The sequence below is a fragment of the Hyperolius riggenbachi genome, chromosome 1 (genome assembly GCF_040937935.1).
Source record: "Hyperolius riggenbachi isolate aHypRig1 chromosome 1, aHypRig1.pri, whole genome shotgun sequence".
Lineage (NCBI taxonomy): Eukaryota > Metazoa > Chordata > Amphibia > Anura > Hyperoliidae > Hyperolius > Hyperolius riggenbachi.
This window is the reverse complement of record NC_090646.1, coordinates 595068907-595138634: the sequence shown is the minus strand read 5'-3', so window position 1 is coordinate 595138634 and position 69728 is coordinate 595068907. Positions and strand designations below refer to the sequence as shown.

The following is a 69728-nucleotide window of genomic DNA, read 5'->3' as shown; positions in this document are numbered from 1 at the left end:
ATTTCTACAGGATGGGTAGACTACACAGAAGAACAGTATGACCTGTGTATGTTTATTTAATTTTCAGTTCAGGTTTACTTCAAAGCCGAATACTTTCTACTGCGAATCGCAGTCTCCTGGTTACATGACCGATGCAAGGCACGTGTATAATTTTATATTTTATATTTGTTTGGGAAATCATGAAGAAGGGAATTACTCCCAGACAACATGGTCACTTGTATAATCTCCCCATCAAAGAGGGGTTTACCATACCTCCCAACTTTTTGAGATGAGAACGAAGGACACTTAAACCAGGCCCCTGCCACACCCCTGAACACGTCCCAGTCACACCCCTAGTCACCCATACCATAAGGATTTTGATAAGAAAAATATGTTTTATAATTCAAACCACACTGGTCCTTTCTATCCTGGTTCATTTTCCTTCATATTAACATTTTAAAATTAGTAATATAAAAATTTAAAGTATGGGAATAAAGTTTAGAGTCAATCAAACACATTTTTTTAGTAGAGAAATATATATATTTACAAAGAAAGAGGGACAAAGTCCTGAAAGAGGGATAAATGAGGTGGAAAGAGGGACAGAGGGACAGGGCTCCCAAAGATGGACACTCCCTCCAAAAGAGGGACAGGTAAGAGCTATGGCCATGCTCTGCTGCACAGTAAAATTGGAAAACTGTCAGATGATTTGTTTTAGAAAGATAGTTGCAAAAACTAAGATACTGGGAATGACATTTCCTCAATTGTTCTTAGAAAGCTCTTTTCTTTCAGCTGCGCTGTGTTTGGCAACAGTTTTGTGGTTGGTGTAGACACACAACACATTCATTATACAGAAAACATCATGCTTTCTTATTGAATTAAATCATTCTGAATGACTCTGACCAGGCTTCTTGGAATGTTCTTTCTTCCATTATCGCTTCTTGCGGTTTTTCTGTACGCTTTTGGAGTTTACAAAAACACAAAAAGTAAAAAAAAAAAAAAAAATTAAGCACCCAGTACAAATCTATACCTATCCAACCAGATTGATTTTCTTGGTTATGTAATTTCTGATACTGGTTTGACCATGGATGATAAAAAGGTAACGGCTGTCCTGGAGTGGCCTCATCTTAATAGTATGAAGGAACTGCAGCGTTTCCTAGGTTTTGCCAATTTCTACAGGAAATTCATTAAAATCTTTTCTTGCAAGGTTGCACCCCTTACTGACCTTACCAAAAAAGGAGCAGATCCTGCCCATTGGGACTCATTTGCTGTTTCAGCCTTTCAGGAGTTGAAAGAAGCTTTCTGTTCAGCTCCTGTATTGGTTCATCCTGATGTCAGGAAAGCCTTCTTTGTGGAGGTTGATGCATCTGAGACTGGGGTAGGGGCGGTATTATCACAAAATGCTGGGGATCCAGAAAAATTACATCCCTGTGCCTGCTTCTCTAAAATGTTTTCTCAAGCCGAGAGAAATTATGATATCGGGAATAGAGAACTGCTAGGGGTTAAACTCGCTCTAGAGGAATGGAGACACTGGTTAGAAGGAGCTGAAAATCCATTAACGGTATATACTAATCGCAAAAATCTTATATATATATAATGCTAAACGGTTGAATTCGAGACAAGCTCGATGGGCTTTATTTTTTTCCAGCTTCAATTTTGTTATCACATATAAACCTGGTTCTAAAAATATTAAAGCAGATGGGGGGGGGGGGATTATGGGGAGATCAGGGGGTGGAGACCACTCTAACTCACATACTTATTGATGGCCACATTATCCAGTTCGGCCTATCTGGTCGAACTTACTCGTCCAGATAGGCCCGGGCTGAGTCAGCCACTTCCGGGTCTCGGCACTTGTTCCCCGCTGATGACCCTGTCGGTGGCGCACTTCCTGATAAGCATGAAAAACAAATTGTACACAAGCACTCACAGGATTAAAAATACACTTTTAAGAGCACCAAACAGTCTTAAGAGCCTTGAAAAACATCAGTTCAAAGGAAACGGTGGCGTGCTGCCTAACTATTTGTGAGATAGCTTTTTTTTAAATACAGATAACTTGGATAAGCGCTCAGAAGAAAGGTCTCTGCTGTAGTCTGTATATGTGTTCAATAAACACTGGCAACAGTGTAACATCAATAGGACATATCCCCCCGCCCAGCGTGAAGAGACTCACCAGACTTTATGGCCTAACTGGGCCCGATATCGCCTTAGGGGTATAGGCCACCCCTCAGCCTCTCTGGCAACCACCGGATTTCAGCAATCTCCGCTTCCACCTCGCTTGGCTGGTTGTGTTGTTTTTCTCCTCCATACAAAAAAGAGAAGCCTCACAAAGCGTAAAAGTGCTAAAGGTAATCGTCCCGCTTTTATTAATAAAAAGTTAAAAAACAGGCACAGCCTGTACAGAGTTAAGCCAGCGGAGTGGGGGACAGCAACAGCTGATAGTGCTAACTCCTCGGCCATCCCGGCGTCTCCCCACCTCGTAAACCTGCGGTCCCCGCTCCCCACTTCCTGATAGGTGGAGGGTGCATTCTCAGTACGCCCTCCACAAAGGTAAACAGTGATTAGCTGACAGAGCAGTCAGCTAAAAGGGCGGTGTCAACTGATTATTCATCTGACACCTAGGCAGGGCCTTTGCAGTGTGATTGGTTGTATGGAGTGTGGCCGGCCACTGATTGGATGTTGGTTGGTATTTAAACCTGCAGAGTGCTCCCAGTCATTGCCCATGATAAGCATAGCTTTGGCTAGTTGCTGGGTGCTCACTCTGATCATTATTGATATTCTGGACTTTGACCTCGGCTTGTATTTAACAACTTTGTTGTGTTTAACCTCTGCTTGATTCCTGGATAACCCTTTCCTTGCCGCCTGGACCGACCCCTGCTAATTACTGGACATCCCTTGCTTGCTGCCTGGACCGACCTCTGCGCTACGTTAATAGACATCCCTTGCTTGCCGCCTGGACCGACCTTGGACTCTTACCAGATATTCCTTGTATGTCACTTGAACTGGAGGATAAGTATAAAGTCTACTTTCCTTATCAGTCAGCCAACAGTGTGCATATACTCTCATATATCTTGTCATATATCACCTGGGACTTCTGCTACCTTTTGCATAACTTTGCACGTGGACTTAAAGTTACTGAGTTATACTTGCATCAATTACCACCTGTTGCTATACTGCATGCAAGTCTGATGGAACTGTTTCATAACTCTGATCAAATTACTTTGCTGTTAAATAGTTTTGCAAGAAAATTATCATACCTGGATTACTTCACCTGAACTGTGTATGTCATACTGCTGAACTGTGTTACTAGCCTCAGTAGTGGTGGCTCCTGGTGGTATATATGCCTTCTACATCAGCTTGTATGCCTTGCTTGCCTAAGTACTAGGTCCAGCTAGTGGTGTGCCAGGTAGGGAAAGTGTAGGTGTCAGTTAGTGGTGTGCCAGGCAGGGATAGCTAGGTGAAGAGCGAGACCCATAGACTGGGACATACACGCTGACTCCTAGCATTATACCACCAAGCCTTACAATAGGTAGGTGTCCCCCAGGATAGGATAGATAGGTGTCCCCCAGGATAGGCTAGTTAGGTGTCCCCCAGGATAGGCTAGTTAGGTGTCCCCCAGGATAGGCTAGGTAGGTGTCCCCCAGGATAGGCTAGTTAGGTGTGCCCCAGGATAGGCTAGGTAGGTGTCCCCAGGATAGGATAGTTAGGTGTCCCCCAGGATAGGCTAGTTAGGTGTCCCCCAGGATAGGCTAGGTAGGTGTCCCCCAGGATAGGCTAGTTAGGTGTGCCCCAGGATAGGCTAGGTAGGTGTCCCCCAGGATAGGATAGTTAGGTGTCCCCCAGGATAGGCTGGTAGGTACAGGTGATGCTCAGTATAGGCTAGCTAGATACAGGAGCCCACAGTATACGTTATCTAGGTGCAGGGGCTCCTGTACAATGTGGCCATCAATAAGTATGTGAGTTAGAGTGGTCCCCACCCCCCAATCCCCCCTAATCCCCCCAATGCAGCCACTTTATACACACCCAGCCTTGCTCCAGCAATGGCTGCAGACTCCCTGCACAGATGCGGTAATCTCCGGGATGGGGAGGATTGGGACCGACATCATGACGTCAACCTCATGACGACGTCGACGTCATGACTCAGTCGCGATCCTCCCTGTCGCGGAGAATACTGCGGCTGTGCAGGGAGTCATCAGCCATCGCTGGAGCAAGGCTGGGTATGTATATAGTGGCTGCATTGGGGGGATTAGGTGGGGATGGGGGGTGGCGACCACTCTAACTCACATACTTATTGATGGCCACATTATCCAGTTCGGCCAATCTGGATGAACTTTCTCGTCCAGGTTGGCTCTGCTGCTGCCGCCGTGTGGTGCACGCTATCGGGCGCGCACACGCGCGCGCTCCCGCTGCACGCCGCTAGCCTCCCGATCAGTGAATTTGGAATATAATTCCCATTCACCGATCTAAGTCCCCCGGAGAAATACCAGCGCCTTCTATTCAGAGAGCGGGGTATTTCTGCCCCCAGGAAACTTCACCTTCTTCTTTTTAGTTCCTGGATGCGAGATCGTTCGCATCCAGGATTTTTTTGACTGTGGCCATCTTGTGGCCAAATAGTAAACTGCACCCACATACATTTTTTATTAAACAATTATATTATTTAACATGTAAAATTAGCGGTTTCCCTCCCACACCAAAAATTACCCAAATACATTTTTAATTAAAAAAAAAAAACTACGATATAAAAAAAACAACAACATAAATAGTTACCCAAGGGTCTAAACTTTTTAAATATGCACGTCAAGAGAATATGTTATTATATTATTTTAAATTATAAGCTTATAAATAGTGATGGGACGCAAATTGAAAAATGCACCTTTATTTCTAAATAAAATATCGGCGCCATAAATTGTGATAGGGACATCATTTAAACGGTGTAATAACCGGGACAGATGGGCAAATAAAATACATGAGTTTTATTTACGGTAGCATATATTAATTTCAAACTATAATGGTCAAAAACTAAAGAAAATAATGCATTTTTTTCATTTCTTTCTTAATCTTCCTGTTAGAATGAATTTAGAAAAAAATAATTCTTAGCAAAATGTACTACCCAAAGAAAGCCTAATTAGTGGCGGAAAAAACAAGATACAGATCAATTAATTGTGATAAGTAGCAATAAAGTTATTGGCGAAAATGGGAGGTGAACGTTGCTCGGATGCATGAGGTTTTCGACACTGTGGTGCTGAACCGGTTATACAGGAGCCCCTGCGCCTATATAACTTATACTGTGGGGCTCCTGTACCTAGGGAAACCACCTTAGCAGCATGCCCGACACTGTGTCAGGCATACCTCTTTCAGCAAAAATTTTTTGCCCGAAACAGTGTGGGGCATACCGCTCAGGAGGATAAATCTAAAGGTACACTTAAAGTTTAGTGTTGACCCGATAAAGATAAATAACACTAAAATTCTTCTTGCCTCTCTGTTTACAGCAGCCTTGTGCTCATTTTCATAATTTATAAAGATTTTTATAGCTACATATTCTGATTGAATAATCCAGTAACCCTTACAAGTTTACAGTTTCACTGCCTTAATCACTGACTGTGTCCAGCTCTTGCTGGGAATACAAGATGAGACCTACAAGAGTTTAGACCTGCACTAAATTGTAATTTTCTGTATATGGCAGCTGTATACAGAGATGGGAAAATAAGTAAACATGTGTACAAGAAATGTAGTAATTATTTTTTTTTTCTAAATTTAGATTACACATTGAACATAGTCATTGGTTTGGTGTTCAACATTTACTGGTAAGTGTTTTGCCATTCATTGGGTTTAAAAAACATGAAACAAGAGCAAATAGTAAGTATAGTTTTAAGTAAGTATAAAGGAACAGATGGGTAGTGTTGTGTATGGGCAGCATGAAAGACCCCATCTGCACAAATTTGGATGCAGACCTACTATCCATCTCCTCTTGCTCTTCCTCAGTGATGCCAGGTAAGTTCTTCTCCTCCCCCCAGCCACGAACAATACCACGGGAAAGGTGAGCAGCACAAGCCCCCTGTGACGGCTGCTGCGGTTGTTCTTCCGCCTCCACCTCAAAGCCACCTTCTTCCTCTGACTCCTCTTCCCCAGATGACTCCTCCTTCCCCGCCCTCTGTGTTGTCAACAAATCTGGTTCTGCTGATTTCCATTCTTCCTCCATTTGCTGTTCACACTCCTCTACAGCTTGATCCACCACTCTACGCACGGCACGCTCCAGTAAGAAAGTGTATGGGATCAGGTCACTGCTGGCGCCTTCGCTGCGACTCACCAGGTTTTTCACCTCCTTAAACGGACACATGAGCCTGCAGGCATTACACATGAGTGTCCAGTACCTCATCAAGAAAATCCCCAGCTCACCAGAGCCTGCCCTAGCACCATAGCTGTACAGATACTTGTTGACGGCTTCCTCCTTTTGAAGTAGGCAGTCAAACATGAGGAGCGTTGAATTCCAGCGAGTCGGGCTATTGCAAATCAAGCACCTCAGTGGCAAGTTCTTTTTCTGCTGAATATCGGACAAGCGTGCCATGGCCGTGTAGGAATGCCAACACAACTTCCTGGACTGCTCCAGGACCTCCTGTAAGCCTGGGAACTTACACACAAATCTTTTGATTATAAGATTCAGCACTTGTACCATGCAGGGCACGTGTCAACCTGCCCAAACTCAAAGCCGAAATGAGATTGCTGCTGTTGTCGCACACCATATTGCCAATCTCCAGTTGGTGCGGGGTCAGCCACTGATCCACTTGTTTGTTCACAGCCGCCTGGAGTGCTGCTCCAGTGTGACTCTCAACTTTGAGGCAAGACATGTCCAAGATGGCATTGTACTTGGCATGCACAATAGGCCCTAGGGAGCTGGGGGAGAGCGCAGCAGTAGAGTAGCACTCAGCCGAGGAGGAAGAGGATGACCGCGAAGAGGATGTAGCAGGTGGAGTAGGAGAAGAAGGAGAGAAGGTGGCAGCAGGCCTGCCTGTAAGCCGTGGATGTGACACCACCAGGTCTGCTGCACAGCCACGTACTCCATGCTTGCCAGCGGTCACCAGGTTTATTTTTCCAAAAGGCGATACGATACGCAAACTGTATGTTGAAAGGCAAGTGGTGGCACAAAGCATTGGGTCAAGGGTCCATCTGACCATGGATGCCTGGTCTGCAAAGCGCAGTCAGAATAGGTATATTACTTATATACCTACCGGGCGGAACAGATGGCAGATGGGAGAGTGGCACCCTGCTGATATTTTATACACGCTGTGTCTACTGAGGGTCCCTGTAACAAGGGCCCTTATGTGAGTATTTGTCATAGTTTTTATATGAATAAAGTGCTTGCTTTTAAACGAAAACAGAGAGCACTTAGATTTTGTTTTTGTGATATTATATCTTCATATGCTGAGAATACCATCTGAGGAGTGATATCTGGAATTTTAAAACGAGGAAGCTCATGATCGTTGGGGATATTGAATATACGCTCAGACCTTATAACTTGGGTCTTTTAAGAAGCTGGTAAGCCTGCACTTTGAGGGGTGTTGGTGATGGATTCATAACATAAGAGACTATGCAGCGCTGAAGTTTGGGAATGTTTGGTATTGTGAAGTCTTTCTGAGGACTTTTACTTCTGGGCAGCTCATGCAACTTTTATAACTCTTTGCGCGGAGATTGTTGTTTTATTGCATATGTTGAATCAACGTCCAGCAGGTGGTGCTACCGTTCTGACTGGACGTTGATTCAACGTTCCACGCTAATGAACCGCCCCGTTGCGATCGTGCACACCGGAGAGGGAGATTAAGCTGTCATATGACGGCTGGCATCTCCCCTCAGTGATCAGCAGCCATTGCGTATGGCTGCTGATCACGTGATCACGTGATTGTTGGATTGTAGTGATCAATTTGACAGCTGCGGCAGTAGGGGGGAAAGAAGAGGATCCACTCACCTCCCTGTGGTTCCCGCGATGATCGGCACCCCCCACCGTTCTTGCCGGCATTTCTGCTCCTTCTGACGTCAGCACCGGGTCTCGGCTTGATGACGTCATCAAGCCGCGACTCGGAACTGAGAGGCAGTAGGAGCTGAGATGCCAGCCGGAGTGGAGGGATCCGCTGCGGCTCGTCGCTGGAGCCTGAATGGTGATTGCTGCTGACAAGGGGGGGGGGCACCTGGCCACACAGGGGGGAGACAGCCCAGCCAGACCCTGCAGGGATCCGGCTGCCTGACCCCCCAAACGTGCCCCCACTTCTGCAAAAATGCCTGGTCCTGAAGGGCGGTTAGGCGGCCGGTCCCGAAAGGGTTAAGCAAAAAGAACAGCCTAGCTAACTGTCCTTGTCTCACTATGGGCTGTATCTATGCAGTGTCACCCACAAAAAGAGCTATGGTATAGTAATTTATATCACACAAACACAGTGAAAAGATATGCACTGGTATAAATAATACAGTGTACTGGGCCTAACACAGTACAGGAAGGGCCAGATGTGACAGGGCTGTATTAATGTAGTATCAGTGACACACACACACACACACACACACACACACACACACACACACACACACACACACACACACACACACACACACCACATCAGAAGAATATTAGCCCTTAAAAAGAGCTTTTTTGGGGTGCTTTCAGCAACAAATTTCAATGAGAAGCAAGCTAACAAGGGCCTAACTAACACTTTCCCTATCTCTCTAGCGATGTCTCTTCCTCCCTCTCACTACAGCAGCAGACAGAGACTGAGAAAATGGTTGACACTGCTGCGTTTTTATAAGGGTGGGGCCCAGGAGGGAGTGCAGCCTTATTGGCTGCCATGTGTCTGCTGACTGGGATGTAGAGGGGTAAAGTTTAGCCCAATGACGAGGTATAGGGGGCGGGTTGAACGTGCTATGTGTGCGCTACCCACCGCAGATGCGGACAGCTGAAATCCGCACGAACTACCTGCCGGTCAAACCGTTTGGGCCATCTCTATTTATTACTCTGTACAGCCCCATGAAAGATGTTGTCACTTTATAAATAAACAATAATAAATAGTAAGTTGTCTTCCAGCATTCTGTCACTGTGGACGTCATTTCATGACCAGTTACTGGGAAAACCATGAAGGTGTTACACAAGAGGATGATTAAGAAGCGTGTGATGGAAGTTAGGGGGCAGAGCTCAGGGTGTTCCTATTACAGTGACCAGGCCAACCCTGCATCATTCAGACGTCTACAGCTTTCAGCTATGGCTCCGCTTCAACAATATAAAAGCTCTAACTTCTCACTGTATTCTGCATTAACCACACAAGTGACAACACTCTTCAGTCACCATGAGGGTTTTCTTGCCACTATTTGCTGCAACATTCACCTTACTCATCCATCCATGTAAGTATACATGCCTGCATTTTATATAAGGCTAAGATAAGGTTTACTTTGAAAGTGAGTTATAAACTGAAGGACAAAATGCAGATAACCTGATTTATACACTGTATGTTAAAAGGTAGGTTGTGTCCATGGATTGTCCCTTATGCTGTATTCTAAAAAAAAGTTGAAGCCATATTCTGACCATACAATGGGCTTGATTCACAAAGCGGTGCAAAGTGTTTGCACGCCTGTGAAAAGCCCTTTAGCATGCCTAAACTCAGTTTAGGCGTGATAAGAAGAAACTCGCGCGAATTTTCCGCGCGCAAAGTTTTCCGCGCGCAAGCGCGCAGGGGCGCGCGCAGCACCCGGCGCTTCGCGCGAAGCTCCCATTAAGCCCTATGGGACTTTACGCGCGTACGCGTAAGTCTTTTAGGCGTGATAACTGAGTTATCACCGCTTTGTGAATCAAGCCCAATCTGTGTTCCTCAGCAGACATTAAGATTCATCAGATAACTTATGGCCCTTATTCAATTCACTTTTTCCCCTAAAGTTTTTTTTTCCCAAGAGATAATTTTGACCTTCCATTTAAAATAACTTTTCAGCACTCTGCATCTGAAAATGTAGATGAAAAAGCACTGTCAAAATCATTCCAAGTATTTTCTGACTTGCTGCTGCTGGTGGCTTAAAGAGACACTGAAGTGTCTAAAAAAACATCTTTTTATTTAATAAATGTGTTTAACCTAATAGCCCTAACTAAACTGCCGCATCCCCGCGGCTGTAAGCTATCTAAATCCCCCCTAACTCCCCCCTCCCTCTCCCCTGCAAAATCCACGACTTTCTTGGTCGTGGATTTTGCTGCCCTAAGCGCTTCCGTGTGAGGCAGAGCTATGAGCTGCAGCCCTGCCTCACACGCATCTGTCAGCGGTGGACCTCCGCCTCTCCCCCGCCCCTCTCAGTGAAGGAAGACTGAGAGGGGCGGGGGAGAGGCGGCAATCCGCCGCTGACAGACGCGTGTGAGGCAGGGCTGCAGCTCATAGCCCTGCCTCTCACAGAAGCGCTGCCCGGATTGCCCCCATGGGAGTTTGGGGGGATTTAGTTAGATTAGAGCAGCGGGGATGTGGTGGTTTAGTTAGGGCTATTAGGTTAAACACTTTTATTAAATAAAAAGAAGCTTTTTTGAGACTTCAGAGTCTCTTTAAAGTGTACCTGAGATGGGGCAGGAGAGAAAATGAATACATACATACAGACCGCTTCCTCAGAGGCATACAGTATACACACACATCAACTGTCAACCCTCAAAAGGTATATGACCGCAATCTGATAGAGATCAAAGACTGGAATTAACCAATGATATCCTGGATGCTAGCTCACATCCATGAATCTTGCTATTCATTGATGCGTGCTAGTGTCCAGGATATCGTCGGTGAATACCTGGCTTGAAGAAACTTTAAAAGGAAGAATAAAAGACGAGTTGTTAATTTAAAGGCCCGTATTTATCTGTGTGGAATGTGTATAGGACTGTAATTAGGGGTGGAACAACATTATTCTGTTTTAATTTTTATTGTATTGCTCTGATCATTTCCTCGCCATCTTCCACTGCCTCCTCTATCTTCCGCAATTCGCCCCGCTAGGTCATTCAGTCGGGGCCAGTTGGCACAGGCACAGTCTGGCCTCACATGCGCTCTCCCATTGTGCTCCCGTGGCCGGGAGTGCCCTGTGTCTGTGCAGTAGTATTCCGCAGTTGCAGAACACTCTCAGTGATGGGAGCGCGATGGGGGCACTCACGGCCAAGCTGCACATGCGCAGTTGGCCCCAGACTGGTGGACTTACTAGAGCCGATTGCAGAAGATACAGGAGGCGGCGGAGGATGGAGAGGGAGTGATCAGCTTGGAGGGGACTGGTGGAAACACCAGGTATGTATAAATATCCTCTCCCTTGCCATCTCAGGTTTCCTTTAAAAGGCATTTTATTGATAAAATGGGAAATATCACCTAGGAGAAAACATGAAGAAAAACTGAATTGGATTTGGCCCACTGTGTCTATTTATCAGTAGGGCAGTGCTCTCTCTTTGCCCTTACAGGGCTCAGCTGTGTAGTGTGTAGGCTTGCAGCAAATGGTCCTGAGCAGCTGGGTTAAAGCTCATCAGAACTACTCATGTCCCTTAGTAGCTACTGGACATTCTTGGACCAGACTTGCACATGCCCTGTAGGGATGTGTGAGTCTTCAGAACTACTCTGGGACTAGGGATGGATGGAAATGCCGATTTCCGATTCCACAGAAATTCAATTTCTGCTAATGCCGATTTCCAGTTTCTGAGGTGTCTTTTTAGTCATTTTGGAATTCTCTGATTGGCCAAATACTTCCGAGTTGATTTGGAATTATAGGACGAATCAGAGAATACAGAATTGTTCGGAATCAGAATCAGAATACTACAGAAATTTTAGGCCAATCACAAGACTCAGGAATACTCGGTAGTTTCCGAGTCTTGTCTATGGTCTAAAATTACCAAGATAATCCGATTTTTACCCGGAAAAATTCTGCATTCTTTGATTGGTCCAATACTTCTGAGTTTTCTGCAAGCACATTTATGGACTTCACAAATAGATGTGCAATCAGGGGGTGCGTGCAGCCCGGTACTGTGCATGCGCAGTAGTCCATTACTGAGCTGAGTTGAAGACTTTACAGGCCTGACAGCAGCATAGTGGATGGGACCAGGAGAACATCGAGGGAGTTGATGGACTACATGGGGCTGGAAAAAGCCCCAGGTAAGTAAAAATCCTTTTCTCCCAATCATCTCAGCTATACTATAACGTTACATATTTCTTTCCATTGTTCCACAATACAGGCTTTTTATATTTCCTTCCAGGTAAATTTGTTTCAGATGTGTGCTTGGAAATCATCGGAGGAAGTGAGGCCATACCTCATTCGTGGCCATTCATAGCTTATATATCTACTCCAGGAAATCATGGAGCAGAACTGTGTGGCGGTACCTTGATTAATCGGAGCTGGGTGCTGACTGCCGCTCATTGTCCTATGTGAGTATTTGGATCACTGAGGTTTTTACTACATTTTGAGGGCTGATTTATAAAAGTGCACAGTGTTATTTAAGTTGCAACTGCCCCTTTCTGCTGAGTCCATGCCGGTCACAGGTTTTCTGTAAGAAGGAATAAGGTTGGTTAATAATTAGTATGGGCAGTGTAACTCTCACTAGTGGGAAGGAGTCACCAAGGAACAGTGGAGTAGCACTGCCAAAAACAGGCCTTTGGAGATTACCGCTATAGTACGTGGTAATCCCCATCTGGCATCCATCCAAGCAGGAAGTGATGCTCTCTTCGTGTTGGGAAAACAATTACATGCACAGAAGCGTATTGCTAAAATAAGTTTCTGCACATGTGCAACGCTGAAAACTGTGGCGGGGTTTCTAAATAGACACACGTTACCATAAACTTACATGACTTACATGAGCGATATGCGAATGCTGCTCCTGTTTGGCATCCCAGAGTGGCAAATCTCCAGCCACCACTACTTTGCAAGAACCGCCATTCCAGCACTGCACGAGTTTGTGGTAGCAAACGTGGCCCGTTCGCTTGACTATGCTGTGGGCGAGCGGGTCCATATCACCATGGACTCGTGGAGCAACCGATTTGGGACAGGCCGCTACCTGCCCTTTACCGAGCACTGGGTGACAATGGTGGAAGGGGGGATGAGAAGAACGCAGCAGCAGCACTTGTTGGTGCCATCCTGCAGGATCAGGGGGATGCAGCAGGCTCCTCTGATCCCATTCCCTCCACAACCCGCAAGCAAGCCCACCTCAGCTGCGCAAGCCACGCCACTATCAAGCACTGCTGAAATTGGTCAGCCTGGGGAAGGATAAGCTTACGGCCGCCGACATCCTGGCCACCCTCAGGATGCAGGAGCAGACTAGCAGAGGTGGCTGACCCCCAGAAGCCTGAAAGGGGCTTCTGTGGTGTTTGATAATGGGGCCAACCTGGTGGCCACACTGCAGCAGGGACACCTCCAGCAAATCCCCGGCTTGGCGCATGTTCTTAATTTAGTGGTGAGGTGCTTCCTGCTCACCTACTGGGGGATGAACAACCTGCTGGAAGATGCCCGGAAGGTGGTGCGCCATTTCCACCGCTCCGCCACTGCCTCTGTAACCCTGGCCCACCTGCAGCAGACCAAGGTCCTGCCATCACACCGCCTGATAATTGATGTCCCAGCTCGCTGGAACTCAACTCTGGCTATGTTGGAGCGTGGACTGTGGCAGTACAGGATGTCTCTTAAGAGGTACATGTGTGATCAAGACAACCTGAAAGTCATCATCACAGCATCTCAGTGGGCACAGGTGCAGCAATTGTGTCTGGTGTTGACTGCAGGGAACCAAGATGGTGAGCCGGGAGCAGGCATCAGTTTGTGAGTGGGTGCTCCTGGTTTGCCTGCTGTACAGGGCAATGTGTGATCTGATGGAAGAGGGTAGGCAGCCCTGAGCCAGCTGGATCAGGAGCAGGCAGCACAATTCACCTCACAGGAGGAGGACTTACAGATAGTGGAGGAGGAGGAGTTGGAGTTCCCTAACCTGAATGCTGAGGGGGAGCAACAGAGCGCTGCTGCCGTTGTATGGGGGTGGCGGTTTGAGGAGCAGGAGGACACGGCGAAGGAAGAGGACAGGCATGTCCTATCAGACATCGACAAAGAGGTGCCTGCCAATGCCAGCCTCTTCCCCATGGCTGTGCACATGTTGCGCTGCCTTCACAAGGACCCCCGGGTGATCCAGAAGCATGAAATGGAGGACATCTGGATCACCTTGATGTTGGACCCACGTCTGAAGGGGAAGCTGGGAGAGTTCATGTCGCCATCCACCAACGAGCAATGCACAAGGGAGTTGCAGGAGGCCCTTGTGCGCAGACTGCAGGATGGATTCCCCCAGCCTTCCACCCCCACTGTTGCTGTTCTGCAGCAGCAACAGCAGCATCCAGTGCCCCTTAGACCTGCTGAGCCTAACCAAGAGCCTGCGTGCAGTGCAGCTGCCCAGAGCAGAGGTGCCAGCCACAGCATCCTCCTCCAACCAGCACCAGGGACTGATCAGCATGATGTCTTACTATATGGGGTCATTTAGCGGGCTTGACACTGACAGCTCCATGGACCCCTTGGAGTACTGGGTCAAGAGACTAGACATCTGGAGAGAGCTTGCCTAGTACGCCCTGGAAGTCCTGTCCTGCCCCCCTTTCAGTGTCCTATCCGAGAGATGCTTCAGTGCGGCTGGTGGCATGGTCACCAAGAAGCGTTCTCGGCTGTCCCACGCCCCTATCATGCTGTGGTACCACTAGTGAGGTGCCATAGCTTTTTGGGCTGCTTAGTCCTCCTACTGCTGCTGCTAATGTTCTATTTCACTACCGGGGTCCACGGACAACTCTGCTGCCATGTCATTACTATGGATGCAAGTAAAAAAAAAAAATGTACAAAAACCTCTCTGGGTGTTTTTGTGGCATCGGCCACTCATCCTCCTCCTGGTACCACCACCGCCAGGTGCCCTTGGGACTCATCATGACCTGCCTGCATGGTTGTAGTTTGCTAGGGACTCTGTGATTGCTTAAAGTGTATTTCCCTGTTTAAAATCAATTATTACCAAATAATACCCGCATTTAAAGTGTTAATTTAACTTTAAAATCCATTTTCTCAAAAACGAAAAGTTCTTTTTTGTTTTTTTTTAAGTTTTAGACCCTTATCACCTTTATAATCCATGCAATTTTGGGGATTGTAGCATATGGGGGCTTTGCTGTTAACTTTAAAGGAAAATCCGGAGCACGGCAAGTGATTCTGCATTTTAGAGGCAATCACGGCTAAAATCTGAGTTGAATCCGGAATTCCATTTAAAATCCGGATCAAAATCACTACGATTTTGATTCAGCCATGGTCGAATCCATAATCGGGGGTATCCGAGCATCACTACAACTCATTCAGAGTGTACACAGTGCTGTGATCGCTTGCCGGGAGGTAATTAGCAGTGCAGAAAAGTGCTTGAATAATGGCTTAGGTCTGTTAACCCTCCTGGAGGTCTATTAAAATCTGCCAGGGGGCAGCGCAGCAGTCTTTTTTTTTAAATCATGTAGCGAGCCCAGGGCTCGCTACATGATAGCCGCTATGCAGCGGCATCCCCCCGCCCGCTTCGATCGCCTCCGGCGATCTCCGATCAGGAAATCCCGTTCAAAGAACGGGATTTCCTGGAGGGCTTCCCGCCATGGCGACGGGGCGGGATGACGTCACCGACGCCATGACGTCATTGGGAGTCCCAATCCACCCCTCAGCGCTGCCTGGCACTGATTGGCCAGGCAGCGCACGGGGTCTGTGGGGGGCGGCGCGGCGCAGCGGATAGCGGCAATCGAGCGCGGGGCGGCGGGGTTACCGCCAGGAAGGTTAAAGATGAGGCCAGGCAGACGAGCTCTCTTCGACATGTTTTGTTATGGCACCATTTTGGTCATGCCCCCAATGTTTTTCCTTTTTAGTATAATAGCAGTTTTATACCAGTATTGTTGTTTGTTGATTTTTTTATAAGATGTTTAAATAAAATAAAAAAAATAATTAAGGTTTCAGTCATGAATGACTTATGATTTGGTGGTATTAATACCCTAAGAATAACTAGTCCGCAGTAAACTCCCATTGACTGACCTATTTGCCTATAACTATTGAACGGGAGGAGCAGAAATTTATGTTAAAATGTATACACATTAAAATGTAGGTGTGAGTGTGACCCTATTAGGTCTAACAAATGAAACACCAACATTGTCAGAAATCTTAATGGGGAAAAACACAGGAATGCAAAGTGGTTAAACTGAATCCTTCTTGAACTTTAAGGTTATAAGGATATTTGAACGTTTGATAGGTAGTGATGATCGTAATTACAATTACATAACATTTTGCATTACATTTCTCAATTGCAGCCACATGTAATAACGATTTAAACATTTAATTGATGTCACATAATCTATTTGTAATTTTGTGTAGTTTCATGTAGGTAGAAAAAACAAAGATTTGTAAAAGTAATACCTTTTAATTGCTAACTGATAGAGTTAAATTATGCAAACTTTCTGGGATCTAGTCCCCTTTTTCAGGAATATTTCCAGATTTTTTTGTGCAATTTCATGTAATCTTGCATAGTTACATGTTGAATTTAGTTAATATCCGTAATGCATGCCATTGTCACTAAAACTGCTACATATGGTAAGGGGAATAGTGGGAACAAGTCAAAAAACAAAAACAAAAAAAAAACGGAAAAATTGATTTTAAAAATGCAAAGGAAAAACGTTTTTTAAACTTTTTTTTTTTAGCAAAAAAACAAAACAAAAAAACAAAGCAAAAAAAAATGTCCTTTTAATTTTTAAAATTTATTTTCTAAAAAACGACAGGGTCTTTTGTCCAAGACAGGCTTAGATGGTGCAGGAAATTTGTTGGCACCAGGCACCATAATGTAAATTATGGCTATAGCAGTGCTCAGTCAGTAATTTGGGCACCGTCAAAAGGCGCGCGTGCTGAAATGAAGTCTCAATGAACGTAGATATAATGTCGCTGCTCCGACAACTGGTTCAAGACATCAATTTACATTACTTTTCTTTTTTTAGTAATTCTGCCACGACAATCAAATTGGGGCTCCACTCCCGGAGTAAAGAAGATCAATATGTACAGACGTTCCAGGTGTCAAAGTGGCGTCCTCATCCTCACTATAATAAAGTACCATTTGATAATGATGTCCAGCTTGTACAGGTACGTACACTAGTCTCAAACAGGGCCAGACACTTACCGCACAAGTACTCTGCTTCAACACTTCTCCTGAAATTGCCACTGCCCTGGGATTTCTGTGTTTGGAGTGAGCGGAGGTATCCTTATCTGATTAGAAATCGTAAAGTGTGCCTTAAAGTAACACATATTTTATGGGAAAAACTTTCCCAGGGCTGGTGGCCTCATTGGATGCTTCAGCAGAAGGAGAACAACAACATCAGAAATTCCATCATGCTTTGCACAGCATCAGGGGAAAAATGCCCAGGCAGTTTTCTTCTGTGCATCTAAAAATGAGACTTGGGTTAGAAAAACAAAGTTCTGATGCTGTGAAACTGTTAAAGAAACACCGAGCCTTTTCAGTGCTGCTGAGTAGATTTTTAGTCTGGAGGTTAACTTTAATTAAGGATATTAAAGGACTTACACGTTGTTCTGTTTTTATGTCACTTAACCTTTTGTGGAAATGGGTAAGGTGTACTATGTACCCCTATACCTATTTCTCCTAGGAGGAGGGCTGACATCTGGGGATCCTCTTCTTAAAGTGGACTCCCAGATGCCACCATAAACCCCCATGGTGTTGTCGGCCCTCACCTCCTCTTGGGGAACCGGAGGTGGAGAAGAGCCCCTTGTCCATGGATTGGACAAACGCCTTTGGGGAGGGGGGGGGGGGGAAGGCTTGCCGTCCCTCTCCCCTGGACCCCCCCCCATACCATGAATCATGCAGGCGGGTCTAGCTTAGGGTGCGAAGCCTCACACGTCCGGGGCTCCGCATTCTGGCTATCCCAGCCTGCAAGGGGTGAAAGTGGCTCAGGAGGTGGGACCCCACATAATTTTTTTACATTTCCCACACACTGAACATATAAAAAAAATTATATACATGTTAATACATCATCTGTCATTTAAGCGCAGTGACTTTGCTACCTTTTCCATCTAACTTTAACATAATTAAAAAAAAACAACTATTAAGTCTTTTTGAAAACATTTTTCCCTCTTGCTCCCACTGCCCCCTTAACATACCATGCACATTTGGTGTTTCTAGCACTTATGGGGGCTTTGCTATTGACTGCTAAAGTCGGCGGATACTAAAATATTTCACACACTCAGAACGAGAACTTTAAAATAGATTTTCTCAAAAACTATAAGGTTGTTTTTAATTTTTTTCCCTCTTGTTTCCACTGTTCTTCTTAACATGCCCTGCAAATTTGGTGTTTCTGTTTCTGGCACATACTGGGGCTTTGCTATTAACCACTAAATGAATTATGGACTCCGACTCGTTATTATGGATGTAATTCGTAACCACATTCGAATTGGAACTCCTATTCTATTCGTAATTATGATTATGATCAAATTGAAAGTAGGTGAAGCCGTATTCAAAACCACTCAAATCTATAATTGAGTTCTTTCTGAGCACCACTGTCTGCTACACTGTACACCCCCTGTACCTCAAGAGCCTCAGCATTTTTTCCCAAGAATCTAAATTACCACACTTCCAATGGACCACATCACACTCCCCTTACCCCTATCATTCACTATACTGGTAAGAAATCTTTAGTTGCAACCATGTCACACACACACACACACACACACACACACACACGCACGCACACACACGCCTTTCAAATCAAAGGGGAGTTGTAAGGATAAGCTTTGAGTTTGTTTGAGGGTCGGATGCAAAACTTGCTCAAACCTAGAGATGGGCTTTAGCGCACTAATACATTACATTGCATTGACCTCCTCCAAAATAACAGCAATGTTTGAATATGACTAACATATTTTCATTAAAAATCGTTCCAGGCTAGTGCAGCACAGGCACTACTATAATTCCAAAATAGAATGTATACTTTGGGACCTGAGCAAGTTATCAGATGTTTCTATAACTGTGATGTTTAAATGGATAAATGAATGAGAGTTATTAGAGTGATTTGACTTGTTGTCTGAGCCAAGTCTTTACAAAACTTATTCTTTCAGCTCTCTGGCAAAGCAAAGTTAACCCCTGGTGTGAAGCCTCTGAAATTGCCAACAACATTCAGTGATGTGGAACCTGGGACCATTTGTGAATCAGCAGGATGGGGCATAACCAGTAATGACCCAAACAGGAGGTCAGACAAGCTATTGGAAGTCAACCTGCCTGTTATAAGTAGAGAGGCATGTGCTGACATGTGGGGATCTCATGAAATCACCAAAAATATGATGTGCACTCTGGATGCCATAGGAGGAAAAACTACCTGCAATGTGAGTATATAATACTTCTGTTTATGTGAGAAGATTCCTATAACTAGATTTGTATTATAATAACCATCAGGAATGCTCATTACAACCTCGTAATTACAGCTCGTAATTAAAATTCACTTTCAACCACTACTGATTACCAATACCACTTCCGCTTTCCTCTACTAATTTCCGCATTCGGGTGCAGATTTTTGCTTAAAATTTCTACAGAAACTTTGACATCAATTTTCTCTAAAACTGCAAGCTCTTTTTGAAAGTGTTTTCTAGCATCTAGGAGGGCTTTGCTATTAACTGCTTAATTCGGTGACCATTGACTATAACGTAAAATGCTAACCCTCAACAAATTTTGCCAACGAAGCTAGGTTGCCATGAAGTGTGGGCCCAAAGTTGTTGCTTGCCTAGGGCACCATTTCACTTTAATCCATCTCTGGATGTACAGGGGAGCAAAGGTGGCACAAGGGGATTAAAGGTGGCACAAGGTGACAGAAGGAGACTCAAAGAGACGGAAGGAGGTACAAACACCTCCTTATGGAGCGTGGCTTCATTTGGGGGTGGGGCTAAGTTCAGGGGATGGGGCTGAATCTAATGATTGTGGTGCTTTTCTTTTGTAGTTAGTAATTTCATGTAGGGATTTCCATATTGTGGAGGAGTCCATATTGTCACATTATTCCTCAAAGTATTTTAGAATAATTGTTTTTGTGTCAGTACAGATGACCTTCTGTAGTTTGTATTTATAAGCTTTGTAGAGAACTTTATCCCCTGTACGATACGCCCTTTCTTTATCGAGGTGCAGCTAAGGTACATCACATCGAGGTACATCACATCTTACACCACTAAGATGTGGTGTAAACCAGGCTTTATCATTGTTGTACCTGTTTGTACCTGAATTTTTGCAAAAGGTAATATATGATGTCACAGCGTCAGTGTATTCATTTAGGTCACTGGTGGATTCTTTGAATATATTCCAGGCAGTTGAGTCAAAGCAGCTTTGTAGTTTTTCCACTGCTTCACTAGTCCAATTCTTAACTGTGGTCACTGTAGGTTTGGCAGTTTTTTAGTCTTGGGGCTTGATTCACAAAAGGGTGCTAAGTGTTAGCAGGCCAGTGAAAAGCCCCTTAGCAGGTGCAAAGTGTCTTTGCACGCGCTAATATGCGTGCAAAGTTTAAATGTTGCACCGGGGCACCTGAAAAGTCGCACCCTCCGAGTGCAAAATAGCCTGATAAGCTTACTTTGCACACGGACGTGCGACATTTCGCATGCCCCACTGCGACGTTTCGCGCGCACCAAATAGCGCGCCATCAGTAACAGCTTTGCCTGTGCAAACTACTCAGCACCCTAGTTTGCACGTGCAAAGCTTTTAGGCATGCTAACTGTGTTAGCACCCTTTAGTGAATCAAGCCCTTAGTCTGTATGTTGGGATATTTTGTATCACTGCATGATCAGCGTTCCCCAAAGCTGCACTGCCGATAGAGGTATATTAGTCCTGAGTCGTAGTGTAACAGTGATCAACCTTCTCTAGTTGCACTTGTGACGTGTTGCCTTTATTTAGGAAGTTCTCTGGTCTGGATAGCACTGTTGAAATCCGAGAGTATGATGAAAAAAGAATCGGAGGGCCTCCTTTCCGTCTCAATGATTTGAACCGCGAGATCTTTAAGCACAGGCTGCATTCATGTTTGTGGCAGGATGTACACAGCGACCAGAATAAATGAAGAAAACTCACAGGGTGTATATTAAGGTCTGCAGTTTATGAAGAGTGTTTCCAGCTCAGCTGAGCATGCTCTCTTGATAACTTTAACATTGTGCATCACCTATCCACCTGCTCGTTTCAGAGGGTGGACGCCGTCCACCCTGGCATGTGTGGAGGGGAGCAGCGCAGTGGAGGGGTAGTAGTGGGCAGCAGTGGAGAAGGGGGAATGTCTCCCCTCCCTTCCCTCACCTTGGGGCTCTCCATCCCTCGCTCTCCCCTCCAGAACTAAAATTTGCAGCGGCTGGCAGCGGGCGGGACTAACCTCTTCCTTGATCCAAGTTCAGGGTAAGATCTGCGTGCCGCTGCTCTGGTCTAGACCAGACTAGCAGCAGTGGAATGCTCCATCTCGCGCCGGAACGTGGAAGAGGTAAGTCCTGCCCGCTGCCAGCCGCCTGCACATTTTAGTTCTGGAGGGGAGAGTGAGGATGGGAGCCCCTGGGCGTCCCCCCTTCCCCACTGCTGTGCCCACAGCTCCCCTTTACTGCGCTGCTCCCTTCCTGCTGGGGGGACACCTGGCTACCTATTTTTGGGACATATACCCCTGACTACATATACTGGGGACATATACCTCTGGTTACATATACTGGGGACATATACCTCTGGTTACATATACTGGGGACATATACCCCTGACTACATATACTGGGCACATATACCCCTGGCTACATATACTGGGGACTACTATACCCCTGACTACATATACTGGGGACTACTATACCCCTGACTACATATACTGGGCATTGTGGAACCGCTGTTAACAGACTCTGGACCTGATTCACAAAGTGGTGCTAACAGTTAGCATGCTGGTGATGAAAAGCCCTTTATCACGCCTAAACTCAGTTTAGGCATGATAAGTTTAGGTGTGATAAGTTTAGGTGTGATAAGTTTAGGCATGATAAGTTTAGGTGTGATAAGTTTAGGCATGATAAGTTTAAGCACCAACTGCGTTAGCACCGCAGTGCACAGCTGATCAAAAGTTTTGCGCTACCAAAGTCTGATGCACTTCGCATAGAGTTTAATGGCGCTGCTTTGCGTGCGGGACTTTGCACGCTATCTACACTTATCTAAACTTAGCATGCCTAAACTTATCACACCTAAACTTATCACACCTAAACTTATCACACCTAAACTTATCACGCCTAAACTGGCTTTTCACCAGCGTGGTGCAATGGTTATCATGCCTAAAGTCTCTAACTGGGTTAGCACCGCTTTGTGAATCGAGCCCTAAGTGTATTTTGGTGAACAGCTGCCAGATTATGTGTATGTTAGGGGAATGGCTCCTGCCAGATAACGGGTATTTTGGGAAACTGCTGCCAGATTGTGTATGTTTGGTGGACCACTACTGCCAGATTACATGTATTTTGGGTGTTACGTGTATTTTGGGTGATCCGCTGTCAGGTTTCACGTATTTTGGGAAACTGCTTCCAGATTGTGTGTATGTTGGGGGATCTGCCAAACTGTCTATTTTGGGGGAACCACTGCCATATTATCTGTGTTTTGGAGGAACTTCTACCAGATTAGGGGCTTGATTCACAAAGAGGTGCTAACTGTTAGCACGCCTGTGAAAACCCCCTTAGCATGTCTAAACGAGCTTTTTGCGCGCGAAACTTTATGCGCGTAAAACTTTAGGCGCGTACTGCACAGAGCGCAGGGCGCTCTGCACGAAATGCCCATTAAAGCCTGTGGGACTTTGCGCGCTCATAAGACTTTGCGCGCGCAAAATGTTGCGCGTGGTACTTAGCGCGTGATCTGATTGAGAAATCCGGTGCTAACCTACTTAGCACCCTGGTTAGCACGTCTAAAGACTTTAGACGTGCTAAGTAGGTTAGCACCGCATAGTGAATCAAGCCCATAGTGTCTTTTGGGTGAAATGCTGTCAGATTACATCTATTTTTGGGGGATACACTACGGCAGAGCACAAACTTCCCCACCAGACCTTTTACATCACTGCTAAAGTCATGTATATTTGGCCCCACCCATGACCACGCCGACTTTATGCTTGACCACTCCCACATTTTTGGCACGCCGCGCTACACGTGGCACAGGGATTTTTTGGGTGAGTCCACTCACCTCTTTTCCCAGGACTAGACCCCTGCACCTATCATTAATATAGAGACAGAGTCTTCCACCTTTGGTTTTGTCAGAAATAAGTTGGTCCCAGTCAGATCTATAGAGTGTAAATCCATTAATCGGGAATACGCTCAGACAGCCAGGTTTCTGTGAAGCAAAGAGCAGCAGATAGATAAGTCTTTCTCTGTCCTGATCAGTAGTTGAAGCTCATCTAGTTTGTTGCATATCGACCTTACATTAGCAAGTATGATTCTCGGTAGTGGAGAACACAGTCTTCTGCGTTGAAAGCGAGTCTGGATCCCGGAGTGCTCGCCTCTTTTTCTAAGCCTTGCTGAGTGATTCAGCACAGTAGCTCTGCTGTTTAGAATCCCCACAAGGTCAAGAGTAGATGAAATATCTAGGGGTAGATTATACTCAGCTAAGTTCCGAATGCTCAGTAATTGTTGGCTGGTGAAGGTTATCCAGGATGGGTTGTGCAAGGCAATGTTGAAATACAAAAATACATAAAACAAACATAAAAAGACAGAGCAAGCGGGCCAGGGCTCCCATCTCCAGGCACCTCATCCACTAACAAACAGGAGTGAAATAAACAGCACTATTGCACTGTATGTTGTAAATAGCACTGCACCTGTTTTTTTCACTCCTGACAATGGCCCTCGGGAAAGTTTATAGGGGTATTGTCACTGTATATATGTATATAGCACCTCTTAGAAGTTGAAGCCTTTTCCTGAGGCTGGTGACATTTACCAGACCTTCATATGTGAGGAGTCAGCAATAGAGGTTGGACAGTCTCATACAGGAACAAACACTGCCCAAAACATCCAACTCCCCACTAGGCTTTGTCACTTTAATGTAAGCACTTTATTATTCATTTATTTGTTGTATTTATAAAGCGCCAACATATTACGCAGTGCTGGACATTAGTTAGGGTTACAGACAATATTTAGGGGTGACATACAGCAATAAGACAATATAGGAATACACACAAACCAGATCACGCAGCACAGTAAGCGTACAATGTAATGCTCAGTCAGTCACTGGATGGGAGCATGAAGATGGAGGAAAGTCAAGTTCACTCAAGGGTTCACTCAAATCCATAGCATAGGTGTATGGTAATGGAGGTGCGTGAACTGGTAGGAGACACAAAGAGGAGGACCCTGCCGAAGGCTTACAATCTAGAGGGAGAGGTAGGGACACGAAATGTAGAGGACCAGAGTTCAGCTGCGGGTTTAGAACACCAGTGAGGGGCGATAGGCCAGAGTGAAAAGGTGCCTTAAGTTCTGAGGGCCTTCTTGAAGAGGTTGAAGGAGGGGAGGAACCCCAATGAGGGAGGTACGGAGTTCCATAGCTGACTCCTTACATACGAAGCTCTGTAAATGTCACCAGCCTGGTGAAAAGGCTTCAACTTCTAAGAGGTGCTATATACATATAGCAGCTCTTGAGAAGTCCTGGAGGCGTGCATGGGGTTGGTTGATGTGGGGGACGGTCAGGTGAAGTTCATTGGAGGAGCAGAGTGAGCGGCTAGGTGTATACCTCTGAGTAAAATCAGGAATGTAGGTTGGGCAGGTTTTGTGGACAGATTTGTAGGCCAGACACAGTATCTTGAATCTGATTCTAGACTGGATAGGAAGCCAGTGGAGGGATTCACAGAGGGGAGCCACCATGGTGGAGTGACGGGAAGAGTGGATAATTCTGGTTGCTGCATTCATGATGGACTGTATAGGGGCAATTCGGGTCATAGGGTGACCAGACAAAGGGGCATTGCAGTAGTCAAGGTGGAAAATTATGAGGACATGGATCAGGAGTTTGGTGGTGACAGAGGTCAGGAAAGGGCGTATCTTGCAGATGTTGCAGAGGTGGAAGTTGCATGACATTGTGATGTTTTGGATATGGGGGGTGAAGCAGAGTGCGGAGTCCAGGGTGACACCCAGACAGCGGGCTTGAGAGGTAGGGCGAATGGTAGTGTGGTTAACAGGGACATGTACATCTTGGAGGGTCAAGGATAGCCAGGGTGGGCAGATCATAAATTCTGTTTTGTCCAGCTTTAGTTTCAGGAACCTAGCAGACATCCAAGAGGAGATGGCTGATAGGCAGAAGGAGACCTTGTCCATGGTTGTGGTAGAGAGTTTATGGGTGTGGAGGTACAGTGGGATGCAAAAGTTTGGGCAACCTTGTTAATCGTAATTTTCCTGTATAAATAGTTGTTTCGATAAAAAAATGTCAGTTAAATATATTATATAGGAGACACACACAGTGATATTTGAGATGTGGGGAGGTGCATAAATTTGTCATTTTATTGATTCCAAAACCTTTAGAACTAATTATTGAAACTCAAATTGGCTTGGTAAGCTTAGTGACCCCTAACCTACATACACAGGTTAATCCAATTATGAGAAATAGTATTTAAGGGAGTCAACTGTAAGTTTCCCTCCTCTTTTAATCTTCTCTGAAGAGTAGAAACATGGAGGTCTCCAAACAACTCTCAAATGACCTGAAGACAAAGAGTGTTCACCATCATGGTATAGGGGAAGGATACAGAAAGCTGTCTCAGAGATTTCAGCTGTCTGTTTCCACAGTTAGGAACATACTGAGGAAATGGAAGACCACAGGCTCGGTTCAGGTTAACACTCGAAGTGGCAGAGCAAGAAAAATCTCGGGTAGACAGAAGCGACAAATGGTGAGAACAGTCAGAGTCAACCCACAGACCAATACCAAAGAGCTACAACATCATCTTGCTGCAGATGGAGTCACTGTGCATCGTTCAACCATACAGCGCACTTTACACAAGGAGATGGTGTATGCGAGAGTGATGTAGAGGAAGCCTTTTCTCCGCCCACAGCACAAACAAAGCTGCTTGAGGTATGCATTTGGACAAGCCAGCTTCATTTTTTGAATAAGTTGCTGTGGATTGATGAAACTAAAATTGAGTTATTTGGGCATAACAAGGGGTGTTATGCATGGAGAAAAAACAACACAGCATTCCAAGAAAAACACCTGCTACCTATAGTAAAATATGGTGGTGGTTCCCTCATGCTGTGGGGCTGTGTGGCCAGTTCAGAGACTGGAAATCTTGTCAAAGTTGATGGACGCATGGATTCCACTCAGTATCAGCAGATTCTGGAGACCAATGTCCAGGAATCGGTGACAAAGCTGAAGCTGTGCAGGGGGGTTCTTTCAACAAGACATCGACCCTAAACACTGCTCAAAATCCACTAAGACATTCATGCAGAGGAACAAGTACAACATTCTGGAATGGCCATCTCAGTCCCCACACCTGAATATAATTCAAAATGTGTGGTGTGAGTTAAAGAGAGCTGTCCATGCTCGGAAGTTATCAAACCTGAATGAACTAGAGATGTTTTGTAAGGAGTAATGGTCCAAAATACCTTCAACCAGAATCCGGACTCTCATTGGAACCTACAGGAAGTGTTTAGAGGCTGTAATTTCTGCAAAAGGAGGTTCTACTAAATATTGATTTCATCTCTTTTTTTTTTATATTTATGCACCTGCCAAATTTTGTTTAAACAATTATTGCACACTTTCTGCAATAAACTTCATTTCACTTCTTAAATATCACTGTGTGTGTCTCCTATATGATATATTTAACTGACATTTTTATCGTAACAACCAACGATTTATACAGGAAAATAATGACAATTAACAAGGTTGACTTCAAATATGTTGTGACAGCGCTCCTCCTTAGCCTGTAATGTTAAATGACACAAAAAACTGCACATAGTGCATTACTGTTGGCAAAATGCAACACACTGCATGCACTACACCCCATTTTGAATGGTGAAAAAACAGTGAAAAAAGCAGTGCTGCACTCTTCATGCACCTCGATCCCAACAATTTGACCTCTTACCAGATTGCAGCCACCTCAAAGCCAGGTGGGTCTAGCGCGTAGCCTCACGGCCAATAAATTTCAATCTCTCCACTTTGTCCACAAGTAAAAAGCCGGTAAAGAAAGATAAAACACAGCATAGCTGTGAGAAAACGCGGAAAAGCCGCCGCAGGTGCTCAGAGCAAGGCTGCTGATTCCGCGTCTAACGCGGCAGTTTGCGCGCATAAGCCTACACCTGCTAGTATGGCCGAACGCGGAGAAACCGCTGCATGTCCTGAGAACAAGACTACTGATTGCGCGTCCAAAGCGGCGGTTTGCACGCATAGGCCTACATCTGTTAGTATGGCCGAACGTGGAGAAATCGCCGCATGCTCTGATTGCGGTGCGGCTGGTTCCGCGTCCAGCGCGGTGGGTGGTACACAACACATGGCTGGTGTGGCTGGGACTGATAGTCCACACAGGTTCAGAAGGACGCGCGCGCGCGTTGAGAGGCAGAGCTTTTATGACAGCCAGAAGAGAGTCAGCTGACCAAGCTGGTCAGCTGACAATCCAATAAGTTCCCATTGGTCCAGCACTTAGGGGAGGCGCTGGAGAGTGCTGTACTATATATACTGGGTGCTGGTCATTCTCTGGTTGTCTGCCGTTGCGATCACTACGTGGAAGCACTCAGACCTTTTTGTCAGAATCTGTGTTATTCTCTAGACCAGTTCCAGGGTGTTGATGATCACGGACCTCACACCCCAGACTAGGAATACTGTATATTATCTGTGTTATTCTCTAGACCAGTTCCAGAGTGTTGATGATCACGGACCTCACACCCCAGACTAGGAATACTGTATATCATCTCTGTTATATCTCAGACTAGTTCCAGGGTGTTGATGATCAAGGAGCTCACACCCAAGACTAGGACTTGTACTATCATTTTGCTATACTTCAGACTAGTTCCAGGGTGTTGATGATCACGGAACTCACACCCAAGACTAGGCATTGTTTATTATCTGTTATGACCTTCTTCTTTCCTGACCACTCTTCTGATCACTGATTTGGTACTTCGCTATATCTGATACTCTGTTGCCAAACCTTGCGTGTTTTAGGATTACCGAACCAGTCTCCTGTCTGTGTACCTTATCTGTCTGTGTGTTGACGACCTGGCTTGCTCGACCTCGAGAGCTATCCCCCCAGTTAAGAGATAGTTCACATATCTGTTAGTGACACCCCCCTTTGGTGTCACTCACACTCTGGTCCTTCCTATTCCCAGTCTGGTCACTCCCTTGGGAGCTCACTGACCATAGGAAGGAACTTGTTCTTTGTGCAGTATCCCTTACTGCCTCATCACCTGCTTTGCAGGTGCGGTCCTCAAAGTATTACTGTTGCACCAAACACTCTTATCACTCAGGTGTCCAGAGATTAGTGATATATCTGATTATTGGTGATACTGCAGATCATCAATAATCAGGTATATATCTGCATTTTTGGTGATACTGCAGATCACCAATAATCAGATCCTCTCTGTGTTACACCGATCGTTACAATAGCGTAATTCAGTTACTAGTAAGTGTGATGCGCACTCACATGGTTCAGAAGTTTAAGGAGCTCATCGGGCAGCCAAGCCCAGTAGTGTGGCCTCCTGCTGCGGTATACGGCGTCCCGTCCTCCGCTCTCCGAGTTCCTCTCTGCGTGCTTCTGATCCCAGTGACCTCAGCGCACCTGGCTGCGCCCTACGCGTTTCGTCCGCTTGGACTCATCAGGTTGCCCAAACTTTCGCATCCCACTGTACATCTGGGTGTCATCTGCATACAGAAGATAGTTAAAACCCATGGAGGAGATAACCTTGCCAATGGAGAATGTGTATAGGGAGAACAGTAGGGGGCCAAGGACCGAGCCTAAGGGGATTCCCACCGTGAGGGAGTTGAGGGTGAATGAGGAATCATCATTGAAGAAGGTCATGAAGGAGCAGTTGGAGAAGTCGGATGTGGCCAGGGAGAGGTCATGAATGCCCATGGACTGGAGGGAGTGGAGGAGTAGGGAATGGTCCACTGTGTCAAAAGCTGCTGAAAGGTCAAGGAGGAGGAGAATGGAGTAATTGCCTTTAGCTTTAGCTAAGGCTTGGTCATTGATCACTTTGGTGAGAGCTGTTTTGGTTGAGAGGGCAGGCCAAAATACAGATTTTAGTTGGTCAAGTAGGGAGTTGGCATTGAGGTACTGGGTCAGGCAGCTGCTCTTGCCAACTGACTCAAGGAGTTTTGAGGCAAAAGGAAAGAAGGGAGATAAGGCGGTAGTTGGAGGGTAGTGCAGGGTAGAGGGAAGGTGCCTGTGAATAGGGAGAGGTTAAACATGGCAGTGAGGACTGGGGCCAAATCCAGGAAGTGAAGACGGAGTAAGTCAGAAGGGACATGGTCAAGGAGTGAGGTAGTGGTATGGGAAGTCTACAGTAGGTGGCTGACTTCCTTAATGGTAGTAGGCTGAAGGAGGTGAGGGGAGGATAGGGTGGTGGAGGAGCTGGATGGGAGGGAGTGGGAGGTGAGGATTAAAGGCTGATTATTTCCTGATGAATGGAGACACTTTTGTTTGTGAAGTGGGTGGCTAAATCCGTGGCAGAAAGTGAGGGAATGGAGGGTGGGTTTAAGCAGAGAGTTGAAAGTGGCAAAGAGATGCCGGGGGTTGGAAGCTTGTGTTTTGATGAGCTTGGTGAAGTATTCCTGCTTCACATCAGCAAGGGCAATGTCGAAATGCAGCAGCTTAGCCTTGTAATGTAGGAAATCCTAGTTAAATCGAGTTTTCCTCCATTTCCATTCAGTGGCGTGTGTTATCCTCTGGAGGTTGCGAGTATGGGTGGTGCACCAGGGCTAGGGTTTGGGGTGGTGGTTGCTGCAAGAAGAGGGGAGAAGGTTCCTCTAGGGCTAATGAGAGGGTTTGATGATACTGAGCTGCAGCAAGATGAGGAAAGGCTTGGGTGGGGAAAGAGGAGGAGAGGGCATGGAGGGGGTAAGCTAGGACACTAAGGTTGAGCTTACGTAGGTCTCACCTTACAAATACACTGAGTAGCATGAGAGAGTCCTCCAAATGTAAATATGATGGCTTGTTCAAAATAAAAACAATGCATAGGAAACCATATAGCCAATACATTTCCCACATCGAACACAAGTGTCTGATAAGCAGTGATATATACCGGAAACATTTCCCACACTCATAGCACATAAATGGGGCTTCTCACCAGTGTGGGATCTCCTCATGTGAAACAAGCTCTGTTTCTGTGCAAAACATTTCCCACACTCAGCACATAATTAGAGTTTCTCGCCAGTATGACATCGCTCATGTCTGACAAAGTTTGATTTTAGAAAAAACTTATCCCACACTCAGCACATGAATATGGCTCCTCACCAGTGTGGGATCTCCTTATGTGAAACAAGTTTTCTGTGTAAAACATTTCCAACACTAAGCACATGAATAGAGTTTCTCGCTAATGTGAGATCTCTCTGGCTTGACAAGATGTGGTTTCCAAACAAGATATTTCCCACAGCGCAGCACATCCATAGGGCTTCACAAGAGTGTGTGATCTCGTTTTCGTAAAGGCCTGATTTCTGGACAAAACATTTCTCACACTCAGAACATGCACAGGGATTCTCACCGGTGTGATATTTCTTATGCATGAAAAGGTTTGATTTAATCCCAAAACATTTTTCATACTCGGCACATGAATAGAGCTTCTAATTAGTGTGAGATCTCTCAAGTTCAGTATGTATTGATATAGGACCAATCAATTCAAAATGACTTCAACCAAACTCAACCCTTTCATGGATGATTCCAGAATTTATTGTTGCATTCTCAACAGCGGTTGCATAGCAGCAAAAAAAAAAAGAGCACAGTTTTTTGCTGTTATGTAACAGCTGTTGAGAATGCAACAATAATAATAGATGTATGTGGGGTTGCAATGAGCCCTTTTCAGCTTATGAACTCCCTGACAAAAATAGACATATACACCAGAAGCCACCAAATCATTTTGCTAATTCTTAATTTCCCACACTAGATTATGGTTATGGACATGTATATTCAAATACACAAATTTAGCGGACATTTCCCTCACACTACATCTGTTAACCCTGTGTGTGAGAGAAAGCTCTCACTGCAGCTGCCTGTCTCTGAGAGCTCTCTGCAGAATGCAGAGGAAATGTATCTTATGTACAACATAAACATTTGTAATAGTGTGTGAAACCTGAAACCAGAGGCATGTTAAATATTACACTGTTACTGTTCTTAGCATGTCAGACTGCAGAGATTCACCTATGAAAATGAGACATTCCAACCGAACTAAAATCTACACACAATGAATTACCTTATGTACTTGCGTATAAGACTATTTTTTCAGCACAAAAATATGCTGAAAAGTTACCCCCTTGGATCATATGCGAGTCAATGGCCTCAATTCACAAAGCCTATCTCCTGTCTTTAATAACTCTTCTAGAGTTATCACCATGGTGATAAGGCATGTAGTATTCTGGAAACATTTTACCTCAGGCAAACCTAAAGTTAACTCTTCCGTCTTTAAGTTAACTCTTCAATCCTTAAAATAACTCCAGAGTTAAAGACAGGCTGTTTATTAACTGCGTGTGAAAATAACTACAGAGGAGGTAAATTAACTACAGAAGAGGTAACTTAAGGAATGGAGAGATAAAATAACTCTCACACTGTGTGGAGGTAAGTTATCTCTTGCCTTATTATCTCCAGCATGATCTTAGTGAATTGAGGCCATTGGAACAGAACGGATGGTGGAGCAAGTTTTGTGACTGGCGGAGAAGCGCAAGGATCGTGCACTAGTGATCCTGCTCTTGCCAGCTGACTCCCTGCTGAGTCAGTGTGCCCCAACCTCTGCAACATGGTGTGCCTCCATAGTCTTCTCACTTCAGTTGTCCTTTAAGGCTACATTCACAGTGTGTGTTGTATAACATATGTGTTAAACAGTGTGTGAACTACAATGAAGACTGGACATAGACATTAATTCAGAGCTTGCATGCAGTGAGTTAGAGTAACAGGATCCGTCACAACACAGAGATGTGAACAGGCCCATAGAATTGTAAGGGCAGTGATTTGACATGCAGAATTATTATGCAATGCAACTGAGCACTGTGAACCTAGCCTTAGTTTATAGTTTAAATATTATGCACTGTATGTTGGTCATTGTGTTTTTACTATGGGTGCCTTTTATTTTATACTGTATTAATAACTGTGTAAACAGAAAACATATCACTGCAGACAAGCATATGGCCACCAATCAGTACAATCAATAACTTAGATTTGATGTTTCTTTCTTTTTTTGCATAAGGGTGATTCTGGAGGACCTTTGATTTGCCAGAGGCAGCTCCGAGGAGTTGTTTCTTTTGGTCCAAAAAATAATTGTGGACATCCTGAATATCCACCAGGATATGCTTTCCTCAATGAAGATATTGTCAACTGGATTAAAGGAGAAATCAAAAAGAAATAAAAATGAGCAGCTTTTGCTGACTGTTTGCTTTCATTGCTTGCTTGTGCATTTATTTGATACCAATAATTCAATATTATTAGCTGTTTAGGAAGAGGAGGAGGAAAAACAGTTAGATTGCAGCAACAATTAAATACATAAAAAATGAAGACCTCTTATTAGGTGAGAATAAGTCCATTGTCTGGACCATCTATTTTTTAATACAACTGCAATTTTGTGCCTTGCTTTTTTCTAACATATAGTGCATTGATTCTAGTCACCATGTCCCTATGTTTGTTTTTTGTTTGTTTGTTTTTTCAACTATTTTTACAGGAAAATGGTTATCCATTCAGTAAGTGAAAGGTTTATGAGGCCAGTAATCCACAGCAAACAATGGGCTTCCATCTCCCCCTCACCCGGCTACAGCATAACTAGACATGGGCACAGAAGATAATTGGGGGATTGCAGTTTATTCCAGGCTTCTGTCCTATTCTAATTTAATATTGAGGTGGCCATACCTAACAAAAGAACCCACTCCAGGAGGTCCACACAATAGCAAAGCACTGGGGATGTGGGCCCACATGGTGACAGTTTGGAACATTTACAGTGGGGATGATGTATAGCAGGATGCCTGCACTTGTCATACATGAAAGGGGGTGTCATGGTGGCATTTATACATAGAAATATAATGGTGGAATTTGTTATATGGGGAACATAATAGTAGCACATGCAGATGCCCATTTACAGGGGTGCATGCATGGCATGTGTCATGGGCGACTCCTCCTTCAAACCACTAGGGGGTGCCAGTGCTGCTGTGTCCTTGATCACTCTCTTCCTCCTCCCTGTGCCTGCAGAAAACACAAGGGCAGCTGGGATCTCGAGTCTGCTCTGTATCATGTGACTCTGGGGGTGGAGCAAAGAAGAGAGCTGGTGCACTGTGGGAGACTCAATGCTAGGCATGCACAAAGGCTGCATATTGCACAACAGAGAGTGAGTACCTGGTGGTTGTCTCAATCACTGCTCTGTGCAGGGGAACTCTGCAGCTCTCTGCTCATCTGCTGTGCACAGTAACGGGCAGAGACACACATACTGCTGGCTGTAATGCAGTCTCCTGTGTGTCTCTGCCTGGACTTCTGACCCCTGTGTGCTGCACTTAGCTCTCAGCTGACTTGCTAACACAACATAAACATGTCCCCTCCTTTCCTGTTGGCTTTTCAAACATTTCAAGGATAGTAGAAGCAGACATTTTAAAGTTGTCAAGGCAACATCTCTGTATTTGTGGATCCATGCGAAAATGGCGCCTGCGAATAATGACACATGGTGATGCCGCTAATCCATCTTCCGCTTATTGTCATTTAACGTTAACAGTTAATCGTTAATTACCGTTAAGAAATCATCTCCTTAAAGCGGAATATAACCCTGCATTTCAACTTTGCTCTAAAACATTATTTACAATATATTATATGCAACCAGCATTTTTTTTTTTTACTAGACCAGCATTGGAAGGGTTACACAGGGCTTTAAAGTTCCTTTAGATTTCTGCAGACCATCCGAAGCTGAAAAGAGATACATTTTGTTTACAGAAATGTATCTAAGTGTTGAAGGACTCATCTCTCTGACTGAGAAGGAGCTTGGAGGACTGCCAAAGAGTGTGTAACTGTTTATCAATAGATACATAGAATGTAACAATCTGAACTTCTGCATATCTCTCCACGGAACTTGAAACGTCTGTGTTTAACCCTTCCAATGCTGGTCTAGTAAAAAAAATATGCTTTTTGCATATAATATGCTGTAAATAATATTTTAGAGCAAAGTTGAAATGCAGGGTTATATTCCGCTTTAAATATGTTAAATAACTTTTTTAATTGATATTAATAACGCTAACGCTCTTGATAGTAGTCTTCATTTAAAGTTATTATTTTTACCTGGATTAATTGCTAGTTTTTATTTTCAAATAATTGATATTTACATATAAACACATCGCAGCATAATACATTTTAGTTATATTTAATGTAATGCAGTGCGCATTCCGATCCTGCACAAAGTGTATTATAGTTAGTTAACGTTAAGAGTACTGTACTTTAAGGCTGCTTCCACACAAGGACGTTACAGGCGCACGTTAGTGCAGCCTGTAACTCTCCCCCAATGCACAGCAATGTAACACAAGTGGGCTGTTCACACTGCCCACGTTGCGTTACATGTAACGCTGCACGTTGTAGTGAAAGTGCAGCATGCTGTGCGTTCTAGCGGCTTTAGCCGCGTTAGACTGTTTGCACATGCTCAGTGGGGGGCGGAGAGGAGGCGGGGAGATGCCGCTACAGTAGCCGCGCACATGGCTACTTAATATGCACTGCACTTGCGGCCGCTGATTGGCCGGCGGGACCACGTGATGTGGAGTGTCTCGCTCCGCATCACGTGGTCCCGCCGACCAATCAGCGCCACTCTGGGAGACCTTATGCGGATAGAGCCGCCTAACGCGGCTCACTCTACCGTCATCTCCCGCACCACCATACGTTGCGTTAGGTGCACGTTATGCGACCTTAACGTAGCACCTAACGCAACGTCTTAGTGTGTAAGTAGCCTAAAGGTAGAAATTAGCTAACATAAATATCGTTATGATTTTTTTAAAAACTCCAATCCTGCACAGTCACAATGTATTAATGTTAGTTAACGTTCACAGTACTGAACATTACTTGAAAAAGTTGATAACATTAATAACGTTAATATTGTTTTTTTTAAAACCTCGATCTGCAACATCTTTAGAATTTTTGACAGTGTAACATTAAATCCATTCACCGTTTTGCAGGTAATCTGCAGTTTGGCTTATGTAGGGCGCTATTGATAAATAACGTTACTGTGCGCAATAACGTCTGCTGTTTGGCATATGAACGGCGCTATTGTTAAATAACGTTACTGTGTGCCGTTTTTCTTCTTTTTTCCCCGTGTGCCATTATTATGCAGTACTAACGATAAATAGTGATAAGTGTATCTTTTTAATGTGGCGCCATTTCTATGCATTGGCGCTGTGCGCCATTATAATCTGATCCGCTATCTGTGTCTCCCTCTGTCTCCCCTCTCACCACCTTTTTCTCTACCCAATCTCTTCCTTTCCTCCTGCTTCATTTCTCCCCCCCCCCCACCCCACGGGCTTCATTCACTAAACCGTGATAACTCATAGCACGGCCAATTGCGCGCACACATTTGTAATTGCGTGAAAATGCGAAAATGGGCACGATCGCAAACTTGTGTGCACAATCGCGAATTATCACGCACAATCCTGAATTTTCAGGCAAAAATGAAAATTTGTGATGTAGAATGAATGGTTAAAAGTAAAATCTTTATTGAAAATGAATTTGCCAATAAAATATGTATTTAAAAAAAACATTTTTATCCATCTGCAGCTTATTATCAGCTACGCTGTAACCTTTATTCTTCTGCTTTATACGTGTACACTGTTAAAGAGACCCCGAGGTGTGTTTAAAGAATGTTATCTGCATACAGAGGCTGGATCTGCCTATATAGCCCAGCCTCTGTTGCTATCCCAAACCCCCCTAAGGTCCCCCTGCACTCTGCAACCCCTCATAAATCACAGCCATGCTGTGAGGCTGTGTTTACATCTGTAGTGTCAGTCTCAGCTGCTCCCCCGCCTCCTGCATAGCTCCGGTCCCTGCCCCCGTCCCTTTCCTCCAATTAGCAGGGAGGGAAGGGATGCAGGCGGGGACTGGAGTTCTGCAGGAGGCGGGGAGAGCAGCAGACTGATGCTATAGAGATAAACACAGCCAGCTCTGACAAGCTGTTTGTCAGCAGAGTGGCTGTGATTTATGAGGGATTGCAGAGTGCAGGGGGACCTTAGGGGGGTTTGGGATAGCAACAGAGGCTGGGCTGTATAGGCAGATCCAGCCTCTGTATGCAGATAATATTCTTCAAACCCACCTCGGGTTCTCTTTAAGTCAACTTCTTCTGTATACTTCTTGCACCATTGGTATTTGCTAACTTCTTTCTTCTCCTTTTAAACTTCTTTTTTCTTGACATTGGTATGCGCAAAGGGGCTTTGCAAGAAGGGAGAGCGGATGGACTTTACTACACAAATGACTTTTATTGAAGTCTTAAAATAACCACCAGATATGAAATGAGGATAATCTTTAAATTTAAAGCACACATGAAGTAAAAATAAACTAATTAAACAATTGTTTCTCTTGTCCTAATCTCACTAATATTATAAATGCGAAAGTTTGGATGTTTGTTACTCAATCACGCAATAATAGCTAGACGGATTTGAATGACATTTGGAACACACATAGTACATTACCTGGAATAACATATAGGATACCTTTTATCTCCATAACCAAAAAGTGGGCGGAGACAAATACTAATTTCACTGAGAAAATGTAAACTGCAGCCATTCTTACACTGTTAATGGCAGGGTTCTCAAACTATGCACAATTGGTCACTGGGTGGCTGGGATACATATTCAGGAAAACTGGGTGGAGCCTATGAAAGCCAACCAAAATTACCCATTGATTTTCAAAGGGAATATTTAACTGCTGCCATTCTTGCACTGTTAATGGCACAAGCCTCAAACCTGGTACAGTTGGTCATTGGGTGACTGGGGCTCAAATTCAGAAAAGGGGATGGAGCCATAGCCAATCAGATTTGTTTCATTTCAATGCAAATTGCTTATGCTAAAGACCACAAAGCTCACAAACTTGGTAATTGAGTAATTGTATGTTAGGGTTAGAAAAAGTGGGCGGAGCCAACACCAGCCAAATACATACCCGGGCAATGCCGGGCCATCAGCTAGTCCTGAATTAGTGAATAAGTCTTTTCTGGAAGTCCACAGTCTAAATTTGTATTTAAAGGTTAAAATGTACATAACATTTTTGTCATTAAAAAAAAAAACTACTCTCATGTGCTGGGGACAATAAAAACATTATTGTTATTCAGCTCCCAAAAATCACAGATCTTGAACTCTTGAACAAGTTATTTGTTGCCTGCATTAATAGTTGTGCTTCTTGGCTACAGAGAGATTTACAGTGCAACTGCAGGGTTAAAGTTAGTTGCTCACCAGGGATTGGGTTTAAGATAAGGCACCCACCAGTGGGGTTAATGTTAGGCACCCACCAGGGGAGGGTTCTGTGTGAGATTAGGGAGAGGTTAGGTTGTATGAAAATATCAATAAATATTACCAGTATTTTACAATACAGTATGAATGTAGTAGAATCTATATATATAATAGAGTAAGTGCCTCAACCTTCAAGCAAGAAGAAGAAGTAGCACCCTGCCCCCAGGGCCGGTCCAAGCAAGAAGAAGGGGCTGGTCCAAGCAAGAAGAAGGAGTAGTGTCATATCAAACCAAGGGCAAAGAGGGATAATTTGCATATTCAGTAGCAGTGCATTGTGGGTAACCACAAATGTTCACTTATAGCTGAATTATTGCAGATTTGCTTCTGTATTAAGAAGGAAAATTAAACCAAGCTTTGCTTTTTTTAGTAGGAGGGATTTTTGGTCTCTTTTTTTATCCTCCTATACATTCTTAGTAGTTTGAGTCACCCTGAGCTGCTTGGTTAGTCTGTTGTACTGGTCCAAGCCCTATCTCATACAGCCTCATCAATCCCTGCTATGGACTGATGAGGACCAAATGCCTGAAATAGGCTGGCGCATGTGGGTTTGAAATGACTGTGTAAAACTTAAAGCTGAGCATAGGCATGCTTGACTTACCACGGGTGAAAAGGAATAATTTGCATATTTAGTAGCGGTGCATTGTGGTAACCACAAATGTTAACTTATAGCTGAATTATTGCAGATTTTCTTCTGTTTTAAGAAGGCAAATTACACCATGCTTTGATTATTTTAGTAGTAGCAGTAGGGTATTGTACCGTGTTAGCCATCAGTAAAAGCAAGAAGTTTTAAATCAGGATGATACCATTTATTTGCTAACTAAAAATGAATAAAATAAGCAAGCTTTCGGCCTTGCAGCTTTCGTCTCACTTATATCCTGTTAGTTTGCAAACTGGTGGTACAGACAGCTTATATACATGCAGTGCAGTTTCTAGGATAAATTTCACCCAGTGCGAGTGTCAAAAAATACGCCCCCCCCCCCCAACAGTCATGGTACTTTTCTGTGAGAGTCGTAGGGCATCTTAAATATCCAATCCGTTGCGGTCGCTACTCGCTATCACCGCACATCACCAAATGTAATTTGTGTTAATCACACACCTGTACCCACATCTCAAGCCAGCGGAAATGCTCGTCGCAAAAAAAAAATAATTGATGGTTGTCGTGAAAATTGCCGTAAAAAAAATGCGTATTGGGTATGGGCCTTTACAGTTTTTGGTACTTATCTGTTAGCCGGGCGCATCCGGCAGGTGGCGCTGTTAATGTTAATTCCAATCGTAATTACTTCATGTAACAATGAGCCGGCGGCAATGTAACAGATCAAGCCGCCGGCTTGCTTCGTGTCTCGCTCTCCTCCCCCCCCCCCCCCTTGCCCTCTCTCCTATAGAGAGCAGGAACTAAACTAAAGGGGCCCATACACTTACCGATTTTCCCGCCAATATACAGCCGATTCAATCACTGTGATCAAATCGACTGTGAAATCGTTGCGCAAATGCTGACCAAACGGATCGATTTCTGCCCAAAACCGATCGTTCCCATCGATCTGTCCGTGCAGAAGATTTCGCTCGATCACCGGGGGGTCGGGAGTGTGTGGATAGCAACGTTCGAATGTCCGACGACCGACTGTAGCGGCAATATATTACCTGCTCCGCCGGCGCGTGTCCCAGCTGTCACCGCTGCTCCTTCTCCGCTTGGCTCCGGCAGGCTTCACTTCTTCCTCTCCCGGCAGGAAGTTTAAACAGTAAAGCGCCCTCTACTATTTAAACTACCCCCGGACAGGAAGTACAGTGAAGCTGGAGCCGAGCGCAGAGAAGACAGCGGAGACCGGGGGACTCGAGCCGGCCGGATCAGGTAATATATGCGGGGGGGTGTCATCTCCACAGATTGTGATCGGTTTCATGCTGAAATCGGTTCACAATCTGTTTGCAGTAAAGGCAGCCATACGATCGCTCTCTGATCAGATTCGATCAGAGAGGGATCTATCTGTTGGTCAATCTGATGGCAAATCAACCAGTGTATGGCCACCTTAACTCACTTCCAGCTTCAAAGCCATAGATCATACACAGAAGATTATACAGCAGATAATGCCTGGTACACACCATGCAATTTCCCGTCAGATTGACAGTTAAATCAATAATTTCTAACAGGTCCGATCTGATTTCTGATCATTGTTCTGATAAATTTTTTATCGATTCGATTGTCAATCTGACGGGAAATTGCATGGTGTGTACCAGGCATTATCATTAGAGTACTACTCAGACCAGAGCAAAGAGGAGCGTCCCCCCTCTTCCCACTGAGAGTGGCCACAACGGGAGGAAAAGCGTCAGAGGTCAATGAAGCTAGTGGGGGGGAGGGAGAAAGTCACTGGATCTAGTGTGGGGAGGGAGGGAGAAGGTCACATAGGATAGTGGGGGACACAGAAGGTCACTTGAGCTAGTGGGGGAGAGGTCACTGGAGCTAGTGGGGGGAGGGAGAAGGTCACTGGGACTAGATGGGGAGGGAAGAGGTTAATGGGGCTATTGGAAGGTGGTAGAAGGTCACTGAGGCTACTGGGGGAGGGGGAGGTCACTGGGGCTAGTGGGAGGAGGGAGAAGGTCACTGGGGATAGAGGGGGGAGGCAGAGGGTCACTGGGGATAGTGGGGGAGAGAGGAGATCACTGGAGCTACTGGGGGGGGGGGAGGAGAGAGAGGAGGTCACTGGGGCTACTGGGGGTAGGCAAAAAGCCACTGGAGCTAATGGGGGGAGGGTCACTGGGGCTAGCAGGGGCAGGAACAAGTTCACTTGGGCTACCAGGGTGGAGGGAGAAGGTCACTGCAAGGGGGGGGGGGGATAGGGGGGCAGAAGGTCACTGGGGCTACTGGAGGGGGCAGGAGGCCACTGGAGCTTAAGGGGAAGAGGGAGGAGGTCACTGGAGCTAGTGGGGGACGGGAGGAGGTCACTGGGGCTAGTGGGGGGAGGGGAAAGGTAGTTGAAGACAGTGGGGGCAGGTAGGTTTATACTTACTATTCTGATTGCAGGTGTCCATTCCTCTACTGTCCTAAGGAGGCAAGGCTTCCTCCAGGCTGGTCTTACTCCTGTCAGACGAGCACTCCTTAGTGTACAGGAGGCTGGGGTGACCTCTCCCCTGTGCAGGGGGGCGGGGTTTCCTCTGGAGATGATATGGGGCTTCCTCCAGGACAGGTACACTTCCACCTTCCAGGCACTGCTCCTACATCAGCTTCCTGTGGCTACAGATGGCCTTTCCTGCATGTGGATGGTAGGGCACACATTCGCCAGCCACCCTATCATCCATGTCCCATGTGGGGGGCGGGGCTTCCGTGATTGGGGGCGGGGCTTATGGCGGCCAGGAAACCTCTCCTAAGTGTCCCAGATCGGGACAGCTACTTGTTGTGATGATGGACTGGGACCCCAGCAGAGCCTCAGCCCTCAGCTGCCTGTCAGTTCCTTCTCCTCACCAGTCCCCACCACGCTCAGCCAGGAACACATCAGCAGCAAGCAGACTGCTTCAGTGCCCTGATGGCTGCTGCAATGCCGCTGCAGGAAGTCAGTGTCACCACGTGGTGATTACTTGTTGCTGGCAGCCATGGCAACAGGAAGCCCAGGAGGAGTCAGTGGAGACAGAGAGGTGATCGCAGCGCTGCTTCTCTTTACCTCTTCAACTAGCGTCACCCTCTCTCTGTCAGTCCCGTCCTTCTGCCTGCGCCCCCTTCTCCTCAGTGCTGCACTGCGCCCCGTGCTGTGGCACTGTCCGCACGCCTGTAGAAACGGGCCTGTATACATGCAATATCAAAAAGGAAAACAGATATTTTTTTCAAGCATAAATACATGTCATTAAGATGCCTTAATTCACACAGACCATCGACCTGGGGTTAGAGGTTGTAAGCCAAGATAAGAATCCTTGTTTACTCCCTGCTCACATACCTGGGAGTTGGACTGACACAGAGGTATCGTAAATTCTTAGTTCACAAGTTCAGCTATAATGGCTGAGAAAAGTTCAAATGTCATCAGTCTCATACCAATATAGAAAGTTGTTGTCCTTATTCAAACCGTTCTGCACAGCCTTGAACCAATTTATAAATTTTGTTTCTGCTATTAATCGATCATTTGACGTTTTGAAGCCACCCTTCAGGGCAGTGACACGAAGATCATCCATGCTGTGTCTGTTGGATTGATTATTTTAGTAGAAGGTCTTTTTGGTCCCTTTTATCCCCCTATACATTCGAGTGGACCCTGAGCTGCTTGGTTACTCTGTTGCACTGGTCCAAGCCCTATCTCATACAGCCATATCAATCCTTGCCATGTACAGATGAGGACCAAAAGTCTGAAACAGGCTGTCACATGTGGGTTTGATATCGCTGTGTAAAATTTAAAGCTATAGGCTTGCTATACACCAGTGGTTCTGGATGCTTGCTTGACTTACTAAGGGTGAAAAGGAATTATTTGCATATTTAGTAGCAGTGCATTGTGGGTAGTCACAAATGTTCACTTATAGCTGAATTATTGCATATTTCCTTCTGTTTTAGGAAGGCAAATTACACCAAGCTTTGCTTTTTTTAGTAGGAGGTCTTTTTGGTCCCTTTTATCCCCCTATACATTCCGAATGGTTTGGGTCACCCTGAGCTGCTTGGTTACTCTGTTGTACTGGTCCAAGCCCTATCTCATACAGCTATATCAATCCTTGCCAAAGTACAGATGAGGACCGAAAGTCTGAAACAGGCTGTCTACGTGTGGGTTTGATAAATGTGTAATATTTAAAGCTATTTGCTTGCTTGACTTACCAAGGGGGAAAAGGGGTAATTTGCATATTTAGTAGCAGTGCATTGTGGGTAACCACAAATATTCACTTATAGCTGAATTATTGCAGATTTCCTTCTGTTTTAAAAAGGCAAATTACACCAATACAGTGTGCGGCATTGCAGGAAGTGACGACAGTGGAACGCACGATGGAACACGGAAGAGGTGAGTCATCCCCGCCCGCTGCCCCTTACTAATAGTGGCGGCTGCTACTGTGCTTAAGCAGGAGGGGGAGCGCACATGAGGGACCCAGGTGAGGGGTTCCTGCTGAGCTTAAGCTGGAGGGGTTCCTGCTGAACTTAAGCTGGAGGGGGAGTGCACATGGGGGACCCAGGTGAGGGGGGGGGGGTTTCCTGCTGAGCTTAAGCTGGAGGTAGAGCACACATGGGGGACACAGTTGAGGGGGGGGGTCCAACCCCCCTCCCCGCCGCTGTGCCCAATAACCCCTTCCTGCCCTCTACCCTCTTATGTGGCGTATGCTACGCCGCGGGTCGGCTAGTATCAGTAAATTGACCAATATTTTACTACCACTATGGATAAAGTAGTACAATACCAGTAAATCTATCCATTTTCTTCCACCGCTATCCTATGTAAGTGGGTGTCTTTTTCAAATGTACACATACTGTATGCAGTTCCAGGTGATAAGAAACCCATGGCATGCAAGGTAATGGTTACATCCCCTGACACTAGAACACATTAGTGTTTAACACTGCCGAGTTCTACAATTGCATACAGCCTCCGGATTCTTAACACTAACAGTACAAGTAAATAAAATAGGACACAGCCTATCTGGGTGTGGGTTTGGAACTATACATTCACATTTTTACTTCATCATGGCCTTGATTTATTAAAGAGACATTGAAGCCAAACAAAGATGATGATATGATTTGTATGTGTAGTACAGCTAAGAAATAAAACATTAGGAGCAGAGACATAAGTCTAATATTGTATCCAGTACAGGAAGAGTTCACAGACTCCAGTTGTTATCTATGCAAAAAAAGCCATTGAGCTCCACGACTTTCAAAGTCACAGAGAGCTCTGTCTTCTGAAGCTTGTTATCTTAACTGTCAGACACTGTATTTTCTATTTCTCTCCAGATGACAGGTCAATAGTTCACAGGACTTCTCTGTGAACATTTTTAGAAGGCTGAGTTGTGTGTAAACTGCAAATATTAGAGAATGATGCAATGTTATAAAAAACACTATATAACTGAAAATAAAAATATGAAAAGATTTTCTTTGCTACTAATCTTCTAGTAATAATCCGTACTACACAATTCATTATATCATATCTTTTTTTTCGCTTCAGTGTCTCTTTAAACCTACCACGCACAAACAGCATGGGTTAATATTAGCGTGCGCAAGCTATGGTTGGTCCTGTCAGTGTAGATGTGCTTGTAGCATGACCGCGATACTCCACTACTGCAGCCGCTACTATGCACTGCGAGTGACAGCTTTAATTTTCAATAAGGTTAGAAGCATTGAGCGAAAGAGCTTTTGCTACGCTGACAGGACAACGCGTGCGCCCGCTCATATTAACCCCCGCTGTGTGTGCTCGGTAGATTTAATGAATCAAGATGAATGTCCCATGTAGGTACTTCAGGTACCCTTTAACCTCCTTAGCGGTAACCCCGTGTGTGACACGGGGTAAGCCGCCGGAGGGTGCCGCTCAGGCCCTGCTGGACCGATTTACTTAATTTTTTTTTTGCTGGACGCAGCTAGCACTTTGCTAGCTGCGCCAGCACCCCGATCGCCGCCGCCGTGCGCCCGATCGCCGCTATCCGGTGCGGCGCGCGCCCCCCCCCCCAGACCCCGAGCGCTGCCTGGCCAATCAGTGCCAGGCAGCGCCGAGGGGTGGATCGGGTCTCCCAATGACGTCCCGACGTCGGTGACGTCATTCCGCCCCGTCGCCATGGTGACGGGGGAAGCCCTCCAGGAAATCCCGTTCTTTGAACGGGATTTCCTGATCGCCTATCGCCGGAGGCGATCGGCGGGGCTGGGGGGATGCCGCTGAGCAGCGGCTATCATGTAGCGAGCCCTCGGCTCGCTACATGATTTAAAAAAAAAATTATTAAAAGAAAAATGCTGCGCTGCCCCCTGGCGGTATTTTTCATACCGCCAAGGGGGTTAAAGCAGTTCCAGGCTAGTGCAAAAGAAGTTTCAAAATAACTTAGTCTTTGTGACCTGAACAGTGTTCACAGGCCCGTTTCCAAGCTTGTACGGACAGTGTGACTGCCCTGAGTGTCGGGCTGAGCTGCAGATGGCTGGTAAGAGCGGGCATAGCGCTATAACTCACCTTCCTCAATCCCTGCACTCACGCAGCCTCTATCTTCTTCCTGTCCCGGCAGCTGTTACATTGGTAACCGCGCCCCCTGTGATGATGTGACCGCATGTCATCACAGGGGGCGCTCTTACCAATGCAACAGACCCGGGACAGGAAGAAGTTGGAGGCTGCGTGAGGGGATCGAGGAAGGTGAGTTGAAACTACTATGCCCACTCCCCCCGCCGCTGTGGGGCACCTACCTATCTAACCTTTACTTGGGGCACCTACCTATCTAACCTATACTGGGGCACTTACCTATCTAACCTATACTGCGGGCACCTACCTATCTAACCTATACTGCGGTCACCTACCTATCTAACCTATAGTGGTGGCACCTACCTATCTAACCTATACTGCGGGCACCTATCTAACATATACTGCGGACACCTACCTATCTAACGTACCTATCTAACCTATACTATCTATGTAACCTATATGGGGGCACCTACCTATCTAGCCTATACTGGGGGCAATTATACTGGCTACCTATGCTGGAGGCATCTACCTAGCTAACCTATACTGGGGGCACCTACCTATCTAACCTATATGGAAGAAGTTTTAAATCAGGATGATACCATTTATTGGCTAACTAAAAATGAATAAGAATAAGCAAGCTTTCAGCCTTGCAGCCTTCGTCGGGCTTACATCCTACAGGATGTAAGCCCGACGAAGGCTGCAAGGCCGAAAGCTTGCTTATTCTTATTCATTTTTAGTTAGCCAATAAATGGTATCATCCTGATTTAAAACTTCTTGCTTTTACTGATGGCTAACGTGGTACAATACCCTACTGCTACTACTATGCTTGAAGTAACCTATATGGAGGAACCTACCATCAGTGCTGCTCATCAGGATTCCGGATATCCGGGTAACCCGGATAATCCGAACTTTTTCAGCTATCCGACCGAATTCGGATTCTGGATAGCTGGGCCCAAATCGGATAGCTATCTGCGGATAGTTGGGCGCATAATGTGGATATCCGCGGATATCCGGGGATATCCGGATCCAAAATACTGTAACTAAGGTTATGACGTCCTGGAGGGATCCCAGCAGAAGCCCTAGCAACCATTCACAGAGGGGAACCCTGGCCGGCACCACCTGACCTCATTGAGCCACTCAGAGGCCTCCCAGCCTAAGCCCTGACACCCAATCACAGAAAGGAACACTGGCCAGCCCCCTGTATAATAAGGAGGGCTGCCATGATGAGGCAGATCGTCCTGGCTTGCTGAATGCACACTGAGAGACATGCTCCACTGCTGGTGGGCTGTACACAGTTATAAACCTTAAGCTGTTAATTGATTAACCTCTTCACTACTATCACTACTCTATAGTTAAATCGTTAATTAGCTTGATTGATGTCTCATAGTGTGACAGTTAAGAGTGTTTGCTGCAGTGCTGCTGGTCCAAGGGCTGTACACAGTGATAAGCTGTTCAGTGATTAACCCCTTCACTATCACTACACTATAGTTAAATCGTTCATTAGCTTGGTTGATGTCATAGTGTGACATTTAGAGTGTGTGCTGCAGTGCTGCTGCAGCTGCTATGTGTCTGTGTGTGTGCTGTGCACACACCAGGCCAGCTGCTGCCTGCCACATGCAAACACGTGTAAAGTGCCACGTGCAAAGTGCAAACACGTGCAAAGTGCCACATGCAAACACGTTCAAAGTGCCACGTGCAAACACGTGCAAAGTGCAAACACGTGCAAAGTGCCACATGCAAAGTGGAAACACATGAAAAGTGCCACGTGCATAGTGCCATGTGCAAACACGTGCAAAGTGCAAACACGTGCAAAGTGCCACACTTTGCACGTGGCAATTTGCACGTATTTGCATATGGCACTTTGCACGTGTTTGCACGTGGCACTTTGCACTTGTTGGCACTTTGCACTTGTTTGCACTTTGCACTTTGCACATGGCACTTTGCACATGGCACTTTGCACGTTGGACTTGGACACAACGTGGGCTGCACGACCGCTGTCTGCAACCTAGGCCTGATGTTAATTGACAGCCATTTTTGTGTGTGTGTGTGTGGGGGGGGGGGGGATTTTAAGTCCCCACATCATCAATTAATGTACCCCTTTGCAAAATAATGATGTTACATGCCTCATTGACCCTTAAAAACGTTTTAAGCAATTTACAGGGCACTTCCAGTTTTTCTATCCAGATTTCCGAATCCGACCAGATATCCTGGATACTGGGGTCGGATATCTGATTCAGATTGGAATATTTTTGATACAGCTATCCGACTCAGATCAGATATCTGGGTATCCGAATCCAAATTAGTTCCAGATAGTGAAAAATGTTACCCAAGCAGCCCTGCCTACCATTCTAACCTATACTGGGGGCAACTATACTGGCTACCTATACTGGGGGGGGGGGGGGGACCTATAGCTAGCTACCTATACTGTGGGCCACTAGACCTGTCTAACCTATACTGTGGGCACCTATACCTGTCTCCACATGGGGGGTGATTTTTACACCCTTGCCCTGGGTGCAATTTAGCCTAGAAACTGCCCTGAGTGTTTTTGCTATTGCCATAACACTAATGGGTAAATGGATAAATGGATAGTTCACAGAGTGATTTGACCTGAAACGTCACAACTTCTTCTTTCAGCTCTCTGGTAAAGCAAGGTTAAGCAAAGCCGTGAATCCTCTGGAATTGCCAACCTCATTCAGTGATGTGAAAGCTGGGACCGAGTGTGAATCAGCAGGATGGGGCAAAACCATGAAAGATGCACACCGCCTATCAGACAAGCTAATGGAATTCAGACTGCCTGCTATAAGTAGAGAGCGATGTGCTGTAATGTGGTATCCTCGTGTTATCACCAAAAATATGGTGTGCATTCTGGATGAAAGAGGACAGATACTTGCAATGTAAGTAAATTATACATTTCAGTTTCTTTTGGAATCTTCCTAAAACAAAAACAACTAGCCCCCTTTCAAACTTAACTGAATTTATGTTCCTTTTATTGCAAATTTGCGTTTGCCGCACATCTAATGCAAATCAATGAAATTGCATTTGACTTACGTTGTGTGATTTTTCAGGTGCAATTTTTCTCCATAAAAAAAAAAATTCTGGTATGGGTTTTTGGGGGATTTTTCTAATTGGATATAACTTAGGGCCTATTTCCACTGCACCCTAACTTGCAGTGATGCCAAAATAGGTGCAGTAGAGCATGACTTTGCCAGGTCGTCCTCTGCACCAGAGGGGATCGGGAATCAGTGGCTTAATAGCCTGGAAATTACTTTTAAGTCAGAAACTAGCCCAGTTGTGCAGTGATTTTTCATTATATGCATAAACATACTTTGTTCTTTTTTTCTCTCATGGTAATGTGACAGCAATAATATACTTCTCTACATTTTTGGTGTGATCGCTTGATTTTAGTTTGATTTAGTGTTGTTATTGTAAATGTTAAATGATGTCATAGTATAACAATTTGAGATACTTTTGCGTTAACTAGCTCTCGTAGCCTCCCTGGTGGTATGGACAAGCTGAGTTCGTCCAGCAAAAACTTGCAAAAAACGTTAATGATGAGCTGAGCTTGTCCATGCCGACAGGGAGATTTCCTGTTTTTCTGCCCCGCCGGCTGCATTTTTTTCTCATCAGAGGGATTCCCCAGGATGGCTGGATGCCTGACTGCACGCTGTGGGTAGCGATTTGTGCTACCCACAGCGTGCAGAACAAGCATCCAGCCACCCTAGGGAATCCCTGGGCCGCCAGCGGGGCAGAGAATGTGCGGGGGTGCCCCCTTGTATGCGGAGGCTGTGCTTGCGGGGGATCCCCCTCTGTGTGTGTGGGGGGGATCCCCATTCTATTGTGGCTGTGCGGGCGGGGTATCCTCCTCTGTGCGGGTGGGGGAAACCCCCTTTTATTGTGGCTGTGCGGGTGGCCTATCCCCCTCCTCCCCCCTCCCTCCCGATCTCCCCCCCGTCTAAGCCCGTTGAGTAAATAGATGTACTCAGCCGTGGGCTTTCTCCAGCGACGGCAGCAGCACTTCCTCCTCCATCTCCGAAGTCTCGTTCTCTGTACAGTTACATTACGAGACTTGGTGACCAAGTCTCATAATGTAACTGTATAGAGAACGAGACTTCGGAGATGGAGGAGGAAGTGCTGCTGCTGTCCCTGGAGAAAGCCCTCGGGTGAGTACATCTATTTACTCAACGGGCTTAGACTGGAGGATGGGAGATCGGGAGGGAGGGGGGAGGAGAGGGATAGGCCACCCGCATAGCCACAATAGAAGGGGGATCCCCCCACCTGCACAGGGGGGGATCCCCTGCCCGCACAACCATGATAGAAGGGAGATCCCCCCGCCCGCACAGAGGGGGATCCCCCGCAAGCACAGCCTCCGCATACAAGGGGGAACCCCCGCACATTCTCTGCCCCGCTGGCTGCCCAGGGATTCCCTAGGGTGGCTAAATGCTTGTTCTGCATGCTGTGGGTAGTACAGATCGCTACCCACAGCGTGCTAGGAGGGGGGGGGGGCTAGAGGATCGGGAGGGGGGGGGGGGCATCTGGCTACCTATAAATCTGGCTAAACACCTGACTCACTATATACCTGGCTAAACACCTGGCTCAATATATATCTGGCTAAACAGCTGGCTCACTATATACCTGGCTAAACACCTGTCTCACTATATATCTGGCTGCACATCTGGCTAACTATACCTGGCTGCACATCTGGCTAACTATACATCTGGCTAACTATACATCTGGCTAACTATACCTGGCTGCACATCTGGCTAACTAAACCTGGCTGCACATCTTGCTACCTATACATCTGGGCCTTATACTCACCATAGGCGTGCTGATCTCTCGTCGCGTACTTCTGATAGCTTCCCCAGTGTCTTCTTCCATGTCCCTTGGCGGATTTTGCTTCTCCCTCGGCGATCACATTTCCCCCGTTGATCGGCGTCTATGACACCAGGGTCACACAGCATCATCAACATCTTGCAGAAAACACTTTTTTTATTGAATTCAATAGAATAATCTGTATTGAATTCAATATCAAAAAAAAAAAAAAAAAAAAAAAAAATTTGCAAAAAAAAAAAAAAAAAATGGTTGAAAATTATTGGAAATTCATTGAAACACTTTTTGCACGGAAATCCTGCTGAAATTGAATGCCAGGGTGGTTAAGCCTAAGACTGCAGGCCCATTGAGCTTTACAGCTGTGTGACACGGCTGTCCCCCTGGGGCAGAAGAGAGCGATCGGCTCTCATAGGCAGAAGCCTACGACAGCCGATCGCCAGGATTGGCCGACTGGGGGGAGGGAGGGGATTAAAAAATATATAATACAAGAAATAGTACAAAATTTCGAAAAAAAAAATAACACAAATATTTACAAAAAAATTAAATAAACACAGGGGGGCAATCAGACTCCACCAACAGAGAGCTCTGTTGGTGGAGAGAAAAGGGGGTGGAATCACTTGTGTGCTGTGTTGTGCGGCCCTGCAGCTTGGCCTTGAAGCTGCAGTGGCCAATTTTGACAAAAATAGCCTGGTCTCTAGGGGGGTGGTCCTCAAGTGGTTAAAGAAGACCTCCTACTGGGGGTCACTGACAACAAATGCTTTTTCTCCACTATCAGGTTTTTGATATAACTACTATTTCATATCTTAGTTGATTAAGGTATTGTGCCAAGAAATAAAGTCTTTCTGCATTTTAGTCACATTATGCCTGTGTGTTTTTTATCTTTTTTTTCCTACATACAAAACTATTTACTCAACAAGAAAAAAAAAAAGATATAGGTCCAGTCATCCATAGCAAGTAATGGGTATCCAATCAGTGGTTGGATAGTGTACTGGTTAAGGGCACAGTCCTTGACATGGGAGACCAGGGTTTGAATCCTGGCTTAGTGTCAGTACCTATTCAGTAAGAAATTCAAGTCAAAACTCCCTAACACTGCAGGGTGGCCCCTTGAGCGCGTCCCAGTGGCTGCAGCTCTAACAGGAGAAAAGTGCTATAAAAATGGGCAGATTATTAACTCTCACTCACCGTGCAGCAGTACAACAAAACTGGACATCAGTGGCATAATTACAATTCATGGAGCCCCCTAGTGAAACTTTGATGCCCCCCAATGTTCACACACCTTCCCTTGCCTCCCTTTTAGTGCCCTTCACTGCCTTAGGGACCATTTCACAAGGGTCATCAAACAAGTGTGGCCATCGTAATCTTCACACCCACAACAAGTATAGCCACAAAAACATGATCTGAAGTATAGTCCCCTGTATCGGAGGAAGGAAAGGTTAGTAGTAGATGACCTCCCCCACAGCTCTGGACCCCACTGTGATTGCAGTGGCTGCTCCCCTCTAGTTACGCCAATGCTGGACATGCTGCTAGGCAGAGAAGATAACAGGAGCATTGTAGTTTGTGCAACGCAAAGACAGTGGGCCCAAGTTTTGGTGACCCTTTCCCCAGAAAATTCACATAATTGTGCAGGTTTTCTCAAGAAAATACACGTAATGTGAGCAGATTTGCCCAGAAAATACATTCAACCATGTGGCAGATTTGACAAGAAAATACGTTTAATCATGTCAGCAGATTGGACCAGGAAATATGTTCAACTACATTGGCAGATTTGACCGGAAAAAACTATTTAATCACGTCGGCAGATTTTACCATAAAATACGTTCAACCATGTCGGCAGATTTGACCAGAAAATACGTTCAATCACGTCGGCAGACTTGATCAGAAAACACTTCAATCATGTGTGGCAGACTTGATCAGAAAACACTTCAATCATATGTGGCAGACTTGATCAGAAAACACTTCAATCATGTGTGGCAGACTTGATCAGAAAACACTTCAATCATGTGTGGCAGACTTGATCAGAAAACACTTCAATCGTGTGGCAGACTTGATCAGAAAATACACCTGTTAATAAATTAAAAAAAATTTACTCACCTGCTGTCTGCTGAAGACCTCCTGTCCCGGCATCCGTCCGCCGCCCGCCGCGCAGCTCCCACAATCCTCAGCCAGCCAGCAACTGAAACTCCCGCACTGAGAGCAGGGCTACAAGAAAATGGCGCCCGAAGCCCTGCACAGCAGACTTGAAGTCTCCAGAGCAGGGCTTCAGATGCCATTTTACTGTAGTCCTGCTCTGCCCCTGCGGGCTGCTGCTGCCGGTGAACTGACACAGCGTCTATTAGATGCCGAAATTCAGTTCACGCTGGGGGGTGCTTTACGGGTTCTTGAAGAATTTTAAGGGGTGCTTCAGCACCCAAAGCACCCCCCTGGCGCCGCCCCTGGTGTTAGGGTTAGAAAAAGTGGGCGGAGTCAACACAACCAACTACATACCCGGGCAACACCGGGTCATCAGCTATTATGTATAAAAGATTCTTGTGTACACTTCACTACAGATTGCCCAGCAAGCTCATGGTGAACCAGAACTCCTGGGAGTGTGTAAGGAGCCAAAAATGAACAAAAAAGCCCTCTTACTAAAAATGCTATGTAAAACAGAATTTTGCCTTCTAAGAACAGAATGTATTTGCAATGATTCAGGTTGGAGTGAGCATAGGAGGTATCCCAAAATGCATCACTGCTGAATATGCTAATTGTCCATTTGTTGTCCCTGAAGGTTAAACACGCCTCCAGAACTGCTTACAATGATGTGTCAGCTTGCTAATTGTACAGAGCCACAATAATACATCGTTCATACAGATTGTGATATACAGTCATGACCAGATATGTGCAAAACAGACGTTTGCCGTCGTAAAACAGAGGGTATTTGCGATTATTTAGGTTGGAGTGGGTTCTGGGATGTCCGACAGCACATAACTGCTGAATATGCAAATCATGTTGTCCCTGATAGCTAAGCACACCTCCAGAACTGCTGGAATGCAATGATGTGTCAGATTGTTAATATTATAGAGCCAAACTAATCCAGTATGCATTCAGACTGTTTCAGTTTGGTTGATCCTCATCAGTGCATGGCATGGAAACAACCAGAGTTACAGATTGCCCAGCAAGCTCATGGTGAGCCAGAACTTGAAGGAATGTGTAGGGGGCTGGTAGGTGAGTCAAGTGCTGGAGGGTTGGGTGGGGAGGAGGGAGGCTCAAATGCTGGGTGCTGGTAGGGTGGGTGGTGAGGAGGGAGGCTCAAATGCTGGGTGCTGGTAGGGTGGGTGGGGAGGAGGGAGGGTCAAATGCTGGGTGCTGGTGGGGTGGGTGGGGAGGAGGGAGGCTCAAATGCTGGGTGCTGGTAGGGTCAGGGTGGGTGGGGAGGAGGGAGGCTCAAATGCTGGGTGCTGGTGGGATGGGTGGGGAGGAGGGGGGCTCAAATGCTGGGTGCTGGTGGGGTAGGTGGGGAGGAGGGAGGGTCAAATGCTGGGTGCTGGTGGGGATTGTGCTGGTGGGAGGGTTTAACACTGGATGCAGAAGGATGGAGGAACAGCGCTATTGGATGCAGAGGATGATGGCTGCTAGTAGGTTGGGGAGGTGATTAGTCCGGTGAACATTAGTCTGGGTGAACCTGTGATGCCAATTAATTTGCATCACAAGATCCAGAAATATTACAAACCCTTCATTACTGGAAACAAAAGTACACATCTCCTGGCTCTTGCAAGGTGCCTAGGGCCTCATGGTCTTTTAAACTCTGTATACAAGTGTCCATATCTTCATCTACCTTCTCACCTTGACTTTGATCTGTGGGGGAAGCCAGTGTATCCCCTCTATCAGGAAATATAGACCTGAAAGTCCTTCTGTACCTCAAATTCTCTATAAGGGGAAAAGGTAAGTCCCCTATTTAAGAGGAAAATGTGATTAGAGCCCTAGGGATAATACGATAAATTAATGATAATAATTCCATAAATGGGTTTCCCACTGTCGGTTTGTGTAAAAATACACTTACTGTATTTAGCTGAAGACATTTTTCTAAGGGGTTGACTTCTCTGTATCAAAAAGGTTTTAAATTCTGCTTTTTTTTGTTTGTTTGCTTCCTTTTTTTTTATTTGTCTCCATTTCTTCCTCTTTTACTTCGTCGCTTTCACCAACACTACTATTTTGTACCAGTAAAAAAGCGTTTACATTCAGGCTGCTTTCACAGTGGGACATTACAGGCGCACGTTAGTGCAGCCTGTAACGCAGCCCACCGCACAGTAATGAAAAATCAATGGGCTGTTCACAGTGCCCACGTTGCTTTACATTGTAATGCAGCACGTCAAGTTAAAGTGCTGCATGCTGTACGGTATAAGCGGCTAAGCCGCGTTAGACTGTTTGCACATGCTCAGTAGTGTTGGAGGAGGAGGTCTCCCCTCCTCCTCCTCGTCCAGCCACATGGCTAATTAATATTTACTGCACGATGTGACGCGCAGTGTTTACTTCCTGGAGCGGCTGCTCTGTGCAGCGATTGGCTGGCGGGACCACGTGATGCCGCATGCGTCCAAGAGTACGCATCACAGCATCACGGATGCCAGAGTGAGCTGCACAACGCGGCTCAGTCTGACGTCCACATCCAACACCACCAGGCGTTGCGTTAGGGGCACGTTATGCCCCTAAAACGCAATGTCTTGGTGGGAAAGTAGCCTTAAGGAGTTAACCCATGAGAGGCTCGCTCTACAATTTTTGTTTGGGACCTAATATCTGCCCTTGTTATGTAGTGAACATGATATCCACCATTGCTATGGGGTGGACATGACATCTGCCCTTACGATGTGGTAGATATGATATCTGCCCTTGCTTTGTGGAGGACATGATCTCTACTATTAAGTGGTGGACATGATATCTCCCCTTGTTAAATGGTGGACATATCTACCATCGTCACAAATCGCACAGTTCTTATTTATAGAAGTCAGAGATGCTATCTTGACACATTCACTCTAGATAATCTCTTTGTAGAAACTTTTTTAATTACCCACCCCCCTCTGCTGATGAAAAGGTATTGACTACAATAAAACAATTAGCTTCCTCAAATCTCTGTGGCTGGGGGCGGACAGGCAGGCCTGCTGAAGTAGGCTAATAAAACTACTTTGAATGTAAAATAAAAGGTACCATATGTTTCGTACTGTAAGACGCTCCAGACTATAAGACGCACCAAGGTTAAGAGGGCAAAAATCAGTGAAAATATATATATATATATGCTAAACCTGGTGCGTCTGTGGTGCAGGAGCGTCTTATGGACCTTTTCCCCTCAAACTGTCTCTATCTAAGCGACACTAAGCCCTGTTGCCCACTTCTTACAGTCACATGACTAGATGTGATGGCAAATGGTTGCAGGTAAGTGAGGCAGGAAACTACAGGCACAATTTACAACCAAGGCCTGAAGTTCACTGTGCAAACTACCATAATCAATGAAATCATTCAAGTGCAACATGCAATTTATTTTAACCAATGAGGCTCTATGGCTGTAAACCACAGCATTAAAAAGTGTAATACAAAATGTTGTGCTACAATTAATAGTAAAATAATCAAGTTAATACATCATTATGTATAGCTCACTGTGCTGTGAGCTAGGATTTTTTTTACCCACCCCCTTGTCCATGCTAGCAATCTATGTAACTGTCCAAGCTAGCAATCTATGCTATGGTGGTCCCTGCCACTGCTAGCATGCCCCCATCCATGCTCGTCCCCTCCACAGCTGGTAATACAAACCTGTCGATGCTGGTGGTCCCCATGGCTGCTAGCAATGTCCCTGTCCATGCCTGCTGTCCCCGCTGCTGCTTGTAATACGAGCCTGTTCATGCTGGTGGTCCCTGTGGCTTCTGGCAATGCCCCGTCCATGCTCGTTGTTCCCGCTGTTGCTGTAATACAAGTCTATCCACGCTGGTGGTTCCGCCGCTGCTAGAATGCCCCCATCCATGCTTGTTGCCCCCCGCTGCTGCTAGCAATACGAGCCTGTCCACGCCGGTGATCCCCGCAGCTTCTGGCAGTGCCCTGTCCATGCTCGTTGTCCCTGCACGGTAACTGCAGAGGTTAAAGTGCAGCTGAAGCCCTCAAATGTCCGTCGGGAGCACTCCCATTACTTCTTCCACATTGTATGGTCGCTTGCGCACTGTTACTGTGTGACCCGCATGTGTGCCGGGGTCACGCAGTACAGTGTGCAAATGACCATACAGTCTGGAAGATGGGAAAACACTGTGCGCTCCAGATGAATGGTTGAGGGCTTCAGCTTCTCTGTTATTCCTGCACTTGCCGCGCAAGGACAACGGGCATGGATGGGGGCATTGCCAGAAGCTGCGGGGATCACTGGAGTGGACAGGCTCCTATTGCTAGCAGCAGCGGGGGGCAACAAGCATGGTCGAGAGCATGCTAACAGCGGCGGGACCACCAGCGTGGATAGGCATGTATCACCAGCAGCAGCGGTGACAGCGGGCATGGATGGGGGCATGCTAACAGCAGCGGGACCACAAGCGTGGACAGGCTTGTATTACCAGCAGCAGCAGTTAGGATGGGGGCGAGTATCACTAGCACTGGGGGCGGGCATTGCTTGCTCGCACTATAAGACGCACCCTACTTTTCCCCCCACTTTTGAAGGGAGAAAAAGTGCGTCTTATAGTCCGAAAAATACGGTAACTTGGGTAGTGGAATGGCTGGATAGGGTACTGTTTAAGTACTCTGCCTCTAACATAGGAGGCCTAGGTTCAAATCGTGGCTCTTCCTGTTTAGTAAGCTAGTGCCTACCACCACTGCTACTGCCTACTGAGTGCGCTCCAGTGGCTGCCTCACAAGCGCTTTGAGTCCAACAGGGTAAAACGCCATACAAATAAAGGAAAGGAATTAAAGGGAACCCGAGGTGAGAATAATTTGTAGGCTGACATATTTATTTCCTTTTCAGCAATACCAGTTGCCTGGCTGCCCCGCTGGTCATCTGCCTCTAATACTTTCAACCATAGACCCTGAACAAGCATGCAACAGGTTAGGGATTTCTGACAATATTGTCACAACTGACAAGATTAGCTGCATGCTTGTTTCTGGTGTAATTCTGTTCACTACTGCAGCCAAATAGATCAGCAGGACTGCCAGGCAACAAGTATTATTTAAAAGGAAATAAATATGGCAGCCTCCATGTCACTCTCACCTCGGGTTCACTTTAAGTTTATTTTAATAATGAGACATATTGTTGGCATGCATTTTTCATGTGCTGTTGAGAAGCCCTGGGTGCTAAAAATGGTGCTCGATTCACTTTAAGATTTTATAATGGTGAATGGCATGGGATTATCTATTTGTGAAGTTGATTTTGTACCTTGTCAAAAAGAGTTGACAAAATTCGAAATCTGCCAAAAATGAACCAGACTATTGAGTCCTAGTTCAGCTTGTCGTCTTTTTTTTTTTTTTTTTTTACTGTTGCTTATGTTTGTGTTATGCTTTCCTATGGGCCCGTTCTCATTTGAGCAATTAGTGGGTAATTTATGCTAATCGCCAAAGTGCTAGTGCATAGAAAGTATATGGCGGTGATCTCACTGCCGTGATTGTCGCCGATCGTGGGCGATTTGTGATTAGCGCCAATCGCAAAACGCGTGACATGCAGCATTTTGCCGCGATTCTGTAGCAATCTCGGTACAGTGTTAATAAAGTGCTGATCGCAACCGCTCTGAATTGCTGAAGTGTGAGCAGTGATTTTACCACACTAATCGCGGTAAAATTACCTGTGAAAAACAGTAGCGCTAAGCGTTTGCCAGAGAAGATTTGATATGCACCCTCAGCTTCCTCTAGCTGCATAAGCTCGTTTTGAGTCCCTCACCGTCCTCCCGCAGTCTGCTGTTCAGCACGATCAGCCCCGGTAACTGTCTCAGTCGCGACAGTCTAGGTCTACTGCGCATGCGTGGGAGGTCCGCGCATGCGTAGAAGACTCAGACTGGACTGGACCCAACTGAACCTATTACTGGGGCTGATCACGGCTGAACGGCAGACCGTCGAAGGATGGCGAGGGACTTATGCTGCTAGAGGAAGCTGAGGGTAAATATCAAATCTTTTTTTCCCACAGCTCTGGTACACTTTAAAACTATCTTACACAACGCTGAAGAGGCAGACATCAGCATACAGGCAACCAAAAGCCACCTTTACACAATAGCAGACTACAGCCTACAAGCCATCTTTCACAATAGAACTGAAACTGTTAGCAAACTACTGTCCATAAACAACCTCACATAAGGGAACTAAAACTGTTGGTAAATGTCTAGTCAATACCACAACATAACTTAAAGAGAAACTCCAACCTAGAATTGAACTTTATCCCAATCAGTAGCTGATACCCCCTTTTACATGAGAAATATAATGATTTTCACAAACAGACCATCAGGGGGCGCTGTGTGACTGATTTTGTGCTTAAACCCCTCCCACAAGAAGCTCTGAGTACCGCGGTACTCTGGACAAACTGCCATAATGTAACAATGTTCACAGACAGTAATTAGCTGTTTACAGCTGTCTCTAAGAGCCAAAACAGCTAGGAGCAGCTACATAACCTGCCCACAGTAAAAATGTCACCATGTAATACATGTCAGAATGTGAATCTGGGAGAGGAAAGATTTTACAATGAGCAAACACTGACTAAATCATTTATACATAATTATGGTAAAAAATTAAGCACTTTTTTTACTACATTATTTTCACTGGAGTTCCTCTTTAACCACATACCGTTTAAGTCAAAGTTATTTCTTCCCTTTACCGTTGTGCTTTATGGACTTCTTTTGTTGAACATTTCAGTTCCATGTTGGAGATCAGAATGAGAATCACCTTTATTCGTTAAGTACGCCCTGCAACATACCCAAAATTCCTTGTGGTACATGACAATGGCAGTAGTATGTAAGACAGACATGACATTTACAACATGAGAAATCTACATTGCTATAGATATGAGAATCACGCATGCAGAGCAAAGGAGGCAAGCAAGAACTGCAATAGCTAGGGTGTGGGGCAAGTTCTGGACAGGGTAATGCAGACTTACCCTTAGAACTTGGAAGTTTGGGGTGGGCATCAGGGGAAATTATGCTGTCTAAAGAAACTAGAGTGACACAACCTGGCAGTGGAAATTGGAGTTCAGTAGGAGGACTGCCTGGGGGAAAAACTTGCTCATACGCCTGGTGGTCCTGGAGGGGATGACTCTGAAACGGTGGCCCAATGGGAGGAGCTCAAAGAAATGACTGCCTGGACGGGAGGCATCGTGCAAAATCCTGGTGGCCCTCGTTCTCATTCTGGCAGTGTGGAGGAGGTCTAGAGGTGGCGGGGCAAACCTATGCTTTTCTTTGCATCACTACTTACTCTATGGAGTTTATACTTGTTGCTAGCGGTAGCCCCTGCACACCAGACAATGAGGGAGGAGCAAAGGATGGATTCCACAGTAGCAGTGTAGAAGCTGATAAGCTTTTTTGGGGGCTGGCACAATGAACATAACCTCTGCTGGGCTTTCTTCTGAATTTCGGTGGTGTTTTTCCCCCATCTTAGGTTGTTAGTTCTTGTTGTGAGATTTCACTATGTTTTACATGTTCAGAAAAGTTTGTAACATGTTATCCATCCAGGTGTGAAATGGTGACCAGAACAGAGCAGGCATACAAAATGCTAGACATAGTAGAACTATTCGTCTGTGTTCTTTGCTTGCAAGTGTACAGAGGGCTTACAGAATTTGCTATCAACAAACAGACTGGCACCTTTCCAATCCCTACTTAACTCCGTCATTCATCTCATCCAGCTCTCTTCCCTCTCCTCTGATGCTGTACCTTTTTTTTCTTTAGATTCTTTATTTTATGATACAGTAGTGACAGTACACAGCAAACAACTGTACACAATTTAGCAAAGGACCATAAAAACATAGTCCCATAAAAAGAATAATATAGACGTGCAATAGGTCCTATGGTACCAGAATATTCGATTCAAAGTCCAATGAAGTGGCTTATGCAGTACAATTACAAACTAAAACCAAACACTGAACTATAAACAGATTTGCAATAATTTTGAGAACATTTTCACCCACCAGCCCATCCCCCTTTCTCCTGGACTTGGTATCAGCCAGATCTAAAAGTAGACATGAACACAGTGCATAGAATTATGAAACTGTTAACATCAACTCTGCCTTCCTCAATCCCCAAGCTAGCAAGGGAAACAGCGTACATCAAAAAAGGGCGTCGGGAAAAAAGGGCGCGGGGTGTAAACGATAAGCAGTAATACCGTTTATAAAAATATTGTGTTGTATTTTGTTTACAAATAATGTTTTGCACATTTATAAATCATTAAATAATATGTATGAAATCGGCAATTGTGAAAACGTTAATCTTCCGTTTCAAAAGTGAAACTTATAATTACGTTTGTTAAAAAAACGATAATATATGTTTAATCGTTATAATTGTATATTATTGTGAATAACCTTCATTTATCGTTTCTTCTTATAATAAAATCTGAAAATATTGTTTATAACGATGATATAAATATAACTACGTTCGTAATAAGTGTTGTAAAACATTAGTAAGTATTACTAAAACTATACCTAACCCTACTCTCACACAGAACCCTCCCTGTACCTATCCCTAACCCCTAGACCCCTCTGGTGGTGCCTAACCCTAAGACCCCCCTGGTGGTGCCTAACCCTAACCACCCCCTGGTGATGCCTAACCCTAACCACCCCCTTGTGGTGCCTAACCCTAACCATCCCCCTGGAGGTGCCTAACCCTAACCACCCCCCTGGTGGTGTATATTTTACTGCAACTATACCTAACCCTACTCTCACACAGAACCCTCCCTGTACCTATCCCTAACCCCTAGACCCCCTGGTGGTGCCTAACCCTATGACCCCCCTGGTGGTGCCTAACCCTAACCACCCCCCTTACTGATCGCTTTATTATGTGGATAATAATGTTTTACAAATAGTGACTGTAAACATTTTTTGCAATTTACGTTACGTACTGATTGCTTTATTTTGTGAATAATAATGTCTTACAAACAGTAAGGGATAACATTTTAAATAAAGTTTTAGTTAAATACGATAAATATGTTTAGTATTTTTATAAACGTTATTCGTCATGGGCGCATTTTTTAAACTTAAATAACCACAAGCGCAGTTATAAAACATTAAAAATCTCCGGGCGCTGTTTGTAAAACGTTAATAATCTCCAGTGCCCATTTTTCCTGTTCGGCGCCCATTAAACGATATTTATTATGGGAGTGAATGGCGGTGGCGGTGCCCTTTTTGTCCACTAGCTGCCGGCGCTCTTTTTTCCTGTTACCGGGAAACAACACATTAAGGGCAGCAGTAAACTGTTCCGAACATCTAAAGTATTTCCAGTAAGACCAAGTTTTCTCATAGACCTCTGTTTAATTTACGGCCGTGTGATTAGATTCTTCCTTCAACTCAATGTTGCCATAAAGAGATTCAGGAACAACAATTTTGCAATTATGCGTAATTTTGTTCTGACTTTACCAGTTACTAGCTTACATGCTATCATCACCAACATTGCTACCTACTGTGTTAGGGCTGGTGCACACCTAGACCACTTCTGAGCCCTTTTTAAAACGCCAGCACTTTCAAAAGCGCTTGGCTAATGTTTCTCTATGGGATGGATCACACCAAAACAATGGGATTTTTCTCAAAAACACAAACGCGGGTCGTGCAGCGTCTCTGAGGCGATTCAGCCTCGATGTTAGGTGTAGGAAAACAGCTGTGCAAAAAAGCTAGATCAGAGTGATTTTCCAAGCGTTTTTGTTACATAACCACTACACTAGCAGCTGTACTGTATCTTAAAAAAAAAAGCTACACAAAAACACTCCGAAAATCGCTAGGTATATTTAGAAAATCGCTAGGCAAATGCCTAGAATTGCCTTGAATAATCACTTCTAAAAGCGCTGAGCGTTTTCAGCTACGCTAGCGCTTTTAGGTGTGCACCGGCCCTTAAAGAGACACTGAAGCGAAAAAAAAAATATGATATAGTGAATTGGTTGTGTACTATGAATAATTACTAGAAGATTAGCAGCAAAGAAAATATTCTCATACTTTTATTTTCAGGTATATAGTGTTTTTTCTAACATTGCATCATTCTATAATATGTGCAGATTACACAACACTAGTGTTGGGCGAACATCTAGATGTTCGGGTTCGGGCCGAACAGGCCGAACATGGCCGCAATGTTCGGGTGTTCGACCCGAACTCCGAACATAATGGAAGTCAATGGGGACCCGAACTTTTGTGCTTTGTAAAGCCTCCTTACATGCTACATACCCCAAATTTACAGGGTATGTGCACCTTGGGAGTGGGTACAAGAGGAAATTTTTTTTTAGCAAAAAGAGGTTATAGTTTTTGAGAAAATCGATTTTAAAGTTTCAAAGGGAAAACTGTCTTTTAAATGCGGGAAATGTCTGTTTTCTTTGCACAGGTAACATGCTTTTTGTCGGCATGCAGTCATAAATGTAATACATATAAGAGGTTCCAGGAAAAAGGACCGGTAACGCTAACCCAGCAGCAGCACACGTGATGGAACAGGAGGAGGGTGGCGCAGGAGGAGAAGGCCACGCTTTGTGAGACACAACAACCCAGGCCTTGCATGAGGACAAGAAGCGTGCGGATAGCATGCTTTGTACCGCCATGCAGTCATAAATTTAATAAAGATAAGTGGTTCAATAAACAGGGACCACGCGGCAACGCTAACCCAGCAGCAGCAGACGTGATGGAACAGGAGGAGGCGCAGGAGGAGAAGGCCACGCTTTGTGAGACACAACAACCCAGGCCTTGCATGAGGACAAGAAGCGTGCGGATAGCATGCTTTGTACCGCCATGCAGTCATAAATGTAATAAAGATAAGAGGTTCCATAAACAGGGACCGGCAACGCTAACCCAGCAGCAGCAGCAGCACACGTGATGGAACAGGAGCAGGCGCAGGAGGAGAAGGCCACGCTTTGTGAGACACAACAACCCAGGCCTTGCATGAGGTACCGCCATGCAGTCATAAATGTAATAAAGATAAGTGGTTCAATAAACAGGGACCACGCGGCAACGCTAACCCAGCAGCAGCAGACGTGATGGAACAGGAGGAGGCGCAGGAGGAGAAGACCACGCTTTGTGAGACACAACAACCCAGGCCTTGCATGAGGACAAGAAGCGTGCGGATAGCATGCTTTGTACCGCCATGCAGTCATAAATTTAATAAAGATAAGTGGTTCAATAAACAGGGACCACGCGGCAACGCTAACCCAGCAGCAGCAGACGTGATGGAACAGGAGGAGGCGCAGGAGGAGAAGGCCACGCTTTGTGAGACACAACAACCCAGGCCTTGCATGAGGACAAGAAGCGTGCGGATAGCATGCTTTGTACCGCCATGCAGTCATAAATTTAATAAAGATAAGTGGTTCAATAAACAGGGACCACGCGGCAACGCTAACCCAGCAGCAGCAGACGTGATGGAACAGGAGGAGGCGCAGGAGGAGAAGGCCACGCTTTGTGAGACACAACAACCCAGGCCTTGCATGAGGTACCGCCATGCAGTCATAAATGTAATAAAGATAAGTGGTTCAATAAACAGGGACCGGCAACGCTAACCCAGCAGCAGCAGCAGCACACGTGATGGAACAGGAGCAGGCGCAGGAGGAGAAGGCCACGCTTTGTGAGACACAACAACCCAGGCCTTGCATGAGGACAAAAAGCGTGCGGATATAGCAGCAATGCTTTTTGCCGCCATGCAGTCATAAATGTAATACAGATGAGAGGTTGAATAAACAGGGACCGGTAACGCTACACCATCCCAGATGTTCATTGGTCATGTTACTTGGTTGGGGTCCTGGAGTGTTGCGTAGTCGTTTCCAATCCAGGATTGATTCATTTTAATTTGAGTCAGACGGTCTGCATTTTCTGTGGAGAGGCGGATACGCCGATCTGTGACGATGCCTCCGGCAGCACTGAAACAGCGTTCCGACATAACGCTGGCTGCCGGGCAAGCCAGCACCTCTATTGCGTACATTGCCAGTTCGTGCCAGGTGTCTAGCTTCGATACCCAATAGTTGAAGGGTGCAGATGGATTGTTCGACACAGCTACGTCATCTGACATGTAGTCCTTGACCATCTTCTCCAGGCGATCGGTGTTGGAGGTGGATCTGCACGCTTCCTGTTCAGTGGGCTGCTGCTGCATGGGTGTCAGAAAATTTTCCCACTCCAAGGACACTGCCGATACCGTTCCCTTTTGGGCACTAGCTGCGGCTTGCGTTGTTTGCTGCCCTCCTGGTCGTCCTGGGTTTGCGGAAGTCAGTCTGTCGGCGTACAACTGGCTAGAGGAGGGGGAGGATGTCAATCTCCTCTCTAAAGTCTCCACAAGGGCCTGCTGGTATTCTTCCATTTTGACCTGTCTGACTCTTTCTTCAAGCAGTTTTGGAACATTGTGTTTGTACCGTGGATCCAGAAGGGTATAAACCCAGTAATTGGTGTTGTCCAGAATGCGCACAATGCGTGGGTCGCGTTCAATGCAGTCTAGCATGAATTGAGCCATGTGTGCAAGAGTCCTACCAGAATCCTCATCATCCTCTTGTGAGCGTTGTGATAGTTGTTGTGATGCATCATAGTCGTCACCTTCCTCCTGGTCTGCTTCTGCTGACCATTCGCGCTGAATTGTGGAAGTCCAACGTGCACCGCTCTGGCCCTCGTCAGTGGTGGCATGAAATTCCTGCTCCAACTCCAGCTGTTCCTCCTCCTCTTCTTCGTCATAGCTGCTGGGGCCAGCGTTCCCTGAGGCGGATGGCCTGATGTTGGTACCATCACGCTGATCGTTTTCTCCTTCAGATTCCCCCAGTTGCATCATGACAGCTGTTTCCTTGATTTTCAACATTGACCTCTTCAGTAAACACAGCAGTGGTATGGTAATGCTGACTGAAGAGTTGTCACTGCTCACAAGCAACGTGGATTGCTCAAAATTTTGGAGGACTTGGCAGAGGTCCAACATGTTGGCCCAATCGGATCCACAGAAGCTTGGCAGCTGGCCGGATGCGCCTCGGTACTGCGCCGTCATGTACTGGACCACTGCACTCTTCTGCTCACAAAAGCGTGCTAGCATGTGCAGCGTAGAATTCCAGCGCGTAGGGACATCACACAGCAAGCGATGGTGGGGGAGATTGAAGCGCTCCTGCATCTTGGCGAGTGCCCCCGAAGCAGTACTGGAATTTCTACAATGTTTGGCCACTCGACGCACCTTCAACAGAAGATCGGCCACGCCTGGGTATGTCCTCAGGAACCGCTGAACTACTAGGTTCATCACGTGCGCCAGGCAAGGGATGTGTGTCAGCTTAGCCAACCTTAAAGCGCGAATGAGATTACTCCCATTATCACACACAACCATGCCCGGTTTCAAGTCCAGCGGTGCCAGCCACAAATCCGTCTGTTCCTTTATTCCCTTCCAAATTTCCTCCCCTGTGTGCTGCTTATCCCCAAGGCAGATCAGCTTCAGCAACGCTTGCTGACGCATGCCAACAGCTGTGCTGCACTGCTTCCACGATCCTACTGCTGCTGGGTTAGCGTTTCCGGATGAGGTACAGCTTTGAGATGCGTTGGAGGAGAAGGAGTCAGAGAGGTAGGTGCTGCTGTTGTTATCCAGTGGGAGGGACGGCGGTGCAGCTGTTTGCGGCGTGGGCAACACCCGCGCCGTAGCAGGTGAGGAATCGCTGCCAGGCTCCACAAGGTTCACCCAGTGCGCGGTAAGGGAGATGTATCGACCCTGGCCGAACGCACTCGTCCAAGTGTCAGTGGTGAGGTGAACCTTGCAGGCAACGGCATTCTTCAAGCTTCGGGTTATTTTGCTGACCACGTGCTCATGCAACTCAGGCACTGCAGAGCGCGCAAAGTGGTAGCGGCTGGGAACCACGTAACGTGGGATGGCCACTGACATCATGCCCTTGAAGCTGTTTGTCTCCACCACTCGATATGGCAGCATTTCGCAGGCCAGAAGCTTGGCTATGCTGGCTGTTACTGCCACGGCCCGGGGGTCATTTGCTGGCAATTTCCTCTTGCGCTCAAACATCTCCGACACAGACAACTGAACCGTAGCGCTGCACACGGAAGGGCTGTTGGTTGTTGTGTTTGATGAACACTGGGAGACCTCAAGAGCACTACTCCGGAAAGTGACAGTGTCAGCGTCGTCTGATGTTTGTGAATGTTGTGAACCACGCAATGGCTGGGCTACTGCTGCTGCTGAGGCGGGTCTGGTGGTGAGTCTGGTGAACCCAAGGGAGGCAGTGTTGCTGGTACCCTGTCCTGCCGCGTTTGCCCACAGAGTGGGATGTTTGGATAGCATGTGGCGGCTCATGCTGGTGGTGGAGAGGTTGTTAATACTTTTCCCCCTGCTCAGGCGAGTCTTGCACACCTTGCAAATCGCCATGGTAACATCCTCAGTGCAGTCTTCAAAGAAAGCCCAGACTTTGGAGCACCTGCCTCCTTGCTGGCGATTTCTGTTTCCTCCTCTTTTGCCTCTCACTCTAACTTCCACGCTTGTGGTGCCTGAAATTGCGCGCCGCCTACCTTGTGGCACAAGGCGAACTCGTGCAGCAGTGGGTTCTTCAACAGACTCATCTGTGCTGCTGCTACGACGGCGATGTTCTCGTTCACAAATAAAATCTGGGTCTCTGTCCACATTGTCCATACCCTCCTCTTCCATCTCCTCAAACTCGTCATATGTCATTGTGGGGGGCCGCCGCCGTGGAGTAGAGCTCCCCAGAACAACCTCTGCGCAGCTCACTCCAACGTCGTCTTCCAGATCTTGTCGGCCGACCTCCTGCAATTGCAACCCCTCCTGCTCAACTTGCTCTGGGATTTGGGTTTCCGAGTCCTCCTCGGACTCGCCTTGTATTTCAGTGCGCGGTGCATTTCCCACAGTTAATGGTTGTGAATCCGGGCACAACATTTCTGGCTGTTCCTCCATTGACCTTTCATAGGTGGAAGTTTGTTGGGCTGGGAATAGCTCCTGCGAATACCCCATTGTGTCCTGAGGTAATTCATAGGACTGGTTATCTGGCAGTTGTGTGCGTGGTGTCGCTGCCGGTTGTGTCAGCTTTGTGCCCACTGGCTCCTTGTAACTGGCTGAGGACTCGGACCTCGTGCGTGATGTGCTGGTGCTGCTTAACCCACTGCTGGACGCTTGAGAGGTCATCCAAGTAATTATCTGGTCCTGTTCTTTTGGATTTGTGAGGGTTGTTGTCCTGGACAACATGGGCGGTATTGAGTGGGTTTTCTTGGGTGCTCCCCTGTGGCCTGTACGTGAACCGTCAGGGGAAACACCTCTTCCCTTGCCCCTTCCTCTTTCACCGGATTTCTTCCTCATTTCACTTATCCTTACAGTACACGCTGACTGGCAGCAGTACAGTGGCAGTACAAAAATGCTATACAGTACCACTATTCCCAGCAGCGACACAGAGCACAATGCTATACAGTGGCGGGTGAGCGGTGTACTACTGTTCCCAGGCCCAGCAGACACAGAGTGGAAGTAAACACAATGCTATATAGTCTGGCTGAGCGGTGTACACAGAGTGGCAGTACACACAATGCTATATAGTCTGGCTAAGCCGTGTACACAGAGTGTCAGAAAACACAATGCTATATATAGCGTGGCTGAGCGAGGTGCACAGTGGCAGTACACACAATGCTTTATAGTCAGGCTGAGCCGTGTACACAGAGTGTCAGTAAACAATGGTATATAGTCTGGCTGAGCGGTGTACACAGAGTGGCAGTAAACACAATGCTATATATAGCGTGGCTGAGCGAGGTGCACAGTGGCAGTACACACAATGCTATAGAGCCAGGCTAAGCCGTGTACACAGAGTGTCAGAAAACACAATGCTATATATAGCGTGGCTGAGCGAGGTGCACAGTGGCAGTACACACAATGCTATATTAGTCAGGCTAAGCCGTGTACACAGAGTGTCAGAAAACACAATGCTATATATAGCGTGGCTGAGCGAGGTGCACAGTGGCAGTACACACAATGTTATATTAGTCAGGCTAAGCCGTGTACACAGAGTGTCAGAAAACACAATGCTATATATATAGCGTGGCTGAGCGAGGTGCACAGTGGCAGTACACACAATGCTATATATAGCGTGGCTGAGCGAGGTGCACAGTGGCAGTACACACAATGCTATATATAGCGTGGCTGAGCGAGGTGCACAGTGGCAGTACACACAATGCTATATTAGTCAGGCTAAGCCGTGTACACAGAGTGTCAGAAAACACAATGCTATATATATAGCGTGGCTGAGCGAGGTGCACAGTGGCAGTACACACAATGCTTTATAGTCAGGCTGAGCCATGTACACAGAGTGTCAGTAAACAATGGTATATAGTCTGGCTGAGCGGTGTACACAGAGTGTCAGTAAACAACGGTATATAGTCTGGCTGAGCGGTGTACACAGAGTGGCAGTAAACACAATGCTATATATAGCGTGGCTGAGCGAGGTGCACAGTGGCAGTACACACAATGCTATATATAGCGTGGCTGAGCGAGGTGCACAGTGGCAGTACACACAATGCTATATATAGCGTGGCTGAGCGAGGTGCACAGTGGCAGTACACACAATGCTATATTAGTCAGGCTAGCCTAAGCCATGTACACAGAGTGTCAGAAAACACAATGCTATATATATAGCGTGGCTGAGCGAGGTGCACAGTGGCAGTACACACAATGCTATATATAGCGTGGCTGAGCGAGGTGCACAGTGGCAGTACACACAATGCTATATATAGTGTGGCTGAGCGAGGTGCACAGTGGCAGTACACACAATGCTATATATAGCGTGGCTGAGCGAGGTGCACAGTGGCAGTACACACAATGCTATATATAGCGTGGCTGAGCGAGGTGCACAGTGGCAGTACACACAATGCTATATATAGCGTGGCTGAGCGAGGTGCACAGTGGCAGTACACACAATGCTATATATAGCGTGGCTGAGCGAGGTGCACAGTGGCAGTACACACAATGCTATATTAGTCAGGCTAAGCCGTGTACACAGAGTGTCAGAAAACACAATGCTATATATATAGCGTGGCTGAGCGAGGTGCACAGTGGCAGTACACACAATGCTATATATAGCGTGGCTGAGCGAGGTGCACAGTGGCAGTACACACAATGCTATATATAGCGTGGCTGAGCGAGGTGCACAGTGGCAGTACACACAATGCTATATTAGTCAGGCTAGCCTAAGCCGTGTACACAGAGTGTCAGAAAACACAATGCTATATATATAGCGTGGCTGAGCGAGGTGCACAGTGGCAGTACACACAATGCTATATATAGCGTGGCTGAGCGAGGTGCACAGTGGCAGTACACACAATGCTATATATAGCGTGGCTGAGCGAGGTGCACAGTGGCAGTACACACAATGCTATATTAGTCAGGCTAGCCTAAGCCGTGTACACAGAGTGTCAGAAAACACAATGCTATATATATAGCGTGGCTGAGCGAGGTGCACAGTGGCAGTACACACAATGCTATATATAGCGTGGCTGAACGAGGTGCACAGTGGCAGTACACACAATGCTATATATAGCGTGGCTGAGCGAGGTGCACAGTGGCAGTACACACAATGCTATATATAGCGTGGCTGAGCGTGGTGCACAGTGGCAGTACACACAATGCTATATATAGCGTGGCTGAGCGAGGTGCACAGTGGCAGTACACACAATGCTATATATAGCGTGGCTGAGCGAGGTGCACAGTGGCAGTACACACAATGCTATATTAGTCAGACTAGCCTAAGCCGTGTACACAGAGTGTCAGAAAACACAATGCTATATATATAGCGTGGCTGAGCGAGGTACACAGTGGCAGTAAACAATGCTATATATAGTGTGGCTGAGCGAGCGGTGTACTACTGTTCCCAGCAGCGACACACAATGACTGGGGGGGACCCTGGCTAGCGTGGCTGGAGAGCGAACTACCCTGCCTGCCTACCCAAAGCTAAACCCACAGACAAATGGCGGAGATATGACGTGGTTCGGGTATTTATTTACCCGAACCACGTGACCGTTCGGCCAATCAGAGCGCGTTCGGGCCCGAACCACGTGACCCGTTCGGCCAATCACAGCGCTAGCCGAACGTTCGGGGAACGTTCGGCCATGCGCTCTTAGTTCGGCCATGTGGCCGAACGGTTTGGCCGAACACCGTCAGGTGTTCGGCCGAACTC

General features: G+C 46.1%; 1 protein-coding gene across 1 annotated transcript; it reads left to right on the top strand.

Moving 5' to 3' along the window:
- Window positions 1–9203: 9203 nt before the first annotated feature.
- On the top strand, window positions 9204–32465 carry LOC137541551 (granzyme A-like). Its single transcript, XM_068262930.1, has 5 exons — window positions 9204–9348; window positions 12194–12362; window positions 16944–17085; window positions 19066–19329; window positions 32307–32465. Exons 1-5 carry the CDS (start codon window positions 9294–9296, stop codon window positions 32463–32465), a joined length of 789 nt encoding a protein of 262 aa, XP_068119031.1. The 5' UTR covers window positions 9204–9293.
- Window positions 32466–69728: the final 37263 nt, after the last annotated feature.

Bases quoted from the DNA above. Each gene is read 5' to 3' on its own strand.
- LOC137541551 (XM_068262930.1), top strand. From the start codon at position 9,294: ATGAGGGTTTTCTTGCCACTATTTGCTGCAACATTCACCTTACTCATC. The intron at 17,086-19,065 runs GTACGTACACTA...TTATTCTTTCAG, and splicing joins ATGATGTCCAGCTTGTACAG to CTCTCTGGCAAAGCAAAGTT. The intron at 19,330-32,306 runs GTGAGTATATAA...TTTTTGCATAAG, and splicing joins GAGGAAAAACTACCTGCAAT to GGTGATTCTGGAGGACCTTT.